Below are 72,089 nucleotides of genomic sequence, written 5' to 3' on the forward strand. Positions count from 1 at the left end.
TGAGAAACGTGCCCCTTTCAGAGATTAAAGGTCTACAACCCGGAAACATAAACCAATATTGCGCCTTAGCGATAAGCAACGTGAAATAGAATATGTGAAGCTGCATACCGGAAACCTTACAGCCCGAATAGAATCAGTAAAACACATGCGGTTTCGGCTTCATAGCTCTATGTTCAATGACGCCTTTTGCAGTGACAGAATATCCGGGGATACCAACCTCGGATTTCATTTCCATGCGGTGCATGCAATGATACGTAACTGCTGGTTTCTGTTTGTTGAAGATTTGCGGGGTCGCAGCGGAGCACCAGAGCAAGATGACCAGCGTGGCAGGCTTCTAGTTCCGAACAGCCCGTGCCGGGCGTGCGCTCCGAGCACGCGCTGTCCATCTTCATTTTCCTCTATCGCGGGAACGCAATCTCAGCGCCTGCGCTTTATAGTGTCGCCGGGCGCTATATGTTCATAATAAAGCGCGGAAAAATTCTGGCTGCCCAACTTCACCAACACGTTTTAAGGCGAAAGCCTTTAATGGCTCATACTGTCGTCCGTCCGTTAACAAAGCGTGTCATACAAAAAAAGTTAGAAGAAAACCATTGTTTGCTTCGTATAGAGGAAAAAATGAACCTAGAAGCCAGGTTTGATGACTGTGGAGTAATTAGTTAAGTAATTATCGAAACAGATGTCAAAATTGCGTCGAAATAGCGCGGATGTCGATATAGCCACGGAAACGGTGTGACGTCATATCCACCGAAAGTCGTCACTGCATAGTGAAAATTGTCACAAAATGGTCGGAAAAACATCGGATTTGTGTCAAATTAGATGAAAAAGGGTGTACTTAAGCGTAATTAACACCTAAGATTCCCGAGAGGTATAATTTGGGTATCAAGATAGCCCTGGGAACGGTGTGACGTCACATCTACCGCAAGTCGTCAACGCATAGTGCCCTCGGCTTGCGCCTCCCAACTTTAGTTGCCAAAGTGTCCTCGCAATTTTTTTGGTTCAGGAACTAGAGCTCTTTTGAGCGTCGTTTTACTAGCAGCGCCCAAAGAGAACACCTTAAAGTTTGCCAAGTTCATCATTGCACAGGCAATCGTTTTGTGGGATGCAAAGTGAAAGAACGGTTATAACTCTGCCAAAAGGTATGATTCGTATCGCCACCGCCTCTACATCACTAACCAGTGGACGATATTGGGAGCGAATTAAATTCCGGGCCACAATAGCAATGCAGCCTAATGAGTGGGCACTGTCTTGCCTGCGGTTCCGGTAACTGCATACTTTTTAGAAACTTTGTATGTGTTGGCTTAACCCTTTAAGAGACAAAAGGTGCCTGCGGATATTACATGCAATTTGATCGCAATTTCGAAATCTGCGGCTCTTTTTACACTGGAAACAAAAAGAATTGTTTTCCACCATATTGTTTCCATAATAAAAGTGGGACATACGTGCCTCACTGCCCCTATGAGTCACTTTTGAAAGTGGGACACTATTGTCCCACTGATGTATTCGAGTATATATTTTTTATTTTCAGCAAATTATACTCAGTTAACAAGCCACATGCATAACTGCTCAATTTATTTTATCTCAAGTGCATTTAGGCTGATAATTGTTCGTGCACTTAAATACCTTGACTGAAAAGTAGCACGACCCCGCCGCACTAGCCGCAAGCAAGAACATTACATAAACTGCTGTGTGCTCTAATAACACATTTTATTTCGACATGAAAGAAGAATTCAAGCCAAACTAGCGAAAACATTATGGAATGGCAGAAAACGAGCTGCACAAAGAGGCACCTCGCACTTTCGGCATACAGATGCCGTTCTCATTTCTTTTTCTTTAGTAGAACGCCACCGGCACCTCCTTCTGCCAAGAACCTTTATGGGATGATGTTCGTTCCCTTCAAAACGGACTTGATGTGGCACACCCATCATTTTTTGTCCACTCTTGCGACCGCTCTTTTTGCATTTGAAGGCCGGCGTTCCTCTCCTGGTCTTGAGTGTCTGGCCCCCTACTAGTTCTCGCCCAAGGATCAAACGGAACCACAAGTACACCACAGGGTTGTGGTGGCAATATTGAATAAAAGAATTCACAACAGCTGCATCCAATATGTAATAAAACAGCCTGTGCCAACCCTTTTTCGACCTTCTGTCAGCGATGTAAGCGTTGTGTTTCTGATCAAAGCGGTCAACACCTCCCATGTACAGAGGCGTCCACTTCCAACCTGAACACCGCTCCGTGCGGCCAGCGCGGCCGGCGCTCCGCGGTGCGCCTCTCGCGGGCGCCTGGGGAAGCATTGCGCGAAAGCGCAGTGACAGCCAACGTTTTTAGATCCCTTTCAGTTTGCAAGCTCCCCCGGGCCGAGCCCGAGAAAGCGGCCCCCGTCCGCTTCCACTCACCACGCGGCGCTGCTGTCGCTGTCGGCCCGGAGCCGCCGGAGCGCTCGCGCTTGGCAGTTACTGTGACAGCCTGTTCTCATCCGCGATAACATTGGGAGCGAACACGTCGAACTCAAATTTGCTGCACTTTTGGAGCTGTCACGTTGAAACTTCAGTCTCATGGTTAAATAAATGTTTCGCCTGGCTAGTAAGGGTGAGATAAAGCGCAGGGTGATGCCAGTTCGCAAAATACCAATCGTTTGCATTGCGCTTTATCGCATCGCGTTCGCGACTTTTAGCGCTATGCGTATGTTGGAGTAAAGCTATCAATATTTTTTCGGTAGAATGCACGAAACATCAATGAAAGGTTAAAACTAGCGATGTTCCACTTCTAGATCAGTCACGAAATTCCGCGCTATATTATCAACGAAGCACCGCACATACCAGCAGCATTTTGCACGTTCTTTAGAATGCCAATTTCAGTGAACACAACTATAAATGCAGACACACTTAGCTGGATGCAGGGAGGGAATAACTATAGAAGAGCTTTTTATTTGCAATGATCGCACAGACGGGAGCAGCGTCCTGCACTTTCATTTTTAGAATGTTAATTTCATTGAACACAGACAAGCATTCAATGCAGACACACTAAATCGGAAGCACGGAGGGAATGGCTACAGAAGGCGAGCTTTTTTATTTGCAATAACCTTTTCTCTGTTCTCCAGCCGACGGTTGTCTCTCGCATAGAAGTGCATGCGTTTCACTATGACAAAATGCAGCAGTTGGCATGTAAAAGTGGCCATATACTCTGCACATCCAAGCCGAGCAAGGTTTTGCAATTGCAGCTCGTCTAGCACCTCGCAAGAAATGTCCCCAAAAACGGGACCTTCTTTCAAAGAATTCGAGATTGCTTAGTTTACAGTGTTGGTAAACTCTAGCATCTTTTTGGTGGGATGCTTTAAGCACCCTTGCTTGAAGCTTTTGTATACTGTAAGATAAGCGTCACTACCAACAACTGGCACAGGAGAGCTGATATCTTCCATGCTGATATCTGCTGGCTGCTCCAAATCAGGCGGCGGCGACGATGGCGTAGGCGCGAAGGGCCACGCTGGTCGGGCAAACAGCTTGGCGAGCGCCACCGCGCGGCAGGAAACGGGAAGGCGACAACCCGCGCACCGCAGCTTTCGAACTGAAAGGGATCTAAAAACGTTGGTGACAGCTGCAGGCGGGGCCTTCACCGCGTCGTCTGCTTCAGCGCTTCGGCTCCGCCAAGCCAAGCTCGCTATGCGGTGAAGCGAACTTTGGTCTTGCTATGCGCAATAAAACGGCAGGCCGGCACGGTTGTGGAGAAGCGCAGCAACCGCTCTTGGTTCTGTGAAGTGCGTGATATATCGGGGGCGTTTGCCGCTATTCGTGTTTTCTTTCTTTCTTTCTTTCTTTCTTTCTTTCTTTCTTTCTTTCTTTCCTTCTTTCTTTCTTTCTTTCTTTCTTTCTTTCTTTCTTTCTTTCTTTCCTTCTTTATTTATTTCCTTCTTTCTTTCTTTTTTCTTTCTCTCTTTTCTCCTTTCTTTCTTCCTTTCGCCCAACTTTGACGTAATGAAAACAATCATGTGAGTCCGGGGAATAGCCTGCATGATCGCCAACAACGAGCTGAGCAGCTGAGTTGTCGAAGTGTCCGCACAGCTTGGGCATCTCATTCACACATGGGCCAAGTTTTACACGACAGCCTTAACCGCATGAAAGAAAGAAAGAACGAAAGAAAGAAGTGAGGAAAGAAAGAAAGAATGAAAGAAAGAAAGGAAGAAAGGAAGAAAGAAAGAAAGAAAGAAAAAAGAAAGAAAGAAGGAAAAAAAAGAAAGAAAGAAAGGAAGGAAGAAAGAAAGAAAGAAAGAAAGAAAGAAAGAAAGAAAGAAAGAAAGAAAGAAAGAAAGAAAGAAAGAAAACACGAATAGCGGCAAACGCCCCCGATATATCACGCGCTACACAGAACCAAGCGCGGTTGCTGCGCTTCTCCACAACCGTGCCGGACTGTCGTTTTATTGCGCATAGCAAGAACAAAGTTCGCTTCACCGCATAGCGAGCGTGGCTTGGCTGAGCCGCCGCGCTGAAGCAGAGGACGCGGCGAAGGCCCCGCCTGCAGCTGTCACTGCACTTGCGCGCAGTACTTCCCCAGGCGCCCGCGAGAGGCGCACCGCGGAGCGCCGGCCTGAAGCCCCTACGCCGGCCGCGCTGGCCGCACGGAGCGGTGTTCAGGCACGGCCGGTCTCGACGCACGCTCTCTCGCTAGCGAGAGAGCGCGCACGTCGAGACCGGCCGTGGTTCAGGTTGGAAGTGGACGCCTCTGTACTTATTATAGTCCGCAACAACTCTAGGGCAAGAGACGCCTATCTTGCAGCCATTCGAAAGTGTGCGCTTCACTTCCACCACTTCTGATGGGTCATGAAAGTTTGAGAGCATTGTTACATTCCGGTTGTCGCGCCACTGATAAGCAGAAAATTGCTCCTTCGCTCGCCAAACATATTCTCCCCTCTTCAGTTGCCGGGAATTCATGACTTCTTTCGGAAGATCTTTCCGGTTGGAACGAACTGTGCCTGCGGCATCGATGTTTCTCTCGGACAACTTCTCCATGAGCCTTGTGCACGCAAAAAAGTTGTCGAAGAAAAGCTCAGTTTCAGCATCGACGTTCTTTGAAAGGGACACAACAACATGCTCGCCTAATGTAAGGCCAGGTTCGCGTTCTGTGGACTGTCCCTCATATATTTGAAATTCACAAAGGTATTCAGTAGCAGAATCAGCACGGCACCATACTTTGTACCCTCTTTTGATGGGCTTCATCAGCGCATACTGCTTTAGTGCAGAACGGCCATTGATTCAGACCATGCTTTCGTTAATTGCTTGGTGATTGGATGGCTTGTACTCGTACAGAAAGCGCCTGTTCATCGCATCGACTAGTGGCCGTACTTTGGCTAAACGATCGAGCCCTTCTTCATTCCTGCGCTTTATTTTCTCATCAGGGAGATGCAGGCAAATTGTAATAGCTTCAAATCGCTTGAAGCTCATGACACTTGAAACCTCTGCGACATTGGATAATGGGTCTCTGCTCCAGTAGAGGTACAAATGGTGTGATGGGTTGATGCTCATGAGGATAAGGAGCCCTAAATAAGCTTTCAGCTCATCTTTTGTAATTGTACGCCAGCCTTTCCTGACGCGCTGGCTTGCGTGACGGTTTGTCTCTACCACTATCATGTCCAGAACTTCATAATCAAAGTACAGCAGGAATGCGTCCGATGGCCTGGATGTGGTAGTGAGCTTATCAGAATATTGCGGCGCACACACACGGTGAGGTCGACAAATTGTTGGCGGGATCGTAGACCAATGAGAGTTGCTTCCGTGCCATCATCTATCACTTGCGCCACTTCTTCTTCTGGCTGTGTAGAAGTTATGCGCCTTTTTCGCTTTTTAGGCTTTTTCTTCACATACGATTTCTTCCTTTGCTTTCCTGTGCTTGCTGAAGGTACCTCAATATCATCACAAGATCCATCGCTATCCACAGGGGCAAGCACGGGGACGTACTCTTCATCACTACTTATTTCTACATCACTCTGGATAGGCTCGTCTGGAAGGCTGAAAATGAGGTCCACCGCCTCCTCGACTGAAAGTGACCTCCCTGTGAAAAAAAAAATAGTCTATGTCAAAGTACTGCCTCCTAGCTACCTATGCAAAGCAAAATGAGCGAGGGAACGTAGAGCTAATTGCAGGCTTAGCGATATAGTCTTCGAAAACGCGCTGAACAACACATTGCTCAAATTTTCAATGAAACTTGGAGAATATGGTGCACAAAATACAGGTACATTTGGTCTGGAATGTGTTACCAACAAAAAATAAACTTTTGACCCTTACCCTTCATTCAGAACTTGTGCAGTAAAACGACGAAAATCACATACAGAAGAACGCTGTGGTCAGTTTTGGAGCGCTGGGAAAAAAAATAACACACAAGTGTGCTGCCATCTTTTGAGAGCGCGTCAAAACACATAATTAAAGCTTTTTAATGTGCCGCAGAGATGGCGCAAAGTGCCTGAAAGTGTGAAATTACCGCGCTATTTAAAATACACACGTTTTTTAAAGCTGCGGAAAAGTGAGACGCCATTATTCCGCTGTCTCACAAAGGGTTAAGTGGGTTTATTCCAAGCCAAGTATGTTTGGTTGATATTGCGCGAGTATTTCGTAATATCAACCAGGTTCTTAAGTAGCCCTCGGCGGTTCCAGTGGATAAGGCTGTCGACAGCCACAGTTGTCAGTAAGTTAAGACTAGTGGGAGTTATCCAGATGTTGCCGTGTATATCAGGCGGCTTCACTGGCAGTTGTCTTTTCTGTATAACGCAGTCTAGGAAACTCCGCCTCTTTTTCGGGGACTCCCTCAGCGTCGGAGACGCTGATAATTCCTTTGTCACCTGCACTGCTCCAGGTGTAGGGAAGGTAACAGTTGTAGATTTGTCAACAGGGCGAGTCTCCCTCTCATTTGTTCCTGTTTTCCGAGAGGTATCCAAAAGGTTGACGTCTGGGACACGGAATGTTGGTGCAGCTGATGGCTGCTTAGTGAGCGGCTGAGATGGGTGCGCATCAGCGATGCTGTACTGCGTGCCCGCCTTGACGAGAGGCCTCCCGGCCATACGGCGCGCTGCGTCAGCGTAGGATTTTCCGGAGAAAATCGAGAGCTTCCTCCGGGATTCCGAGAATGTGATGTTTCCTGTAGCTTTCATTTGAATTATTTTCTTTGAATTCTGTAATGTCTGACACGTTCTCCGGAACGCAGCGCGTGGCCCGTGGCGCAGTTGGGACATTCTGTTTCGGTGTCACTGTAGTTTTCAGTTGGGCGCTCATGGACACCGCACTACGCATAGGTGGGGATTCCGCGGCATGTTTTGAATCTATGTCCGTACTTTTGACAGTTGACACATCTCGGGTTTGAGACATAGGGACGGACTTTACAGACGTGGCCTTTCAAATGTTGACACCTCTCGGGTTCGGGACATAATGTCGGATTTTACAGTGGATGAGCTCTGCTTTCACAGCATATAGAAGACAGGACCTTTCAAATGTTGGGACGGTAGGGGGTGTCATCACCTTCACCATTCCGCCTTACGGCGATGGGGTGAAGAACAAGGCCACTTTGACTCGGAAGCTTTCCGGGAAGACAGTCTCTGTTTGCTGGATCAGATCTCGCTCTGAAATGAAACCTTGCACTGTGTTGAGATTGCGGTGGGGGGTGACGGTCACATGGAGGTGATAAAACTGTTTTTGTTTTAGAAGCGTGTCAGAGTAATTTTCCTGCGAAACTTCAATAGGAAGGCCATCGGTTAAAAGTTTTGTCTCTTCCTACTCTTTTCCAATCATTTCTCAAGTGTGCTTGCGATAACTAAACAGACACAGCAGCAGCTGGGTCGTTATCTACCACAGAGTGAATTTCAAGGAAATGAGGTAAGTGGTCACAGCCATGTCGGGTATTGGTGGAGGTTTCATCGGTGCGGCTCCTTTTCAGGGCCGATCAGATCTTTTGGAAGAAGAATAGTTATGGATATGGGTGTGCTGACCGTTCCTAATTTTTCAGGTTGGTGCTTGTTCGTATGCTTTATTGTAAACGGCATCGTCAACTTGCCCTCGCTGCTGCTGCCAGGTGTGTTGTGGTGTAATTTTTGTCGCCTCTAGGACTAACCTTGTCGGGTGCTTTCGCCGAGCTCCTCAGCGCGAAAATGGACAGTGCAAAGGATGCCCTACAAGATTTCAGGGCTCTCGGGGATAAGCCTCCAGGGAGCATTAAGGAAGTAGCGAAAATCTTTACCGAACTTCTAATTAAACTTGATGTATTTGCATCCGACATGAAAAGCAACGTCAAAAAAATGGGCGGCTCAAGCACGGAAATTCGCGCTGAGCTCTCTGGCATTAAAGAGTCAATTGAAATCATGAATGAGGGGTTTGAAAACTTCATAGCAGATGTGGAAGGTTTTCGTCGGGAGCTTGGGGAAGTCAAAAAACAAAATGAACATTATCAGAAAACAAATGAGCTTCTGAGAAATGAACTGCAAGAGACAATAAAAAACAGATGTTAGAGCTAAAGCAGTTCACCGCGAACATAAATCTTGAAATCAATTGACTTCCACTTGCGCCGAATGAGGACCTTGTCAACTCTGTTCAGAAGGTGGCTTCTTGCATGGGTGTCGAGCTTGCCGAGTCTGACATTGATGTAGTGCATCGAGTGCGCTCTAAAGATAAGGATAAGCCAAAAGTGGTGGTCAAGTTTGTCACAAGGTCTGTGCGAGATAAAGTGTTCAATGCTGCTAAAAAGACCAAACTGAACACGAGACTGCTTTGTTTTGATGAACAAGAACCCTTGTTTGTTAATGAGCACCTGTGCGTTGAAAACAAAGTACTACTATCCAAAGCAAAGAAAGCAGCTAAGAACCACAACAGGAAGTTTATTTGGTTGTCACAAGAAAAAATTTTGATGCGTAGGGCAGACAGCTCCACTGTTCTGCACATCACAAGTGAAGGTGACTTGGCCAACGTTGTGTGACTTTTCTTTTTTTCTGTCGTTTAGATCTTAGCATGACATTTTTTCTGTTTCTTTTGACATGGCTTTTACGTTTCAACAAGTTGACGATTTGATGCGTGATAGAAGCTTTTCAATTTTGCATTGTAACGTGCGCAGCATACGAAGTAACCTAAATAACTTGATTGTACATATAGCAAGGTATGAATCTTGTTTTGATGTAATAGCCGTGAGTGAAACGTGGCTCAAGCGTGATGAAGTAGTCTCTTTCCAGGGTTATAAATTTTTATCCCAGGTAGGGATGTTTGTCAGAGATAGAGTCTCCTACCAGCTAATGGGAGTGGCGTCTGTTAGTTTTGACTGCATTGAAACCCTGTTCATAAAACTTCAGGATGGTGTGATGGTTGGTGTGGTTTATCGGCCACCAAACACATCGATAACGCAGTTCCTTGAGAAGTTTGAAATGATTCTAACAGAATGTTTTCATGGGCGTCGCTCTAATATTGTCATAATGGGCGATTTCAATTTAGATCTAACACAAGGAGTACAGAACAGCTACACTTTCCTTCTCGAATCATTTGCCTTACGTAACCTTATTACGGAACCTACCCACGTAACAAGTACTTCAAGTACTGTAATAGATTACGCCCTCTGTGATATTGTCTCAGGTGTGCTGGCCGGTACCTGCGCTGAGGTGGTAGCCGACCATTAACCTATTTTTCTTCTAATAGAAAAAGACCTGCCTCCACAAGCGCAGTTGAAGCAGTGTAAAATTCGTAGTAAGATAAACTATGTAGCACTACGTGAAACATTAGAACAAGCCGACTTCACTACAGCATATGATGAAAACGAAAATACTGAGTGTAAGAACTTTTTAGATATCCTTAAAAATGCCATTGAACAGAGCTCTCTTCCGAACACTAATAAATACAGCCAGCCAACGTGTCCTTGGATGAATGCTGAAATGTTAGCCATGTTAAAAGATAAGGACAAATGGTATCACAAATGGAAGCAGTTGAGATCAAACGAATACTACCTAACCCAGTATAAGCGTTGCAGGAACTTGTCTGTATCTCTTATGAGAAAACGAAAAAAGGAATATTATTCATCGCTGGTGAAACAGGCGCATGGAAATACAAAAAAAAAAGTGGGATATAGTAAACGACGCAATCGGCCTGCGATCCAGTACAGCAACACTCCCTGAGACAGTTGACGAAGACAGAGTAGAATCATTTATTACCTATTTTACCTCCATTGGGCCTACGGTTGCCGCGCAGGTTCATGCTGACGCACCTACGGCGAAGATGCCGGAACGTGTTAACAACAGTTTTGCTTTGCCTGACATAGACATAGAAGAAATAATCACTGCAGTCGACAGCCTTTCAGCCGGCAAGGCGGCAGGACCTGGTGCAATATCCGTTAGACTGATACAAAACAACATTGATATACTAGCGATCCATCTATTACACATCTTTAACCATTCATTGGCAAATGGAATATATCCTGACGAGCTGAAGGTTGCACGGGTTGTACCTATTTATAAAGGCGGCGAGCGATCTGATCCGCGAAACTACAGACCAATATCGGTATTAAATGCAATTAATACAGTTTTTGAAAAGGTTCTTTGTAAACGTATACAAAATTTTTGGAATAAATATAACATTATATGCCATAATCAGCATGGCTTCAGGCCCCAAAGGTAAACGTCAACCGCAGTTCTTGTTCTTTCACAACTTATAAATTCTGCACTGCATAATAACAAGCTGGCCATAGTAGTATATTTAGACATATCAAAAGCTTTCGATACGGTTGATCACACAATACTGCAACAGAAATTGGAAGCTTACGGTTTAAGAGGGGAAATTTGTGATCTAATTAAAAGCTATTTTACAGGACGGGAACAATATGTTGTCGTTAACAATTTGGCCTCACTACCGCAAAGCATTAATCTAGGTGTGCCTCAGGGCTACGTGCTTGGGCCGCTATTCTTTTCTCTGTATATTAATGACTTTCCAACAACGCCGAAATATTCGAAAGCTGTAATATATGCCGATGACACTGAATTACTTTTTACAGGGGAAAACTTAGAGGCACTAAAAATGTATACTTAATGAAGAGCTTAGTGAAGTTTCGCAGTGGTTTAAAAGTAATCGGCTAACCCTTAATACTGAGAAAATAAAGTACACCGTGTTTCACTCGGGCAGGAAGAACATGAACTACGAACATATATCTATAACTATCCACAACACGACTCTGCTGAGTGTGCCTCAATACAAGTATCTTGGTGTCCTGTTCGCGGCTGATATGCACTGGAAAGAACAAATTAATAATATTTGCTCCAAATTAGCCTATGGTTGTCATGTTTTACTAAAGGCCAGGGACTGCTTTAATCTTCCAATTGCCGCCGCGGTGGCTCAGTGGCTATGGTGCTCGGCTGCTGTCCCGAAAGGCGCGGGTTCGATCCCGGCCGCGGCGGTTGAATTTCTTTGGAGGAGAAATTCGAGGCCCGTGTACTGTGCGATGTCAGTGCACGTTAAAGAACCCCAGGTGGTCGAAATTTCCGGAGCCCTCCACTACGGCGTCTCTCATAGCCTTAGTCGCTTTGGGACGTTAAACCCCATTAAACCAAAACCAAACCTAATCTTCCAATTCTACGCATTCTGTATTTCGCCTTTGTGCACAGTCAATTATCTTATTGCCTGGAAGCTTGGGGTGGTACATATAAAACATACCTAGATCCTGTTTCTCGCCTTCAAAAACGAGCTATTCGTATGATAACTTATTCAAATAATACATACCCCAGCAGGCCACTCTTTCAGCAGCTTCGTATCATACCCCTATCAATGGCATATAAACTGAAGATAGCTGAAATAGTAAACAATATAGTAATATCTAACAACCCCCTGCCCCTTAGTTTATTTAGATTACCAATGAAACAAACAAGAGCTGCAACTAACAATCTATTTAATTTACCACCTTGTTACAATATGTACGGCCGGAGACTCCTAGAATACAGCGGAGCCCATGTGTGGAATGAAATCCCAAATGAAGTTAAAGAAAAAAATAACTTTTCGGCATCTTTAAAACACTATTTATTTTCCATGGAAATGTAGGAATGAATTCAATTGTGTGTGTTAATATTGAAGTTTTTTTATTTTATACGGTCTGCAGTAATATTGTGCTTATTTTGTATTTGGACCCCTCACTAGCCGTAAAGGCTATGGGTCCAACCAACAGTTTGTGTACAGTTTCTGAGAATAAATAAAGAAAAAAAAATGTCGTCTGTGTTGCACCGTCTAAGCTGGAATGTCACGGAGCCTCCCGAATGGTAGAAAGACCACGTCGCCCGGACCTTGACCATGGCCCCGACCCCCACCGTTCAAGGTTTCTACTCTTCACCCTAAAACCTTCCCTCCCTGTGTGAATGATAGCTTCGGTATGGGAGATGAGCGTCCGTGGTGGCGGCAAGCATAGTCGCCTCGACACTAAAGGTGACCTTGCGGGTTATGTAAACTTATGAAGCAGCGCTTATCCTGTTTTCGCTGAGTCAAATGCTGTTGACTCAGCGCATTTGAAACCATTTGACAGTGCCGATATGTCATCAGTCATGCCGGTGCTGCAAAATCAGAGTGTACAAAAGCATTGTGTAAAAATGCTGGAAGATATATATATATATATATATAATGGCTGCACAGCCACCATAGACCGCCATAAAGTCAGCAAAAATACTCCCATCATGAGAAGCGTCCGGCAAGAAGACGCGATCTCGCCAATGTTATTCACCAACCAGTTTAGCTGAGGTATTCAGTGGCCTGGATTGGGATCATTTGGGGATGAGATTTAATGGAGAATGACTTACTACTTCCAATTCAGTGATCACATTGCCTTAGTAATTCACTCAGGAGATGAGTTAGCACGGAAAGATATTTGGGGTATATATATGAGGGGTATATAGAAGCTAGCCTGAAAATAAGTGAATGCACGCACAGCGAACACCGAGACGAGGAGAGGGACAGAATCCTGCGAACGGAAGTTGTCCCCTGCCTACAAAAAGTGTCGCATAACGTGAACAAAGTTGCGAATAGGTGTCGCTCGCTTTTTGGACCCCGGTGAAACTTTCAAAGCTGTGCACCCGTATTTCAGGAAGTGAGACAAGAAGAAGCGGTTGTTGTAAAAAGCACACCACGGCCTATGTGCAGTGTGCTTCGCGGATGGTATACGAGCAGCAGCTTTCATGTGGGAAAGTGTACACCGACCAAAAGGCGCGATATAACAACGACCGGCTAGGGGAGCACTATAGGAATTGAATGAAGAAAGAAAACGTGCACTTGGTTAAGCACTGATAGTTATGCACGACATGATCGCCACAATTCGACATTGTTAGAATTGTAGACAGCAGCAAGTGTCAAACTGTATGTGAAGTCCTGGAGGCCTTTCATATAAAGAAAAGAAAAAGAGATGGCTGCATTAATGATGCTTTGGCTTTGATGTACACTGCGGAGTTCAACCTTTTCGCGGCAATATAATAAAATGTTTTTGTTGCAATACCTTGGCACGTGGTTGTTGTGGTTGTTGTCCTCTCTGTAGTGCGCAGACACGCGAGCCTTTTTATGCCCGAAAATTTTCCCAATAAACCAGTTGGGAGTGCAACGTTCGCCCGTGTTTGTGCGTGTTCCTTCTCTTTGTGTTTCCTCGCTGCCGGTATGAATCAAGCAGAAATGTCTGATTTGATTTCTATCCTTTCCAACCTCGATTGTGCAAATGCTGGGCTGGTAGATAGGAGTAAAAAAAGGAAGGAAGGACATGGTGCCAAGAATGGACGTGGACATGGGCACACACACGCACGCACACGCACACGCACACGCGCACGCGCACGCACACACACACACACACACACACACACACACACACACACACACACACACACACACACACACACACACACACACACACACACACACACACACACACACACACACACAATTGTATTCTTTCGTGGGTTTCATTGACTGTTAGCTCTGTTTATAAGTGTACGGTTAAGAGCCCTTGAATCACTATCTACTGATTAGCTTAACGAGGGCCTCATTTCTCGCAGTCTCGTTGCATTGGGAAGCTTATGGTTCTCCTCCAGCTCCCTCCTTCAGCGTACGTTCGCGTTCTATGTGGCACATGCGCTATAAGAGACTTTACATTATCCGCCGCTACGGTTAAGGGTGGTGCGGTGAATACTCCCATGTCTCCCAGATTAGCACTAAATGCCCACAGAAAAACCACGAACCATTCCGTACAGGGGGATATGTGGTGGGCTTTTTCGGAAGCACGGAAGCTGAGTGCAAAAATTATTACATGAAGAACGCCACAGGAAACTGGACAATAACATGTGGGCAGCTAACATATTTCAATACTTATTCATAAAAAGCGGTGATTCTAATGGCGGAAAAGGTCTCGGAAAGTAACCAGTAAGTATTCTTGGCGAGAGGACGGAGAAACAAAGACCATTAAACAATGGGTAAAAAACGGGGGATGTAAAAGCTGCATCAATTTAACGCAAAGGAATGATAGTGCCGAACCATATCCGAAAAACTATATCTGCCAAAGTAGGCATATATGGAAGAAATCGTGCTATGATAACTCAAGAGGCAGTGCCCTACTCTTCGAAGCCAGATCATGGTGTCTTAGGACGCTCTGCTTCAAAAGTAAATTTAACGAAGCACGGGACACTTGGGTTGCCTGTGGCAATTGCGTAGAAACAATTCAGCGGCTGATCAATGTGATGGTATCCATCTGGATGTCGGTGCACGCAGAGTCACTCTTCCTGAGGCCGTCGGGTATAGAGATACGCGTACCAATGGTCATTTAAATATATCTCCGTGGAAGTTAGGAAAAAGCGATTGGACGATTGGTGGCTCAAAAGCAGAGAGTTGATATAAGGTTTAAATATCGGACTACAAACGTATTCAAGGAAAATTGCGAATTTTAAGATCAGGTTATAACAGAGGTAAACAAAAATAAAAAAGAAAAGCAGAGCCTTTCGCAAGCAACCTACACCTCATTTCAAAAGGGGCGCTCTTATCTTCCAACCATTTAACTACCCATGGTTAGGTTACATTGAACACAAATTCAATAGAAAGTGGTGCATAGCTCCCGTTCTAGCTTACTTGGCAGAGCCCTGCACGCGACATGCGGAGATACTGGCTTCGGATCCGATCGGCGGCAGTTCATTGTTTTTCTTCTTTTATAAATTGTTTCTGAGCTATAAATGTTTAGAGAGCAGTTTTCCCATTGATCAAGATCACAATCTCGTTTGCTTTCGTGAATTTGAGTGAACTGGCCTCGTGGGCTTAATATTTTTCCGTTATTAACTGTGCTAAAAATGGGATTAGGTTTGCTTGTCTCTTGACCTCACAAGAAAACCATAGGTATGAGCCCCTTCGCTCTGTTTCATATAAAAAAAACTATACACAAAATGTGTAATCTACTTTAAACTAAAATAAACGTAGGGCACTGCTTACTGCAGTGCCATTTTTGAATACACTGCTGACGTTCAATCAATCATCTGGATAACAATATTCGTTTAAAAAACGCCTCACTCTACACTTGCTACAAACGTTCATTCAAAACGTAACTTTTCTTTGGGCGTATGATTTGCTTGTTAAAATTGTATATTATTATGCTATTGCTCTGCTTTTGTATTCATGAACCTTGATAACATTACATTATTTCTTATGTGTTCACTGAAATTGTCCGTTCCTCTAAAGGCTCAACGCACTTTTTAATGGGAAGCCCACGGGTCTGTTCTACTTCGGGGCCTCCTTCTTTAAAACCACTTGCATACAATAAAAAAATATATTCAACAATCATATAAAATTCAATGCCGGTAGGATTGCCGAAGAGTATTAATTTTCGCATACCTGCTTGGCAGACACGAACTCCACATTGTTGACCGGAAATCCTGGCAGCCTTCGGACTATTCAAATAGCCCTGTGAAAACACAGCCGATAGTTTCTCCGTATCCAGATCTCCTTGTCAATGCGGCAAGCTTGTTACTTTAAAGACTGCCGCGGATTGCTTGTGGGCTTACCTACAACAGTAAATAATTCCGCTTGTCTTGCGCATATTTTCTTTTCATGAGTAATGTTTTGCCTTTTTGTAGCGACTGCTACTCTACGCCATCGCGCTTCGCGAGGTCAGCGTGGCTGCGCGCTAAGCCGTGGCACCACCACTCCTCCAGCTGTGCGCATGCGCGGAGTGGCGTCATAGCCCCCAGCTGGAGAGCGCGCCTCGCCAATGCGCTAACGGCGGAGCAGACGCCGCCCGCCTTGTCAGTTGTGGGCATGGACGGAGTGACGTCAGAGTACTCAGCTGCTGTGGGCGCATCGGGCCTTTATTATGATAGCATTTCGAGCCTTCAGCGTGGCGCTGCGGAGGCTTGTCACGTGGTTGCTCGCGTGGTGCGGAGCAGCTGCCGGCGGCACAGCTTACCGGCGAAACCTAGTGAGGAAGGAGCGGAGAACGGGAGTGAGGGAAAGGGGGAATCCACGTCCAGGGACGAAGACGAAGAAGGAACGCCCAGCGAAACGGAGCGGCGAAAGACCGACTTTGCAGTTTGACTGAGCGAGTTCCAGTCGGCCAGCTTCAGCTATCGCGTCACTCCAGGTTTAACCAGAGCTAAACTACAACCATTTTTTTATGCGAAGCATACTACTTTAGCTACCACTTCAGCCCTTCACCGTGGTTATGCGCCTCCAAATCACGTGATACATGACGTCACACCACGTGACACGATGACGTCACGACAGTAGAGAAACGGGGGCTCACCTCACGCCGTCGCTGTGGTTGTGCGCCTCCAAATCACGTGATACATGACGTCACACCACGTGACACTATGACGTCACGACAGTGGAGAAACGGGGGCCCACCTCGCGTCGTCGCTGTGGTTGTGCGCCTCCAAATCACGTGATACATGACGTCACACCACGTGACTTGATGACGTCACGACAGTGGAGAAACGGGGGCCCACCTCGCGCCGTCGCTGTGGTTGTGCGCCTCCAAATTACGCGACACGATGATGCTTCGCATTCTCCAGGCTTAACCAAGTTAAGTCTCGGCGACGATTCACACAGCAAAAAATGGCTAACTCGTCTAACTCAATGCTATGATGGAACGATGCAGGCTTAGGTGATTCGGCGAGCTTAGTACTGGACTCTGCATCATTGCGGACGGCTATTTAAACTAACGGGGAACAACAATGAACAGCGTAGTAGTAAATTAGTAAAAGAGGTACCATAAAGATCAGATGCGAATTATACGCCAAAAACGGGTAATACGCCCTCTCAAAGCGAAAGCTCCTTTCTTGATGAGCGAATATTAGAAGGGATATAGCCAGTGCCAAAATGGCACTATTTTGCATAGCTACCTATCAGACCATGTTTTTTTTTATTTTCGAAGGGTTCTTATCTTCCCCTGCGTATATTAATTTTATTTGTTTCGTCATTCAGCAGCTTTGGTTAGTTGTTACCTTAAGAAGCCACTGGCTATGGTACATCTATACATGTCGCGCTTGAAAATATACGCTCTGGTATATTGATATTTTCACCTTTTTTGCCAAATTCATTCAGTTAGGTTTCTATACGTGTATAATTTTGTTGCCGTACACTCTTCTACATTTGAGAAAATTTACCACGGAGCGGCCCGAAAGACGCGGGTTCGATCCCGGCCGCGGCGGTTGAATTTCTTTAGAGGAGAAATTCGAGGCCCGTGTACTGTGCGATGTGAGTGCACGTTAAAGAACCCCAGCTGGTCAAAATTTCCGGAGCCCTCCACTACGGCGTCTCTCATAGCCTTAGTCGCTTTGGGACGTTAAACCCCATAAACCAAACCAAACCTAAAATACAACCTCTTTTCATTTGACACGCGGCGTGCCGTATCCAGGTGGTTGCTTGCGCGGAGCGAAGCGTGTGCAAGAATTACGACTGAAAACAGAAGCATGAAGAGGATGAAGAAGAAGAAGGCACGAAGCGCGCGTATGTGCCATCGCTGACTTGCGCTGGGATTGCTGGGGCCGCATGCTTTACCGGTGGATCTGTGTTCCGGCAACGGGAAGAGCGTCCACTAAGGCCCTCGTTCTCGGATTGGTGATGGCTGCTGCTGCCGTCGCCAACCTCGGCCTTCTTAGCCACTCTCGCTTCTACCCACAGGTGAGCGAATGTGTGAGCCACAGCCAGAGTGGACAGTACTTCATTTGAGTGCATTTATGGTGTATTTGCCGCTACGCACATACCTGTGTGCTTTACGATCGTAGGTAATTTGAAACAGCAAGGTTGCGTAATGAATGAGCTCTCAAAATAGATTAGCAGTATTGCCAGCTGGTATGACTGTTGAGTGAATTCACGCACCGTAGCCCTTCTCGATCAATATAAGTAAGGCGCAATGTTCCGCAGTCTTTTCATGGTCTTCTTTTATTCGATAGGAGCTTTCGATTGTTTTCGCAAAACGCTCTACTTGTCCCTGAATTATAATTACCGTGGGCTTGATAAAACCACAAGGGCTCCCGGTTGTTATGGTGTGTTGCTGATTTTCTCGGAACCTAACTTTCAGGATGGCCACGAAACAAAGTCGCCATGCTGGGATCAATGGGAAGGCAGTTTGCACGTTCCTATGGTGGCAAATCACGATTCGTCAGAAGTGCTCAGAGAGACATTTGATTTGGGCCTTGCGAGTTGCCCTTGCAGCTCTATGAGGCGGGTTGCATAGTTACCGCTGTGATTTATTGTAAAGGCCGATGCGGGAGAGTTATTGAGTCAAAAACGCCCAGGGCTGTTGGAAACTAGAGAATCTCTAATAATTTTCAAACAAAACACTAAATATCTGAGATTTCTCAAAGCTGGTGATTGCGCAATAAGGCAAGCGGAGTTTCTCTTTTGGTCGCCTATTCCCACCGGCAAGGAATATTCTTATTCCGGGAAAATGTTTTCAAAACAGGATCTGTACAAAGCACTAGAACGCACTAATACCGGCTACTTCTGTTTCTCCTCTGCTGAGAATTCACAAGGGCCGTTGGCTCTAAGAACGAGTAAACCTATATAATTAGAAAAACGGGATAAAGCTGTCCTCTAGCAAACTCTCTTTTATTAAAGAGAGTGTGCTAGCGGAGAGCTTTATTCCTTTTCAACACCTTTCCCTTTACTATGTTGTTCCGGGCCCTCTTCGCAGGGCCTCCTTGGCAGTCCTGCGGCAGGGCTGACCAGGGGTACATTTTCCAACTCATGCCATTTTAGGTAGTCAGAATACTACTAAACTTCGAGAGAGGACTTTTGGCGACAAGCTGCCGAACACAGATTATTTAAGCTGCTGCATCGCTCGCTGCAAACAGCGATTACACAGAACCTACGGCTATAGCCCAGGGGCAAGCATAGCCTAGAAGGTAGACTGCTTAGGCTAGCTTGAACCGAATTTCATGAGAAGCATACAATATGTTGCCCATAGAGCTTCAATAAAAACTAATAAAAATAATGAGTTTTTATAAATGTACGAATGAAAAGTAATATTATCGCCTCAAGATTGAAAACCCAACAGAGTTGTATGGAGGAAAGGGCGAAGTTGAGTTCGGGCTTTGTTATATTCCTGGTGCCACTTAAAAGTGCTTTTGGAGGATGCTTGTGATTTGGATATTAGATATTGGATGGTGGAAAAGGGAACAAAAACTCCGCTGGATATGGCGAAGTCTGGTAGTGAAATACGACTGAGGAAATTTTCTGTCCTGATTTGTGCGGAAGGTGGCGACCGGCTAATTTTTGGCCAATGAAAAAGGCATTTGTGATAAAGCTTGCTAATTGGCAGGGGCGAGGGTAGAGCGGAGACATAGCTATGGGCAGAATGGGTCCGAAAAAGTTTTGTACGACGGTGGTGGTGCCTGTTTACTAATGCGTCAGTACTGTATGGCTAGGTTTGCGATTTCGGGTCATCACGAGCTTGTACGCATCATTACATCCTAGCGAATTGGTTTATGTGAAAAAAAATGATACCATTGGACAGAGCATCATAAAACCTCCTACGGGAAATCGCTGGACTTTAGTTGGGTTAATTACTCAACTGGAGCCAACAATGTCCACAAAGTGGGCGGGGCCAGAGCAAACGTAGCACCAAATTGAATGCGCCGGAAGTGTGCCACCACTTGACCGAAAGTGCAGTCTGAGCCAACCCGTGGCGCCAAGTTTGAAGACGAAGCGTGGCGCGGAGTTTGAAAGCTGAGATGGGCAGTTGATTGAACTTGATTAAATAAGACAATAAATCCTGGTATCGATAACACCCCGATAATGTATCGCCAATGCTTACGTATTTCTCTAATGCGGGTGCGGCAGGGATCCCTAACGTTTTTTTTTTCTTTTTTCCTAACAAAACATTCTTATCGCTAAAACATTTACCATGCCTACGCTTAAGCAGTAGTAGACTACTTGTACTTCTATTCAACACATGTGGAAATTTACAATGGTGAAGATGTTATAAGCAGGGCGCATGACCTTTAAGAACTCCATAGTATTACTAAAGCGCACTGATTTCAGCCTCAAAGCTTGCTTTCCACTCGCCCCGTACGCCAGCGCGCGAGCGCTTGTGTGCTGGTGCTGTAGCTGCACCTATTGTCGCCTAATATCTTCACGTAGGACACCGGGAAAGTTTTTTCAGTAGCCACATTGTGTGCGTATTCCTTCATCTCTTCGAGAGGCTCCGCCATGCGTCGGTGTCAGAATAAAATTTTGGACTTCTCGCAACCCGACAGTGCACGCCACATTCCCGTCTCCCGCACCAGTCATCGCATTGACACTGGATATGCACACCCTCTTCGCCAGAAACCGTACCGAGAGGCCCCATCCGAGCCATCATCATCATCAGCCTGACTATGTCCACTGCAGGGCAAAGGCCCCTCTCATGTCCTTCCAATTATCCCTGTCATTTGCCAGTTGCTGCCACTGTATCGAAGCAAACTGTTTAACCTTATCCACCCACCTAACTTTCTGCCGCACTCTGCTACGTTTGCCTTAGCTTCGAATCAACTCCGTTACCGTTAAGGACCAGCGGTTATCTTGTCCTCGCATTACATGCCCTGTCCAAGCCCTTTAGTTCCTATTGATTTCGACTACAATGTCATTAACCCGCGTTTGTTCCTTCACCCACTTAGTCCGCTTCCAATCTGCTAACGTTACACCTATCATTTTCCTTTACATAGCTCGCTGCTTTGTCATTAACTTAAGCTGAACACTCTTTGTTAGCCTCCACGTTTCTGCCCCATAACTGAGTACCGGTAAGATACAGCTGTTGTATACTTTCCTCCCTAGGGATATTGGTAAGCTACCACTTATGATCTGAGAGAACCTGCCATATGCGCTCCACCCCATTGTTATTCTTCTATTTATTACCTTCTCATGATCGTGATCAGCGGTCACTACCTGCCCCAAAAAGACATATTCTCTTACTGCTTCCAGCACCTCGCCACCAATTGCTTTTATCTTGCTAGACTGTTGAAAATTACTTTGGTTTCGTGCATGTTAATTTTTAGCTCCACCGTTCTGCTCTGTCTGTCTAACTCATTCATCATGCTGTGCAGTTCATGTCCTCAGTGACTTGGCAAGGCAATGTCATCAGCGAATCGCAGATTACTCAGGTATTCTCCATTCACTCTTATCCCCAACTGTTCCCATTTGAGGCCCCGGAATACCTCCTGTAAACAGGCGGAGATTAGCATAGGCGAGACCGTATCTCCCTACCTGACACCTTTCCTTATTGGAATTTTATTGCTGATTTTACGGAGAACAATGGTAGCTGTGCAATGGTTATAAATATCTTCCAATATTTTCTCATAACACAATTCTACACCCTGATTCCGCAATGCCTGCATAACAGCTGAGGTTTGTACTCAGTAAAATGCTTTCTCTTAATCAATGAACGCTATATATAGAGGCTTGTTATATTCTGCGTACGTATTTCTCTCACCTGATTGATAGCGTGAATATGGTCTTTTGTCGAGTATCCTTTGCAAAAGCCTGCCTGATCATTTGGTTGATTGAAGTCTAAGGTTGTCCTGACCGTACTAGCGATTACCTTCGTAAATAATTTGTAGGTAACAGACAATAAGCTGATTGGTCTGTAATTCTCCAAGTCCTTGACATCTTCTTTCTAATGAATTAGGATATTGTTAGCGACTTTCCAAGCTCTAGGTACGCTCGAGGTCACAAGGCATTGCGTATACAGGGTGGCTAGTTTTTCGAGCCCAATGTCTCCTCCATCCGGCAACAAATCTGCTGCTATCTGATGCTCACCGGCTGATTTCTCCCTTTGCATTGCTCCTAAGGCTTTCTTTACTTCGTCCTTCGTTACTGGCGGGATGATGGCGCTTTGCTGTATGGGCTTCAAATCACAATATCATTTGACTCATGATCGCCAACCCTTTCAATCGGTGTCCCTAACAATATTCGCAAAATGAGATACACACGCGTGGATAGTCAGGGACAGCTAAACAACACTTGTATTCCTTTGTAGTAGGAGTTGCGGCACGACGTCGCAGCCAGTACACTTTCGACATGGCGCTCATCTTCACAAGTCCCTTTATAAAAAGTTTGATAGCGGTTCAGGCTCAGCGGCAAAATTAGTGCATCTCATCTTACCTGGTCGCTACTCTCGTAGCTCTTTTGTGGCTATTCAAGAGGGCGGGAGTAGCTGCATGTCACGTGCACAAGGCACTTGTTTGCACTTTTTCCTTCCAGCCACTTGTGACTCCTTTCAAACTAACTCGCGTGCAAATATTTATTATGCACCGCGATTCAGTATCCATGAAATAACTGAATTCTACTAAGCCAAGCTTGAGCTGTGTTTTATTACTGCCGGGGTTACGCTTCCATTGTGAAGAGTGCGGCGCCAAAATTAGCTAGGACGTGCCACTTGCGTCCTCCTATAGCCCTGCCGGGAGAGAGCATCGACGAAAGCGCACATAATCAAGCATTGAGTGCTACTAAAGCGCTTACTGGGACACCTGAAATGCACAAGGAGAAGAACGAGCAATAGAGAAATACGGAGAAAAAAATATCAGATAAATGAGAATTGACACGGCTATACTATTAATACTGTGAGACGGGAGACAGAGCGCAGGATGGAGCGAGCTTTAATGGCACCCGCAAATATGGCGACCAACCCTTCGAAGAAGATGAGCGATGATGATGGATATGTACAGATGAAGACGAGGTCGCAGGTTGCGCTTACACTTTCTCCCCTCGCGTACGAATGCGACCGGCCCGGGCGCAGGTTATAGCACAGTAGGGCGACGGGCGAAGGGTTTGAGGCGGGAAACATGAACAATCTTGGCACCTCTGCAACGACGATCATTAACAGGATGAACAGGGGCAACGCGATAGTTCACCGGGGACGTTTGTTCGAGTACAGTATACGGACCAATATAACGGCTGAAGAATTTTTCACAGAATCCCGGGGTACGCACTGGAGTCCACAGCAGTACCTCATCACCAGGGTGAAAAAATATGGAACGGTGGGAGAGATCATAGATGCTTTTCCGGGAGGCTTGGGAGGCGTCGGTATTCAGGCGGGCAATGGTACGGCAGTAGGTAAGACGAGAAGTAAACTGTTCGTGAGAGAGTCTGGAAGAGGTTGAGGGGGCGGAGAAGAAAGACGCTTCGAGGGTGAAGGTAGGTTGACGTCCATACACAAGGAAGAATGGGGAGAAGCTGGTGGTTCTCTGCACGGCAGTATTGTATGCAAAGGTAACGAAGGGAAGCATGGTGTCCCAGTTGGTGTGGTCGGGCTGGATGTACGTGGTTAGCATATCGGACAGCGTGCGATGAAAGCGCTCTGTGAGCCCATTGGTCTGAGGGTGAGAAGCTGAAGAGGTTTTGTGCATTGTTCTGGAGGCGTGAAGAACTTCGGCAAGGATGCTGCAGAGGAAGGACTTGCCGCGGTCACTAATAAGGACACGAGGAGCTCCATGGCGCAGAAGGATGGCGTTCAGGAAGAAGTGGGCGATCTCTGAAGCAGAGCCGGAAGGAACAGGGGCCGTTTCAGCGTATCTAGTTAAGTGGTCGATGGCAATGACGATCCAACGGTTGCCCGTTGGTGTTAATGGTAAGGAACCGTAGAGGTCAATCCCAACGACTTCAAAACGGGAGAAAGGACAGGGGAGAGGCTGTAGAAGGCCCGCAGGGGCAGACGTGCTCCGTTTACGACGTTGGCAAGAGATGCAAGACGCAGTATATTTTCCAACAGCGGTTGAGAGGCCAGGCCAAAAGAAACGGCGCTTGATGCGATCATAAGTTTTCTGAAAGCCTAAGTGGCCAGCCGTGGGGTCATCATGAAAGGCCTGCAAAACTTCTCGGCGAAGAGAACGGGGTACGGCAGGCACCCATGAGTCACCGAAGGGGCTGTAATTGTGCCAAAGAAGGATGTTGTCGACTAGCTTGAAAGAGTTAAGTTGGCGACGTAGGCGGGCATTCGGTGGCCGCGTAGCACCGCTCAGACGGTCGATAAGAGTCCGGCAGTAAGGGTCGGCCCGCTGCGCTGAGGCGAGATCGCCAAGACTGGGAGCTGGCATCAAGTCAATGGGTGCGGCGGTCAAGGTTGAGATAGCCGTCGAAGGGGTAGTTTGGCAGTTTGAGGATGCGGAGGAGACGCGCGGAGGTTGAGTTTGGGCGAGGGGACAACGAGATAGCGCATCGGCGTCCTGGTGTTTCTTGCCCGATTTATAGGTGACGGTAAAGTCATATTCCTGGAGGCGGAGAATCCAGCGGCCGAGGCGCCCGGACAAGTTTTTCTGCGAGGACAACCAGCACAGGGCATGATGGTCAGTGACAACTCTGAACTGGCGGCCGTACATATAAGGGCGAAATTTCTGAATGGCCCAGACAACAGCGAGGCACTCTTGCTCAGTTATCGTGTAGTTCTGCTCCGCTGCAGTTAGTGTACGACTGGCGTAGGCGATGACTTGCTCGCACGAGGAGTGCTACCGCTGCAGAAGAACTGCACCAATGCCGTGTCCACTGGCGTCCGTGTGTAAAATCGTTGGAGCTTTGTCGTCGAAATGTGCCAGTATCGGATAAGATGTGAGAGCCTTCTTTAAGGTAGTAAAAGCGACCTCACAGGTCTCAGACCAAACAAACGGCTGACCAGCGCAGAGGAGCTTATGCAAAGGGGCCGCAATAGAGACAAAGTTGCGTATGAAGCGCCGGAAGTATGACGCTAGCCCCAGAACACTGCGCAGGTCCTTGACGCGCGATGGGCAGGGAAAATGCAAAACTGCAGCCACTTTGTCGGGATCAGGCTTTACACCCTTCTGACTAACGACGTGACCGAGGACCTTGATAGAAGTGGAAGCAAAGCAACATTTCTTGGTGTTTAACTGAAGGCCGGCCTCAGAAAGTGCGCTTAATACTTCATCGAGACGAACAAGGTGTTCAGAAAAAGCCGAAGAAAAAATGACTATGTCGTCGAGGTAGCATAGGCACGTTTTCCACTTCAGGCCTCGGAGAACGGTGTCGACCATGCGCTCGAACGTGGCCGGAGCATTGCATAGGCCGAACGGCATAACGTTGAATTCGTATAATCCATCGGGAGTGGCGCAAGCAGTTTTTTCCTTGTGGGCCTCATGCATCGGTATTTGCCAGTATCCGGATCTTAGGTCGATACTAGAGAAAAAATGTGCACCTTGGAGTCAGTCGAGGGCGTCATCAATCCGAGGCAGCGGATAAACATCTTTTCTAGTGATCTTGTTAAGGGCGCGGTAGTCAACACAAAAGCGTACTGAGCCATCCTTCTTTTGAACCAGCACAACAGGCGAAGACCAAGGACTCGAAGAAGGGCGTATGATGTGGCGCTTGAGCATGTCGGCTACGTTATCTTGAATAACCTTGCGCTCACTAGAAGACACACGATACGGGCGACGGCGAATGATGCCCGAACCATCTGTGTAGATGCGATGCTTAGCTGCGGTGGTTTGGCTCAAGGTTGTTGTCTGGGTATTGAAGGAAGCTGCATGCTTGGTCAAGACGGCAAGCAATTCATCTTTTTGAGTCAGGGTGAGACCGGGGCTGATAGCAGCTGAAATAGATGCAGAGGCAGAAGCAGGGGTCGAAAGAGCGAAGCTTGATGGGGCAGAGGAAAGAACGGCTACAGGTTGAGTGGTATCCACAGAAGCGATGGCTGTGCCTTGACGCAGAAGAATGGGTTCCGGTGTAGTGTTGAAGGCAGCCAGTGGTGAAGACCCATTGGTGAAGCGGAGCAGGGACGCGACGAGAAAGATGCCCCTTGAGAAAAGACGGGGGCTTGGTGTGACGAAAACGTCCCCAGCGTTGACGTGGGCAGAAGCAACAGAGAGGACATCTTCACAGCCGGGGTAAAGTACATGATCAGCGGTGGTAACCAGATGATGAGAAGGCAGGACAGAAACTGCAGAAAGGTCGGATTCAGAAGCTTGTAGAGTAGGGGAACAGCAGGTAATTACAGCTTGCGCAGAGTGGAGGAAGTCCCAGCCGAGGATGAGGGGATAAGCACAGGAGGGAAGCACAGCAAATACTATGTAGTGCAGGATGCCGTCGATAGTGACTCGTGCCGTACACAATCCGGAAGGACGCATTGATTCATCATTGGCAGCACGGAAAGGAGGACCACTGTAAGGGGTGCGCACCTTGCGAAGACGAGAACATAAAGCAGAACTAATTACAGAAATGGCGGCGCCCATATCGATCAATGCTTCTACTACAGTGCCTTCAATATCAACGGTTAACATGTTCGATGGCTGTGCAGGAGGAATTGAGAGGGCGGCGTGCGGTGCAGTTTTACCTCCGGAAACTGCACAATTTAGTTTTCCGTGTGGCCAGTTGTCTGGGAGAATGGTGGACGTAGAGGCGACGACGAGCGGCGGAAAGGCGATGGGGAGCGGCGGCGCCACGACCTGTCGTTCGAGGAGCGGTCCGGAGAGGTAGAGGGATAGGAGGGACGATAATTAGTATGGTCAGCAAACGGTGGGCGGTAACCGTACGACGAGTGCGGAGCGTCTTGGGAGAAGTCCCCGTACGATGGGCGACGAGGAGGACTGGAGGCAAACGTCGGACGGTAAGCAGGTGACGAGTACTTAGCTCCGTTGCGAAAGTCCGGGTACCACTCGCTCTCGTCGTGCTGACGCCGACGGCACACACGGGCAACATGCCCGCGAATTCCGCAGTAGTGACACACCGGCCGACGTGCAGGCGGACTCCAAACAGGACACATAGCGGGGTCGGGGACACAGAGACCGGAGTTTGCTGGACGGGCTGTGGATGCGACGGGTAAACAGCAGCAGGAGGCGTCGCAGTAACCTGGGCATAGGTAGGCACAAAACGCGGTACAGGTGGTGGTTCCGCAGCCAAGGGACGAGTGACCGAAGCGAGCTCGTCTTTGATGAGATCACTCAAAGGCGAGGACGATGGGGCTGGAGGCGGGTGGGAATCGACTGGTGGTAAGGTGGAGCCGTGCAGTTCCTCCCGGATAATGGAGCGAATGAGGGAGCGTAAGTCCACGTCGGGTGAAAGTGGGGTGTCCCAGGTGTCTTTTAATCGAAGTGATTGAAGGTCGTCACGATGATGGCAAGTTGTTCGGATGTCTTGGACTGACGTTTGGTTCTGAGCAGCAAGCGTATTGAAGGCAAATGACCCAAGCCCTTTCAGAAGATGACGTACCCGATCGTTCTCTCACATAGCGCTGTTGACACGTCGACACAGGCCAAGCACGTCTTCATTGTAGGATGTGTAGGACTCACCGGGTAGCTGAACGCGCGTATCTAGCTTTTTTTTGTAGACAGCGGGGCTTGCACCAGATGTGCCAAAGATTTGTCGTATCTGTGCCGAGAAGTGAGCCCAGTCCGGGATGGCATCTTTGTGGTTGACGAACCAAGTCTTGGCCACAGCAGTGAGGTAGAACGACACGTTTACAAGTTTCATCGCTGAGTCCTAACGATTATAGGCACTGACCTGGTTATATTGGTCGAGCCAGTCCTCGACATCGTCCCCACGAAGACCAGCAAAAATGGGAGGCTCGCGCTGGAGTGTGGTGATGGTCCAAGTGGGGTGTCCAGAAGATTGGGAAGGACCGGGTTGGCTCATCATTGCTGGCTCCAGACGGTTCGAATCGAGAGGAAGAAGAACGGGGGGCCCATCGGGAGTACGAGTGGTGTTGTCGCTGACGGTATCCATCGGTGCGGATGGTACGAGCAGGTGGCGACCGGAAAGTGGCTGCAGTCTGTCGGCGGAGAGGACGCAGGGATCGAGAGCACACTCCTCCACTTGTGAGACGGGAGACAGAGCGCAGGATGGAGCGAGCTTTAATGGCACCCGCAAATATGGCGACCAACCCTTCGAAGAAGATGAGCGATGATGATGGATATGTACAGATAAAGACGAAGGTCGCATGTTGTGCTTACAATACTATTAATAATAATAATACTATTAAACGCGAAGAAAACCGTGATAAAAAGAATCAAAATCTGTACCTTTTCCTTCCATACTATTATAGCAGCCGTATTGAGAGTCATGACAAGTTTCTTTCGAATGCAGAACGCTTCAAAATTAGGCTGCATCAAACATTAAACAGCGATGTTTCTGATGCCATAGGGGGAGGGCGTTCGCAAGCCACATGATAAAGGGAGTATGCGTGTTTCTGAGCGAGCAACCATACATACTCAGCGCATAATTAGACGACATAGTCCTTTGGTGCCTTCAGCCTATCGTTTATGCATAAGGAGCCGCAGGTCTCCGTTGGCTGTTGTGCGTGTCCCTTATGCTCGCTGATTATCTCTGAGGCAAGAAATATGTTTGGGAGCTTCGGCAACATTCGCACGCTTTTGAAACGCGGCTGTGATTGGTTGAGAATGTCATTGACAGACCCTGCGGGTGACTCAGATACACAGCTGGCTGCCCCTTCACTTTCAGTGGCGGCCGACCCTGAAATAATATTCGTTTACAGTGGCAATCTCTGCTCGCGCTATGCTATGATACAGAATAACTCAATTACCGTTGACAGAATTTGTTCGGTGGGAATAACAAGGAAGTTATTCGCACAGTGAAGGTGCTACTTCCAGTAAAGGCTGCTGAGCCATGAGTGGAAGGGTTGGATGGCACATAGAAAATTAGGAAATTGCATTTATGAAATTCTTTCGATGCAAAATTTCTATGAACTGCCCCAACAAAGAAGCGACATGCGCGTGAACAAGAGCGCGTTAGCGGACTACGCAATAGAAACCTTTAATGAAACGTTTAGCACAAACGTGAGAACTGTAAGCGGGACTGGTAAATGCGAATCGCAAGATTCTCGTTTGAAAAGCTACGCGTTTACTTTCACACTTATTACTTATTGCTTTTCCTTTCTTGAAGTGGGTATTGTGACCCGCGTCAAACCATCGTGGCTGCCTGCTTAAGAGAGAGATTCAGGGAACTGCGGTTCGTGAACTGCTCTCGATTCCTTTGTAGCTAGAGAGTGGAATCAAGCACACAGTACATTTCAAAAAGGAAATTTACGGTCGCCCTTCAGTTCAGCGTTTTCCGTTCTTGGTAAAGCGTCTCGATTTCAGTCGGGGCCCTGCTGTGTCTGGTTACACTTCCATAGTTTGCTGACAGGAAGGGTAACAAATCTTCGTCACTGGAGTTCGACGATTTTGAACAAAGGATGTCATCTAATTTATCTCATTCTGGGAAGTGCTGTGTCAGTCTGCTAAACGTTACTGAATAATGCTGACCGTTATTGAGATCGTCACGGTTAGTGTTACGTCGTATATCGAAGGAGTAGTCCTGTATTCTCTTGTGCATGAGCTGAAGGCTCAACCGCCATGTGTACGCACTTAAAAATGTGGCCAAAAAGGAGTGGGGTGACAAGAGTCGCTGGGACAGGCGCAGGACAGGTGATCTTTACGCGTTGGTCATTTTCGCCCGTGGCGGTGTTTCACAAGGAGCGTACGGGAAAAAATAAAACGTCAAAATAAGTAACGAATGTTACCGAAAACCGCTGTTATTTGCTAGTGTTTATCGTGGCCGCCTGCTACTGCTAAAGTGGAACTCGCAGTAAAGTTTTCTCGCATGTGCAACGTTAACGTCTCAGCTCTTCCGACGCGATAAACGCTAATAGCATTTCACTTAACATTGAGTCCATGCACAGTGCTTTGCCAAAGGGTTCGATTTCGCGTAAGGTGTCGCGGCAATGCATTTCTTCATAAGGATACTTCAAGAATTCGAAATATTTCTCGAATTGATTCGTTCGTATGTAAAACTCTCTTCATGTCATGAACAGAGAATGGTTCGAATGTCATATGCAGGTGTGCCTGCAAATAACAAGGCTGCGGTAATTGAAGGATTCAAGACATTTTCGTTCACGCGCAAAAATATTTTCGTTTTCATGCTGCAGCATTCAGCGTGCAAATGCAGCGCTTCGAGTGACCGCTCCATCCTCAGTCTGGAGGCGCTCTCGGAAAAGACTGTGGACGATCTGGCGTCAAGGCTCGCCAGAATGGACTCAGCCTGCAAAAAATACGGCGAATCGCTCCGTTTACGTCATACTGAAGGTCGCCAAGGGTTATCAAAGGAACCGAATTGCACGTGCAGAACGTGTTCTCTCTATGTGGTGAAGTCACATCACTTTTCGTTTTGTTCGGTGCCGAAAGCAGCCACATCCAGTCTCAAGGCACTCGTCTTGAAAGTCGAAAAGGCCTTGGGTTCGAATCACACCGCGGACAGCATTTTTATGAAATTCTGGAGAAAGTATCGCGCCCTCCTTCCCGGGGCCTACTGGAGAGACATGCTTGGGTCCAACTACACCAAGGTGATCATAGTACGGCATCCATTCGAAAGACTGGTCTCGGCATATTTGAATAAAGTCAGGACTACCAATCCTACCGTGTGGGGAGCCAAGGAGATGTACAAAGGAGGATTCGTAGGCAGCGGACCAAACGGAACATTCACGTTCGCAGAGTTTGTAGAGAAGATATTGAACGAGCCCGTGACGTCCTGGGACCCTCACTGGACGCCCTACACGCATCGTTGCCAGCCCTGTACCATGAGGTAACTCGTTCCTTGCCTGCGTAGGAAAAATATGCTAGCCTATATATGGTAATTAGCACTCTTAACAACCAGCGTCTCATGAAAAGGTATTCCTGTTTACCTTCAGTTTTGAAGTAAAATTGTGGAGCGGGTTTTAAAACTAAGGTTATTTGAGCGCAATATATTAAGTCAGATTAAATTAGGGAGATTGGTTCCCAGGATGACAGAGTAATTTAAAGGCCTTCATGCTTAAACAACCTGTGCCGTATTCGGCTTTCAAATTTCACACTCCGTACAGCCCCAGTGATTAGCGCGTTCGGCTACTAAGCCGCAGTTTCCTGTTGCTATCCGACCGCGGCGGCCGCGTTTCGATGGAGGTGATACGCAAAAGGCGCCCGTGTGCTGTGCGATGTCAGAGCAGTTAAAGATCGCCAGGTGGTCAAAATTATTCCCAAGCCCTCCATTACGGTACATCTTTCTTCCCTTGTTCTTTCACTCCATTTTTATCCGTTCCTTTACGGCGCGGTTCAGATGTCCGCAGAGATGTGAGACATAATTCGCCATTTCTTTTCCTCAAAAACCAGTTATTATTGACATTAATAATGCTATATTTAGTTACCACGACTGTTTAGTGTCTCCAGTGTTTATTTCCTTTCACTGGAATGGTCACAGATGTATACAAGGGGGGGGTACTGCGCACAAAAAGACAAGGACAAGAAGATAACACAACAAGCGCAGTTGCGCTTGTTGTGTTATCTTCTTGTCCTTGTCTTTTTGTGCGCAGTACCCCCCCTTGTATTCACCATGATTGACCGACTAGCCCAACAACGTACGCTCTTAAACTATGTCACAGATGTATGGGTAAAGAAACAGAATAGGCACAGTTTGTTTCATACATGCATTTCTTTCCATCATTTGCCTTCTTTTATTTTCAGTTCTTAAGATATCTTTTATTATTCGCCTGTTTTCACTTTCACAAACTGCCTAAACCTTCGTGATGATCGTGTTGATTTTAACAAATATACTGTACATATCATGGGTGACTTTAATATCCCAGTGTTGACCTGGTTGACTAAGGTCTGCATTCCAATAAGATGTGAGGTTCGGGAAAAAGCTAACGACTTGTTCAAATTGTGAAGCTCTGCGTAGCTCCAGCTAAACAAATTGCCTTTCCCACTCAAAGAGAAGCCTGCTAGACCTGTTTCTGACAAAATCCATCAATTCCACTATCTCGGAACCTCTGTCAGTGCTTGCGCCGATTTTTGTTGGCACCGTCCATGTGAGGATGTTGTTGAATCTTCAACTGTACTTAACCTGGCTACGTCAATGAGGGATTACGGCGCACTACTTCAATGGGGACTGCTTAGGACGGTATAGATACTTGGAGAATTCTGATTGGGAAAACTCAGTTTTTTAAGAAACGTGCGCCCCTAGAGTTGCACAAAAGATCAACCATATAATTGCAACTACAATGCGCTCATACATCCCTAAAAATGTGTTAAAAGGCTCAAGGTATGCGTAATGGTTCTATGCCTTTTTGAGGGAAGAAATGCGCATAGAAAAACTGTGTCGTTGTCGATTGCATTGTCTGACATATCTTTATGAGTGGTATTCAAGATACAGTGCTCATCGATCGGAGGAAAAACATCTTTACCTCAATGTGGAACAGGGTAAAAAGGCCTTAAACAAGAAATAGTCATGTGTTTCCGAAAATGTTTGCAACGGTGAGGCCGTCTGTAATAAATTTGCCGATTATTTAGCTAACGTTTGTGCCGAAGCTACAGTCGCCCCAAAAGTTATTCCTTCCTAAACAAAACAATTCCTTCCTTCGTATAAAAGCGTTTATTGTTTAAACAAAAAATCGATGTGCTGATGGAATCGCGATGTTTGTTATAGTATTCTGCGTCGGATCTCTTACTCCTGTTTTAGCCCACGTTTTTAACTTATCCTTCAGCCGTCGAGAATTTCCATTCTGCTAGACATTCTGCTAGAAGCTATCACTAGTTGTGGCAATGCATAAAAAAGGAAGCTTGGCCGACGGGTGTTAAACTATAGCCCAATTTCTCTGCTGTTATCTCTGTCGAACGTGTATCTCCTACCTGTTTACGCTTCTTTTTCAAGAATAAGCTGAACAATGAGCAACACGGCGTTTTACCTGGCCACCCTGTAGATACTAATCTGGTTTCGTTTCTAAATTACGTTGCCGAAGTAGTTTCAATGAAAAAACAGGTCTACGCTATATAGTTTCATTTATTCACAAATGAAAATTGGGTCACTGACCAAGTCGAAAGATGAAAAATGACGTTTCGGGTCCCATACGGGCCCTTGTTCACAATACGACTGTCACAGAAGAAGGGATGGTTATATTCTGAGGTATGTTGATGACTGCGTTTGCATTTTAAACAAGCAGCATATTCACAGCTTCCTTGAGCACCTGAATGCCATAGAGCCATCCATAAATTTCACTTTGGAAGAGGAAGCGAACGGCATGATCCCGTTCTTAGATGTGCTCGTCAAACGTGATGCGCATCGCTTAGCCTTCAGCGTCTTCCGAAAAGAAACGCACACGGGGAGATACCTGGATTTTGATTCCGCTCATCCTACGGCTCACAAGCGTTCAGTGGTTGCGTCACTTGTCAACCGTGCTAAAAACATCTGTTCAGACCCGGTCAGCCTTGGCAACGAGATGAAGCTTATACAGCACGATCTTGAGCGAAACGGCTACCCTAGAAATTTTACCAGCAAAGTCACCAAGAAAGCCACCTACACACGTGGAGCACAACAGCTGACAAAAAAAGATAAAACGTGCTACGATTCCCTACGTGCGTCAGATCAGCGAGGCCCTTTCTAGGATTTTCCGTAAACACGGAGTGCACATTGCACACGTGCCAACCAGCAAGCTGCGAGCCGATATGGTCAACGTGAAGGACCCGATACCACGTGCCAAGTTCCCTGGCGTTGTTTATCGGATACCTTGCAGCGACTGCCCCTCCGTCTACATTGGGGAAACCGGGAACTTCCAGCGGCGCATGAAGGAGCACCAGGGCGACGTCAGAAACAAGCGTGCAGCAAAAAATGCAGTTGCAGAGCACGTGCTGTCCACTGGCAACGAGATAGGCTGGGATGAGGTGGAAATCTTGGCGACAGAAAGAAACCTATCTGCAAGACTGCATCTAGAATCCCTAATCATCCAGACAACGGCCAACACGCTAAACAAGAATAAGGGCACGCTACATCATATTTACGTGAAAAGATTGCAGAAAATTCTGAAGCGTATATAAATATCCCTTCTTCTGTGACAGCCTTATTTTGAACAAGGGCCCCGTATGGGACCCGAAACGTCATTTTTCATCTTTCGACTTGGTCAGTGACAAAATTTTCATTTGTGATTAAGTCATGCTTCGCCCTGACCAGACGGTGTTCCGTCGAACCTTGGACTAAGCTATATAGTTTGATTTCAGGAAAGCAATTGACTTAGTTATCCATTTGTTGCACTACAAAAACAGCGATTCTACAAACTATCGCATATATCATCATGTTATCGTTTCAGCTTTTTTGTACTGCAGGGGTCAAACTTGTCCCCGTTAGTATTCGATGTGTCTTTGAACGATGTTAAACATTGTATCAAGCATTCTAAGATACTATAGTTCTCTGATGATTTAAAGCTCTTGGGACTGTCGATTCAATGTCTGACTGCGAAGGTCTGCACAAAAAATATCACCTGCGTAAAAGAGTGATGCACTGATTTCTAACAGAATATGTCAATCTCTTTAACAGGTCAAAAGAACCAATTCTCTTCGATTACACTGTTAATACTGACACAATACAGCGTGGCAATATTGTTCGCGACCTAGGAGTATATATTGAGAGTGAAGTCAACGTTGAGGCCCCCGTTAATTGAGGGGACCGTAGCACCCTTAACTGAGCAATTTAAATCCGAAGACTGTTTTCTCATTCCCTACGAGTCACTCATTCTGCCAAAATTGCAATTCTCAAGCGCTCTATGGAGCTCTGACATCTGTACAGTGCACAATGACCGACCGCGTCAAAAGGAGGTCGGTTCGTATCCTAGATCACCGATAAATGGGGAGACCATACTACTTCTATTATGGTCGATTACTGTCAGAGCTGATTCTTCCACTGCATGTCAAGAAGGCATGAACTCCATGATTGTTCATTCGTACAGAAGTACTTGCAAGGATAAATAATTTTCCGTGAACTAACATCAGCACTTAAACCCATAGCGCCCAGGCAAAATGCAAGAACCCATAGTGTATTTTATGCTGAAAACCGCAGATGTCGCTCTCCATCACTGTGCATTCAGTCCATGTTTACTACATATAGATTGTCGAAAGATACAACCGTGTACATTTTTACCTTTAACAGTTAAATATGTGTGATATAGCGTCCTCGTGCTCATAGGACTTCTTATTTCGCCTACACATCGTTCATGATTGAGTGCAGAGTGATGCACCGCACACCACATAGGAATGCTATTCGTGGCACATAAAGTACGCAAATAAATAAACAGAGTGTGGGATAGTGGGGGGGGGGGGGGGGCGCTTAGCGCCTGTGTGAGTACTTCGTGTGCGCGAAGGAAGGAAACTAAACATTTCAGGGTGCTAATTGTGAAACCAATCACGAAGCAGCATACACGTAGCAGTAGCTGTAATATTGACCATTCAGAATCTGCGCGATGGTCACAACATTAAGTACAGCTACATAGACAGGGATCACTACGTTGTGAACATTACTACGTTGTGACCACGCGCACATACCAAGTGCCTCTCAACTTAGGCAAACTTCGCCGTGTTGTTTGATCGCTAGGTTAGCGAAATATGAAGATTTTACTGCGTAGCGCGGCAGCATCTTTCGGACCAGCGCAATTGCAGCCGCAGCAGTTATAAAAAGTCGCCAGCGGTGACGCTGTGCATCATTCGCTTTGTGCAAGGTACGCGCCTGGCGCCGAGGCGGAGCGTCCGTTCAGAGCAGTTGTGGTGACCAAGCGCTGAGTATCTTCATGACTAGCGGGTAACTACCCAATAGCTTTTTCAGTGCTCATACAGGTTTAAAAACTGGTATGCTCAACGAGACAGATGTTACCGGCCTGAAACATTAACTGCTATTCATAGCTTTGAAAAAGGCTGCATATGACAAATGACACTCTGTTTTGTGGTGCTTGAATAATTTTGAGTGCTGACTAAAAGTGCACAGTTTTGGAGTCAGTAGGAAAGAGAACTGAAGAAGTAGGTTTTTTAAAGATTTTTATTGCAAAAGACTTTAGAGGCGGACGATATTGATGGTCTAGCACTGCGTTTGTGATTCACTAATCTATATGAAAGAGAGCCCAGAGGTTCCTCAATAAACCGACGCATTTCACGGTAGGAGTCTCAACTACCTGATTTGTGGAATGCTTGCAAATCTGTTACCTGCACTGAACAAGGCATTCGTTGTGAGGAACGTGGTTCGCTAGTTTCTGAAGCCTTTCATCGCTGAGGAAGTTAAACGCCTGATTGAGAGATGCAGGAGCTCTGTCGGGACACTGACGTTACTGTGGATCGAACATAGTGCCGTACCCAGAAATTCTTGACCAGAGCATTTTTGAGCGGGAAACACTTTATGAACGCAGTTCTTTCATGTAATCTAATATTTGGCTGTAACGATCAATATTGCTGCAGATTTTATTTACACAGGGTATTTTAAATAGGTAGGTCGACCCGAGCTTGATGCGCCAGCGGGAAGATACCAAAACGTATTTTCCGGCGTGCGCACTTCATTGTTCTTTGAGTGTCCACAGGTAGCGCGTGACAGTATAATTGCAGATGACCCGACGCAATCTTGTAAATTTTTTTTCATTCACATTTTTGCCATCCTGAAAAGCCTTCCTCATCGATTTTCTTTTATAGCCTTAACTGTTTGATGCGATCGGTGGAAACACTTCAAAAGAAAGATGTCGCTACACGAAAAACAACGGATCACTACCTTCAATACTGCCATAATAGTGTCCGAGAATTTAAGTTTCCAAACTTTTTCAGTGAGAAAGCTGGACATGCGTAACCTGGAAGGTTCCCATGCGCTAACCATGAGACATTGCTCTTGTCACTATTACAGTTGTAACCTGTACACGCTGTATGGATGGAGATTCGTGATGTTCAATGGCACCTGGATATGCGAGCTTCTGACCGGAGGTTGGCATATATATATTCTTTCGGTGCGTGTATACTGCAGGAAACATAGACCACGCGAATCAAAATAGGGACCCTTGGAAACCAAGATAACGAGCTGAATGCTATAAATTAGTCAGAAAGTTAATACACTTTACTCAGAGAACTTGCTTTGAATATGGAGTCGTCTATTTTATTTGCATTTCACAGGGTTTAATGCCACATTCAGGCGAAATTTCGGAAAAGAAAAGTAATATGGCAACTGTGGGGAATTTATGCTGCCAACCATTTGTTACTCTACTTCGCGCACTTTTAGCGTGAGTTCCCAGACACCCTTAGAGCGTGTGGGGGTAACAGTCTCAGATTCAAGGAGGTGCCCCCGACTCAGCGTGGCAACCTCAGTGGAGACCAGCTACAAAGTGACAAGAGCTTTTTGAACGTCTAGTGTGCCGATTTCATCGGTCGCAGTCCAAAGAACGGGTCGGAGCTAAAGGTTTACAAACAAAACAATGTTATACAGCAAAGAGTCGGTACAGAGGATTTCACAATCACTAGCACAAGCACAAACAAAGTGGTTAACAAAACAATGCAATTCGTATAAAGTTAAACTCGAGAGAGACTACAATAGAAAAGGAATATTGCAAAAAAAAAGAACAATTTGTTCACCGGGCACTGCGGCGCTCCGACGACCAGAGGTTTACGACGATGCCGTCCCGCAGGCTTGTGCGCGCTGCCTCGTCGAACCGCGGCTGGCCGACTGGTGTTGTCCCAGGATTCGAGCGGGCGCGCTTCACTGCAGCTTAAACGGCGGCTCGGGCTAAACTGACAGCGGTCACCGAATTCTTATATAGGCTTGGTCCGCGTCTGCTTCAGTTCAGCTCAACATTATTTCCTTTTAACAAGAAAATGAGAGGCCAGGACTAAAAGCTGTGGAAACAGCTTGACGGGGTCCTGGCCCAATTAGAGTGTTTGCACAGCAGCATATAGGAGCTAAAATCGATTTGCATGTTCGTAGACTAAATCCGTATATAAATGGCTAAAACATAAAAACAAATAGTACCCAAAGAAGGAGTAAGGAGTCGAAATACAAAACAAAAGAGTTTGAAGTTCAACACAACTTTTTTGTACAGAAATTGTTCAGATAGTTCGTGCAGAAATAGTACAGAAATAGCTATTTCGTACCGAAATACTGTACAACAGAAATGATGCACGCGCCAAAGTAGGCGCGCACATACACACAGTATTGGCCGCGCAGTCTTCTTTTCCTTCTGGCCCCGGCCGCGCGTCCTCATTGGCCAAAAGCCGGGAGTCGCTTCGAGGAGCGTCTTGAAATTTCTGTCCTGGCGCCGCAGCCGACGCGCGAGTGAGGAGGAGGAGGAGGGCATGTCTTAGCACACGCATGGTTACACCCTCTCCGCTGCGCTGGTTTCGAGTAGAAGCATCTCCGACGTTCTCTAACAGTCGACGGCAAGGCTGACGGAATTTCCCACGCGCCTTATCGGCGAGCGGTGGTGGAGGGGGCAGCCACACAGACAAGGCTAGCTCTCCGTCGTTGCCTTCTCCCTCGTTTTACGACCCGCGCTGGCGAGATGCGTCCGCACGGCCCTGTTTTTGTTTGTTTCTTTCAAAAACGCGCCGAATTTTGTGGCACCATTCAGTTGTAAATGTTTAAAACACCTTAACTTATAGCACATGCAGAGTCAGAGCCTCACAAAAGTTTACTGTAAACAGTGATCCGAACCAGTTTTAAATTACAATGGTTCTCATTTCTTAATTGGTTAAAAAATTCGAAGTTTTCTTTATTGTTTTAATTATTACGCACAGTCAACGGGCCGCCCAAAAGGCTGTTTCCGAAAGAAAAATTATTGTCGTTCTAATGACACTCACGCAAACATTTCTACTTCTGTTAAAGTTTTAGGCAATGCGTTCACAATTTACGATTTTTAGAAATTGATGTTCAGCATTAGTAAAATTTGAGCACATCTGAGCAACAGAGTAGATATAATTTTGAGTACACAAGTTTTCTGCACAGACCTTTGAGCGATCGGGATGGAGCAGAGCTTGGTGCTGGCATCAACGCGCGGCTAGAGCTAGGCACTGCTGCACCACGTCCTCGCAAGTGGCCTGAGGCGAATGCTTTTATTACACATAGCACGAAAACTGCAAGATGATAGCGTAGCAAATTATGCGCTATAAAATTATTCGGATGTCCTGGATAGGAAGCCAGACGCTTAATCATCGCCACCTCATCTTCGAGAATTTAAGCAACCGATCGGGACCATCGCTCGGAGGACCCGGGTCGTGTTACGAAGAAGAAGAGGGCAGTGGCGCGGGACGGAGCGCTCGCGCTAGGCAGGCAGCCATTAAACCATCTCATAGCCATCGTTCACCACGTCTCATTCTTCGGCTGGCCGGCACGTAACAATACCATCAACATATGTAACGCCTTCCCTGGCGGAAAGTGTTTTAGAGCGCAGCTCTTTGGCGTCCGTTCCTGGGTTTCGCGTCGTCGTCGGCGTCGGCCTCGTAACCAGCTCCGCCCCCAATGTCACGCTTTTCAATTCGTCGGAATGATCGTGACGTCACAGTGCGCGAATTTCAAATGGGGCCAATTGTACTTTGGCTAGTAACCATGCAACCAATCAAAGGGATCGTATAGTGATGCTGCAACTAAGTTGGACTGAGTTTAGTTAATTGCTTAATTAATCAATTAGCCTAATTAATATAGAGGAGAATGAAGAGGTCAGAAGAAAAGAAAAGAAAAGAAAGACGCGCGCCGCAGCGACAACAGCGTCCGCGGAAGGAGACGCTGCTGAAAAAAGCAGATAAGTACGAAGCCGCGTTCCCTCCACCACCACGCACTTCCCCACTCAGTAAGACGTTGCTCGTTTCATATACGTTGTGTCGAACATCCTAGACAGTTCCAACAATTGACAGGTTAATGACAGAACACGATGGATAGAAATACAAGAATATAAATATGAAATAGCCTAATTAAGGTAGACCGCATAAATCAATAAAACCGAGAACGAAATTGGTCGAGTTGGGGAATCGAACCAGGGTCTCCGGAGTGCGATACGAGCACGCTAGCCACTCCGTAATGCCAGCTGAATGGTTTGGAATGAACAAAGGCGCGTCTAGCTAATACGGCGTCTTCGTTCACTCCCATCTTCCCCCTTTCCCTTACGGCGAGGTGCAGGTGTCCACCCAGATATGCGAGAGAGATACATTTCCTTTCCTCAAAAAATAAATTTACCGTCCAGCAAGGCGTACAGCCGAATTTTCGATGGCGTTCTGTGGACTCCCTGGCAGCGTTGCAAGACGCTGTCGCGTTCCACTCTTACAGGCGAAGCTTAACATGTTAACCACACATCAGTAACACACGCAGACAGCCAATGGACGCGTCATTCGCTGGCAGCACTTGATTCATCATTCACAACCACATTCTTAACGTACGCTCCCTTGCCGCACATGCCAAGGACGTACACCACGATCACATTCTGCGCCATTCCTCTGTACTTTGCTTTGCTGAAACCTGGATGGATCCCGAAGAGCCTCTCTAAATCATAGATTTCCTATACTGCTGTGGTGCTCGCAGAGACCACAACAGAGCGGCGGGAGTCGCTATCTACTTGCGCACAGGTCTCTCTGCAATACCAGTCGAAATGTTTGGCACGTCACATGAAGTTGGCGAACTGTGCGCTGCAAAGTTGCCCAACGGCTTGCTGGTAGTAGCTGCCTACTTCGCCCCTACCGCACTCACGAAAGACGTCGTGCACTTCCTGCAACTCGCATTAACCGTCCATCGATCCACACTGATGTTAGTAGTGGGGGACTTTAATGTTGACATAAAGACAAACAGCAATTTCCTAACACTTATGCGGGAGAACATCCCGTTCCTCTCGCTCGTAACGCGTACCACGGCTGTGACAACCTCGCGAGGCACTTGTATAGATCTCGTCTTTGAGAATCAAGCATTGATGTACCAAGTCGAACATATATCAGTCTATTTCTCCGACCACAAAGCTTCCTTCATGACTGTCAAGAACTGTTAGTGGAGTCTTTGTTAAAGGAATACGTGTGAAAAATAAAAAAAAATTCTGTGATAGCGCATACATGTGTTGCTCGATTTCTTTGCCTCAATCTATCGAAAAGGTGAAACAGCTTATTTGCTGCGCTCAAATTTCGCATTAGGAAGTAACGTAATCGTCGGTAATTTTTTTCAAATAGCTGCCCTCGGTGGCAATACTTCTTTTTTTAATTCTTGGAACAAATTGGGCAGGGTAACCATTTCCCGAAAGTTCCCGCCGCACCACTTCAAGCTCGGATTCTAGGCACTCTTTCTCAGTGCAGATCCGCGTGGCACGTGCCAATAGAGACGAAGCAACCAACTTCTTCTGAGCCACAGGATGATTTGATTTAAAATCAAGGTAGCTGCCTGTTTGTATAGGCTTGCGGTACACGGTGATGTACAGGTCGCTCCCTTTCCGGTGCACGAGGACGTCAAGGAATGACAGGCAGTCGTATTTTTCAACAGCCACAGTGAATTGCGAACTGGGGATTACCGCATTTAGTTCTTGTAGAAGCCTGGATGTGTTTTCTCTTGGTAAAATACAAAAACAGTCATCAACGCACCGGTAGAATTTCTTGGGTCTTGGTGTGAAACCCGCGAGGACTTTCGCTTCCAGAGCCTCCATTACCAGGTTGGCAGTTGTGACCGATATGGACCCACCCATAGCGGTGCCGTGTGTCTCCTTATAAATCTTGGATCGGTAGAAAAAATAAGTGCTGCTGAGGCAAAATTGCAGCGACGTGCAGATGTCACCAACGGCAAACGGCGTTAGTCCATCCAGAGCAGGGTCCCTTTAAGACGTCTTCACACGTGCTAACGGCAAGGTCGATTGCAACACTGGTGAACAGCAACACGACGTCCAACAACACCATCACGTCTCCTGAATCCAATTTCAGGTTGCGGAGCTTATCAACAAAGTCCGAGAAATTTGCCACATGCGTATCCTATTTGCCGGATAAGTGGCTCAGTACTCCTTGCAGATATCCTGATAGTTTGTGAAGCGGAGACGTGTGAAGTCCACTATGGGTCGCAAGGGGACGCCGGTCTTATGGGTCTTGGGTAAACCCTAAATTGCGGGGGCTGAGCCGTTGGTGCAGAGAAGTTGGTATTACAACCTCTTTTTTGGGGGGCTCTTTTTTTTGGGGGAAAGAACCTGAACAGGTCGGCCAGGAGTTCTTGGAGCTTTTTTGTAGCCTGCTTGCCGGATCGTAAGACAAAGGAACGTAGGACTTCTTGTTCTCCAGCAAGTCAAACATTTTCCGATCACAGTCGCCTCTGTCAAGTAGCAAGGTTGCGTTCCCTTTGTCGGCAGGCAGAACCACAACGTCTTCGTCACAGCGCAGCCTCCTTATGGCTCGCCTTTCTAATGCAGGCAGCCTAGCTTCATTTCGCCATCCTGACAGCACTCCGATGGCCCTGGTACGTGCTTCTTCCCGCAGAGGCTGTGGCAGCTGATGGATGCCTTTTCTACGGCGCAAATAGCCTTCCTCTTGTCCGGTGCACGATCAACGTTGAAATTCAACCCGTGGGAAAGGACCGTGACCTCAGTGGGTGTGGGCCGGTAGGAAGACAAGTTTACCAGATTCATTCTGACATTTGTCGTTCCGTTCGGGCGTAAAGCTTGAAGCTTCCTTTCTTGGGACGCTTTGCACTGTCACTCCCTTACGCTTGCAGTGGAGTTAGCGTGTAGATGTACGTCCACGAAATAGTTTTGGACGACATAGTCTAGCTGGCGACAGGCCAAAAATGCGTCCGTCTCGAAACTCTTCATCTTGTGGCGGCACTCCTGTACACGACCTTGTGCTAGCTTCTTCTCGGCTTGTCGCACGACCTGATGGCCCCACGAAATCCGCATGGGTCTCTTGAGATGAAGAGACCTTGAAACCAAGTTTTCCTTCTCGCAAGTCTGGTTGAAGGTGAGATGGGTGTGTCCATATCGGTCACAACTGCCAACCTGGTAATAGAGGCTCTGGAAGCGAAAGTCCTCGCGGGTTTCACACCAAGACCCTTGAAATTCTGCCGGTATGTGGATGTATGTTTTCGTACTTTACAAACAGAAGCCACCTCTAAGCTTCTACAAGAACTGAATGCGGTAAACCCCAGTTTTAAATTCACTGTGTAGGTTGAAAAAAACGACTGCCGTTCCTTGACGTCCTCGTGCACCAGGAGGGTAGTAATTCACCGTGTACCGCAACCCTACACACACTGGACGTTACCTTGATTTTAATTCAAAACATCCTCTCGCTCACAAGAACTCGGTTGCTTCGTCTCTGTTGACACGTGCCACGCGGATCTGCATTGAGAAATAGCGCCTAGAATCGCAACTTAAAGTGGTGCGGCGGGAACTTCTGGGAAATGGTTGCCCTGCCCATTTTTTTGCAAGAATAGAAAAGAAAGTACTGCAAATGAAGGCACCTATTCCAAAAAAATTTTCCGGCAGCGAAGGCATTGCTTATGTTCGCGGGGTAAGCGAGGCTGTGTCCCGCATTTCGCGCATTTCGCACGTGCCAACCGGCAAGCTACGGAACATGCTCGTCAACGCTGAGGACCGGCTACCGGATATCAACTTCCCTGGTGTTGCTTACCGTATTCCTTGTGGCGGCTGCAGCCAGGTTTACGTCGGCGAGACGAGCAAGTTCACGCGGCGACTTAAGGAGCACCAGCGCAACGTCAGAAACAAAGATATCGCTTCCAGTGCTCTTCCTGAGCACGCACGTGAGTCAGGACATCAGACTGACGGGGAGAATGCGGCAATCTCACCCAAAAAACGAAAATTGACAATGCGGCTTCCCCTTGAATCATCATTCTTCCATTTGACAACTGGGACCATGAGCCATACTGCAGGAATCTTGCCACTAATCTATTACCAAGCATTACGTCACAAATTTCCCGCTTAAATTACGCGTACTTGCTTTGTCCGCCTCATTGTCAACAAGGAACCCGTAGCGGTTCCGAAACGTCATTCTTCATGGCTTGACTTATTCAGTGCTTGCAATCCATTTTTTCACTAATATATTGATTTAGAGAGGCATTAAGCATTAATTGCTATACTTCAGGCTAACGGTGCCACATTACGGGACAAACTTCGGCCGCGTTTCGTCGCTGAGGATATGACCCGGTAGTTAGCCGAGTTCGATCGGGTCTGTGAGAGAAAGCGCGTCGAGCAGGTTTGTTAGGCACATACGTTGCTAACCCCTCCTTCTAGGGAAGCGTTTTATGTGATAAAGAACATGTTAGACGATGGCGTGGGGCGCTAGGATGAGATCAAAGGTATTGTTTTTAGCATCCATCGCCTATCACGTATGGAGATAAAAAAAAAACATAGCCAGTGCGAAAAGAAGAGTCAACATGCGCACTTAGCTATGTCCTATTAGCTGAAAGCCCATATTTTAGAATGGCTTGACAGTGAGGAAGCCGCAGACGTTCTAGACACGGTGGTAGAATGCGTAGCTGCGAAGCAGCTCTGTCTTTGAGCCACGGAGGAAGATAGCTCGTCCTTTGCATATCCAAAGCCTTTTCTGACAGCGGAAGATGCCCCTCCTCCACCAAATAAGGAAATTGTGTCTGTACCTTCGGATGCGGTGGCTACTGCATCGCAAGATGTAATTACCGCGGTCTCGGCCATTATAATCCGAGTGGAGTTATCGGAAAGTGAATCTTCCAGCGTTCCAAAACCGGGAGGCGTTGCAGAGCATGGCGGAGAGTAAATCCGGCTGGACACTGACGAAAAGCCAGCGCCGACGTAAGCGAATTCAAAGAGGATGACACACACTATCGTCTCCGACAGAAATAGAAAAAAACTTCGAGATTTTTTGTTCACGGAAGCGGGTACATATTGATGATGCGGAGGCTGAGAAGATTTGCGCTAGTGCTTACGGCAAGCAGTGCAAAAATTCAGGGGGGAACTTTGTTGACCTAAAGTGCTGTGATGCGAAAGCCTTAAGCGCGGTGTTGCTGCTTGTGTAACTGATATGTGGTTAAGGTGTTAAGCTTCGCCTCTAAGAGGTGAACGCTACAGCGTCTTGCAACGTTGCCAGGGAGTCCACAGAACGCCATCGCCCGTTCGGCTCTACGCCTTGCTTGTCGGTAAATTGGTTTTTGAGGAAAGAAAATTATCTGTCTCGCATATCTCGGGGGATACCTGAACCTCGCCGTAACGGGAAGGGGGAAGATAAAAGGGGAAGATAGGGGTGAACAAAGACACCGTATTCACTAGACGCGCCTTTTTCATTCCAAACCATCGAGCTGGCAAGGCTGAGTGGTGAGCATGCTCGTCACGCACTCCGGAGGCCGGAGTTCGATTCCCGAACTCGACCAATTTCCTTACTCGGTTTTATTTATTTATCTGGCCTGACTAAGAAGGTTAATTAGACTAATTGGGTAATTAAGCAATTAACTAAACTCATTCCCGCTTGGAGCATCACTATACGATCACTTTAATTGGTTGCATGCCTACTAGCCAAAGTACAATTGGCCCTGTTTGAAATTCGCTCACTGTGACGTCAGGACCGTTTTGACCAATTGAAAAGTGAGACATTTCTGTCCACAACTCCTGCTTACAACGATGAGGCGTTTAAGGCTTCCGCCTTAAAAGTCTGGTGCTTACGCACCGCTGCGAACATTGTCACAGTCTGGAGAGTAGCAGCAGCAGCACTAGCGATGATACCGCACGTGAGAGGAAGGACGACCTTCGCTCACAGCCGAGTGAAACACGTCAATAGCAGGAGAACAAACTGAACAACCTGGAAGCGTTCATATGGATTCAACGACGCTTGAAGAAGCTAAGGTGCGGGACGACAGTGAAGTGCAGAGCCTATCAGACACCGCGGGGCTGCAACGTCATTTCATACCACAAAATGACAAAAGGGCGCTAAGAAAGCCCTGTGAAACGTTAACGCAAAAGTATAACATTAAATGAAATCCCTGCTGCCAGCTTGGATAATATTGATGATATTGCCAACTTTGCAGCGTAGACCAAAATCTAGCACTAATAACTGCAAACAAACAGCCATGATTTCTGTAATACCTGCCAACATTAAGTAGTGCCATGTGTTATCATTTAGCCGTGTACTAAATACAATGCATGAATAAATTAGTTATCCTTATTTCATGTCGTCTTTTTTCTTGGTTGGTATGTGTGATGCTGAACACATGGATGTCGAGCAATATGCAAAATTATTAAGAGATTTTTTCGTATACTACTCTTTTCATTTTTGTGTTCCGACTGTGCGTGTCTTTTCTGACACTATAATATTACATCGTATTTAGATACCTTGATGTTCAAGACAAGGTTGAACTGTGATTACTTCTGCTGCACTGTTAGCATTCATTTGATACCGAATACTCGTCTTTGTTTTTAAGGCGAAAGCCTTAGATACAATTCCTCATCGTTGTCGACAGAAGGTTTTCAGTAGGTTATCAGCAAAGGTGTCACGCTTTTTGTAGTTAGATCAGAAAACAAATATATGTGCACGATGGGATTCGAACCACCAACCTTCCATTCCGCAGCCGAGCATGATAATGGCTGCCAACTTCCTGCCAACGAATAAGTGGTTCTCCTTGTCTAGGACGCTGGAGAGTGTTTGAAGAAAGGCTTCGAATCAGACGGATGCCTCCCAAACGCCCTCCAATGTCTGCAGCGTTTAAGATTCAGAAACAATTGTGTACTTAATTAACATCATAACCACACATCAGTGACAGAAGCAGGGGCCCCGCGCTATAGGCTTTCGCCTCACCTCACTTCCTTAACCTTTTTGCTATTTTTCAATAACTCTTGTGACAAAAAATAAGCGATTCTTAATGCACTTATTAACAGGAAATTGCCTTGTCAGCTAAAGCTTCTACCACCTTCCCCACAGAATCTTCTCCATCTCCTCGGATGACACAGAACTAGGCTATGTACTGCCATTGGCAAGCAACCATGCCTGCCCAGCACGGATAAGAACGTGTACGCTAGCCTGGATGTGGAACAGACAATGACCCTTTGGGTGTTACACGGCATATCCACTCACTCCAGGATCTTCGTCCGCAGGACAAGCCCTATGGAACGTCTCTGTAGCCACAAAGCCATCACTCGTAATCCCAATGAGTTTTTGGCAAAGTGCGCGCGACAGGGACTTCCTTTAGAAAGGTATCAGCTGTAGGCTCGATGTCAGCACGCAGCTGCTCTCTCCGACTGGTGCGAAGCGGTAAAGAAAGACACCAGGAAAACAACTAAGACGCTAGAAGGAGAAAAAGCTCCGGAAATAGTGGATGCTGTTGTGCCGGGGCCCACATTTCGCTGGCTGGCCCCTCTGAAAACCAGCGCCACGCGCTCGCCGTCGCGCAAAGCAGGCCCAGACTCTTTCGGACACGTTGCGGCTTGCAGCGTGAATCATCCCGCCTAGCCGGCGCCGGGCGCGGACCATTCCTCCTCCCCCCTCCTCTCTGTCGGCTCGAACACCTGCGGCGCTTCGCCGGCCGCCCGTTCCTGTCTGCAAACCTTCAACAGCCGGGCGCCTCTCGAGCATTCGTCTAATTTGAACGGTGGCCAGTGCCTTGACCTGACTGGAGGATTTGAACAGTTGGCTGCCTCAACGGACACCGGCGGCTGTAAAAACGGAGCCGCGCTGAACCCGAGCAGCTGACGGGCAGCAGAAGAGCCATCACGCCGGAGCTACGCTCGCCGCCGGGGCCGCCCTACTTCTTTGTGGTAGCCCGTGGTTCTCTTGGCCCTTGTATCATGTAAAAGCCCTTGTACATACTGTACATAAAAGTCCTTTGACTCACCGTCGCCTCGACCGTTTCTTGGCGAGGAGGCCCAGTGCCAACAGTGGTGGCAGCGGTGGGATGCCCCAAAATCCCAACAGTGGTGGCAGCGGTGGGGTGCCCCAAAGTCCCAACAGTGGATGGCAGCTTCGGGATCGACCGGCGTCACCTACCTCGGCGCGGTGAGTGCCTGATGTTTTCCCCTCAATTCGCCACGCTGCTCTAGCTCACGTGATTGTAATCTAGAGTAGGGCTGTGTGTGTTGCACTGGAGAGAGCTTTGCTGTTTCGAGCCAAGTCGGAGCGCTTTGAAACGAAAGCTGGTGCAGAGGGTGTAAATGAGGCGTTTTTGGAAAGAATTACTTGCGCGTGTCGTAGTAGCGCTATAGTAGTGAACGGCAAGGGAATTCTAAGAAAAGGGCAAACTACAAGAGGCTATTGTGCGCGATGGAGAACTTCAAAGTGAAGGAACTCATCGAAATTTGTGAAGAGTTGGGCATTGATTTGGGCGCCGCAAAACGAAAGCATGCGATTCTTGAGATCATGCGGGCAGAGGAAGTAACGGCTGAGGAAGCCAATGAGGCCTGGGAAGAGATCACAGAACGCCGTGAGCGCGAAGAGGCAGAAAAACAGAAGCAGCTTGAGCGCGAAGAGGCAGAACGTCAGCGAGAAGAGGCACAAAAAAGGAGACAGCTTGAGATAAAACGGCGTGCTCGCGCAAGGAAACTGATGGACCTGAAGCTTGAAGCGCATGAGATCGGATTCGAGAGATACAGAACATTGTCCGCTCTGCATGAGACCAACGGTCACCAGCTGAGAGACAGGCCGCAGCTCTTCGTGATCGCCGAAGCTATGGCGAAATATTTGGCGGAGTTCGAGCGCGTCTGCGAGAGAAAGCGCGTTGAGCGGAATGGTTGGGCACAGAAGTTGGTAGCCCTTCTTTCTAGCGAAGCGTATGACGTTGTAAAACGCCTGTTGGACGACGGCTTGGCGGACCACGATGAGCTGGCAAGCTTCTTACTGACGAGATATAATGTGTCACCGCGGGACCTTCGCCAAAGGTACCTGCGAGAGAATAGCACCCCATCGTTTTACGATTTTCCCTACCAGTTTTAAGCCGACATTTTGGAGTGGCTCGAAAATGCTGAAGGGTCGGAAGATCGTGACACAGAGGTAGAGTGCGTCGCTGTAGAGCAGCCCTGCCAGTGCGGCACAGAGGAAGGTAGTCCGTACGTGGCAGATGTAACTGCTGCTGTAAAAGTGGGAATTGCCCCGCATTCGCCAACCGAGGAAACCTCACTACCTTCGGATAAAGTAGCCACAGCATTGGACGATGCACTTACAGAGGTCTCGCCCATTGAAATTGTGGCGGAGTTACCGGAAAGCGGATCTCCTAGCGTGTCGAAAGCAGGGGAAGTTGCCGAACAGGGCAGAGAAGACGTCTGTCTGGACATTAATGAAAACGCCTTGCCGGCACACAGAGAGGACGGCACACCGTGTTGTGCAGCGCGTTCGGCAGAAATGCAGAAACCCGACACTTACGATCAACGGAAGCGGGTGCATGTAGAGTGTGCGGACGCTGAGTTGTGCGTTGGTGTCTCTGGCGAGCGATGCGAAACGAGTCCCGTGCTTTCGCACTGCTCTGAGCTTTACGACATTCGAGAAAGCAGCTGCAGTAGCGGGAACATCGCGACTGAGTGCAGAGCCAACCCTCATCCGAAATTGGCTGAAACGGGTCAGGAGCATGACGATAGCTGCGTGTCAGCAGTAATGTCAGTAGAAAACACTGGTTCGTCTGCGCCTGAAGAAATTAAGGTGCTGGACGACAGTGGAGAACAGAACGTTCCAGACAACATAGGGGCGGTTGACGTCAGCCCGTCCGAGAAAGATGAGGACGAATGCGCACTCAGAGACGCTGAGCAGGAAGAGCTAGCTTTGAGAAAGTTAGTAAAGGCGCCAAAGACAGGCCTGATCTAAGTAGCAGATGTGAATCGGCTGACAATAAGAGCGGTATTGTCAGACAGCAGGAACCTAGGCTAAGGAAGGAGCATGTGCTTTCGAAGAAGCAGCTAGCGAAACAGTATTGCCATCGAAAAATGAAAGGCAAGCGTAAGAAAGAAAGCTGCAACCGGAAGGAAAGTAACAGCCAGTTCCGAAAAGAGAGCTATGACCACAAGGTGATAGACAAGCAGTGCTGCCACCGAAAGGACAGTAAAGGCAAGCTCAAGAGAGAGAGAGCTGTGACCGAAAAGACATCGAAAGGCAGGCAAAAGAAAGAGTGGTGCCGCCGAGAGATGAAAGGCAGGCATAAGAAAGACGGACACTGCCGAAAAGAGAGAAAGGGCAAACGCGCGAAAACGGGTTGCCACCATCGGAAGCGCCAGCGTCGCCGGCAAAATGGCTTTAGTAAAGTGAGCACTTCGACAGCCCTGAAACTAGCGTCAGAATCAGAGCTAAAAAAATGTTCCAGGCATCACTATCGCGCAAAAGCGAAGCGCATAAATGGGTCTAGGCACATAGATCTTGGCAGTAATATAAACTCCAAAAAGAAATCGTTTAAGCATTCGCGTGGGATAGAGTTTCAAGAGAGGAAACCGATATTGAAGAGAGCGCTTCGCGGCAGGCGAAAAATTAAGGAAGCGGGACAAGCCTGAATCTTGCCGCCAGTATACAGAGAGTATGACGCGCAAAGGCACGCTCTCTCATGCGGGCTCTCTCTTTCGGCTGCAGGCACGGGAGGCACCGCGGTCCCATAGTAAGCGGCACACGCGCGCAGATAAAACGCGTGTGCGGCTCAAAAAGCGAAATATTGTAGGTAGCCGTAGTGACACAGGCAAGAAGAAACTATCTAAGCGCTCGGCCAAGCATAGGTACCGCTATGAAAAGCCGCGATTCGAGATGACGCCACTTAGTAGGCGTAAAATCAAAAGGCCGCGTAGATGCGAACCTGGCATCGAGCGTAGATGCGAACCTGCCATTGAGCGGCGAGGCAAAAGGGTGCGCGAGAAAGTCAAGACTCGTGGAAGGTTTGACTTGCCACCACGAACAAAGAGAAAGAAACAACGGTCCAGCCCGAAGCGTTGCGCACTCGCAATTGAACGCCGCGACTGGCGTGCGAAGCGCAAAGAAAGAGATAAGTCAGTAAGAGAAAGCGAATCGCTCTCCTGCTGCACCTCTCGTAGAAACTGGAAGGAGTACAGAGTGAGAGAGAAAAAAAAATTACCGACGATTACGCTACTTCCTAATGCGAAATTTGAGCTCAGCAAATAAGCTGTTTCACCTTTTCGATAGATTGAGGCAAAGAAATCGAACAACACATGTATGCGCTATCACAGAATTTTTTTTTATTTTTCACACGTATTCCTTTAACAAAGACTCCACTAACAGTTCTTGACAGTCATGAAGGAAGCTTTGTGGTCGGAGAAATAGACTGATATATGTTCGACTTGGTACACCAATGCTTGATTCTCAAAGACGAGATCTATACAAGTGCCTCGCGAGGTTGTCACAGCCGTGGGACGCGTTACGAGCGAGAGGAACGGGATGTTCTCCCGCATAAGTGTTAGGAAATTGCTGTTTGTCTTTATGTCAACATTAAAGTCCCCCACTACTAACATCGGTGTGGATCGATGGACGGTTAATGCGAGTTGCAGGAAGTGCACGACGTCTTTCGTGAGTGCGGTAGGGGCGAAGTAGGCAGCTACTACCAGCAAGCCGTTGGGCAACTTTGCAGCGCACAGTTCGCCAACTTCATGTGACGTGCCAAACATTTCGACTGGTATTGCAGAGAGACCTGTGCGCAAGTAGATAGCGACTCCCGCCGCTCTGTTGTGGTCTCTGCGAGCACCACAGCAGTATAGGAAATCTATGATTTAGAGAGGCTCTTCGGGATCCATCCAGGTTTCAGCAAAGCAAAGTACAGAGGAATGGCGCAGAATGTGATCGTGCTGTACGTCCTTGGCATGTGCGGCAAGGGAGCGTACGTTAAGAATGTGGTTGTGAATGATGAATCAAGTGCTGCCAGCGAATGACGCGTCCATTGGCTGTCTGCGTGTGTTACTGATGTGTGGTTAACATGTTAAGCTTCGCCTGTAAGAGTGGAACGCGACAGCGTCTTGCAACGCTGCCAGGGAGTCCACAGAACGCCATCGCCAATTCGGCTGTACGCCTTGCTGGACGGTAAATTTATTTTTTGAGGAAAGGAAATGTATCTCTCTCGCATATCTGGGTGGACACCTGCACCTCGCCGTAAGGGAAAGGGGGAAGATGGGAGTGAACGAAGACGCCGTATTAGCTAGACGCGCCTTTGTTCATTCCAAACCATTCAGCTGGCATTACGGAGTGGCTAGCGTGCTCGTATCGCACTCCGGAGACCCTGGTTCGATTCCCCAACTCGACCAATTTCGTTCTCGGTTTTATTGATTTATGCGGTCTAACTAGAAAGGTTAATTAGGCTATTTCATATTTATATTCTTGTATTTCTATCCATCGTGTTCTGTCATTAACCTGTCAATTGTTGGAACTGTCTAGGATGTTCGACACAACGTCTATGAAACGAGCAACGTCTTACTGAGTGGGGAAGTGCGTGGTGGTGGAGGGAACGCGGCTTCGTAATTATCTGTTTTTTTTCAGCAGCGTCTCCTTCCGCGGACGCTGTTGTCGCTGCGGCGCGCGTCTTTTCTTTTCTTTTCTTCTGACCTCTTCATTCTCCTCGATATTAATTAGGCTAATTGATTAATTAAGCAATTAACTAAACTCAGTCCAACTTAGTTGCAGCATCACTATACGATCCCTTTGATTGGTTGCATGGTTACTAGCCAAAGTACAATTGGCCCCATTTGAAATTCGCGCACTGTGACGTCACGAGCATTTCGACCAATTGAAAAGCGTGACATTGGGGGCGGAGCTGGTTACGAGGCCGACGCCGACGACGACGCGAAACCCAGGAACGAACGCCAAAGAGCTGCGCTCTAAAAAGGCGCAGCCACAGTGAAAGAGGCAGAGTCATTAGCGTCCGCTGTAGCGGGTGTCGTTTAAAGTTCGTTAGAAGTGATTTAAACGCGAACGCAGACGCACTAAGCTGTGCTTTCTAAGCAAGGCTGCCTTCGCCTCCTCGTGACATATTTTGTCACTTCGCGTGCGGTTATCAAGTTCGCTCGTAAATTAGGGCAAAATTGATGCCCTCATTTGTGGCCTCAGCTGAGTGTTTTCCTGGCCCAGTGATCTCAAGAGAGCAAATTTATTTTGCATTCATTTCATTCCGTGTATTTGCTGTGTTTGACACTTGGTTTGAGTTAATTACTTTAGAGTTCTAGTATCCCACATATGTCTCTTGTTGAAAAGGGAGCGAAAAGGGGACAGAACTATTGCTAGCGGAGGTTTTATGACCTTTAGGTCTGGTGTTTTGACGGGTGACGGAGGGCACTTGCTCGTGTTAGGTGTTGCCTGTTGTCGGTCGGTTTTTTGGCAAGATGCAAAACGATTAACGACCGATGCTGAAACGCAAGCTCTTCGGAAGGAGCGAGCGAGGCTGGTCCAGGCACCTGGGCGACAAGGCGGCGGAGCAGTGATCCTGTCCTGACTAGCGGGACCCGTTCTTGGAAAGGAGCCTGGAGCTACCTGCGGCTGAACACCGGACGAGAACTTGGAGGAGCCTGGCGTACGAGCGCGCACCGCATCTGAGCCACGCGGAAGTAGCTCGTCTTCGTGGCGCATTGTCTGGCGGCGTTGGTGCTGTTGTGCCGGCGCCCACATTTCACTGCCTGTCCTCTCTGAAAACCAGCGCCGCGCGCTCGCCGTCGCGCAAAGGAGGCCCAGACTCTCTCGGAAATGTCGCTGCTTGCAGCGTGAATCATCCCGCCTCGCCGGCGCCGGGCGCGGACCCTTCCTCCTCCCCCCCCTCCTCTCCATCGGCTGGAACACCTGCGGCGCTTCGCCGGCCGCCCGTTCCTGTCTGCAAGCCTTCAACGGCCAGCCGCCTCTCGAGCAATCGTCTAATTTGAACGGTGGCGAGTGCCGTGACATGATTGGAGGATTTGAACGGCTGGCTGCCTCAACGAACCCCGGCGGCTTTAAAAACGGAGCCACGCTGTACCCGAGCAGCAGGCGGGCAGCAGAAGAGCCATCACGCCGAAGCTACGCTCGCCGCCAGGGCCGCCCTTGTTCTTTGTGCTAGCCCGTGGTGCTCTTGGCCCTTGTATCATGTAAAAGCCATTGTACACACTGTACATAAAAGTCATTTGACTCACCGTCGCCTCGACAGTTTCTTGGCTCGGAGCCCCAGTCCCAACAGTGGTGGCAGCGGTGGGATGCCCCAAAGTCCCAACAATGCCCGACTCTTACACATGTGGGAGGCCAAACAGGGCATTGAACGTCGACTTAAAAGGCAAGGTAGAAACAACAAAAATCTCAGAATAAGGCTAGCGCGTCATAACAAAGAAATAGAAGATTACGCCTTTAAACTATGTGAACAAAATTGGACGAACAAATGTAGCGACATGGAAAGGAATATGAATCTCCCCAAGACGTGGAATATCCTAAGACATTTAATAGACCCTGAAACGTCCAAAACACAAGCACGAGTCAAAATGGCTAAGGTTAGACACGCATAAGAGGAGCAGGACAACGACATATTCATGAAAAACTCGTCGAGACATACATAGGCGACACGGAAATTAGACAGCTACCCGACAACCAGGGAATTCCAAATGAGAAGCTAGAAGCGCCCATCACGAGAGCTGAAGTAAGGGCGGAGATAGTGAAACTCAAAACCAAGTCTGCTCCAGGGCCAGATGGAGTCACGAATAAGATGCTGAGGAACTCAGATGAGAACTCGATAGAAGCCCTTACCAGCTACATGCAGGACTGCTGGGAAAAAGGAGAGATCCCAGCGCTGTGGAAATTGGAATACGCCTCACCTCACTTTAAGTCAGCAAAGTGCGCCCCTTAACCTTTTTTGCTATTTTTCAATAACTCTTGTGCGAAAGTATAAGCGATATTACGAATAAATAAATAATAATAAATAAGCGATAATACGAAGACTGGGCCTCCACTTGCAAACACATAGGAGAAACACGATCAGAATTCACAAGTTAGAAAACCACGCGACCCAGACATTAAACCTCATCAAGAGGGTCTCACGTAAGGGAGGCGGCCTCAAGGAAAAAAACATCCTGAGATTGGTACAGGCCTTCATCATTAGTAGAGTGAGCTACGCCACGCCATTTTTGAACCTAAAGGCAGATGAGAGGAACAAGATAGACGCGCTCCTCGGGAAATGCGTAAAAAAGGCTCTAGGGCTCGCAAAATATACATTGACGGAAAAGCTACTGGCCCTAGGACTGCAGAATACGATTGCAGAAATCACGGAAGCGGTTAAAACCTCGCAACTTGAAAGACTTAGCACGACGCGAGTGGGAAGAGCTACGCTCAGTAATATTGGAATGGCCACAGACAGGGGGCAAAAGGATAGGGTCGACATTGAGAGGGAAATCAGGGCGCACCTACGAATCTCTCCGCTACCCAAAAACATGCACCCTGAGATTAATAAGGAAAGGCGATAGAAAAGGGCGGAAGCGATAGAAACAATATATCCGGGCAAACCCCGAAATGAAGTCGCCTACGTGGATGCGGCAGGGGACAGACACAGTCGATATATGACCTTAGCGGTGGTAGATGGGGGGGGGGGGGGGCACCCTCATCACGGCTGCCACCATACTAGGGAAAGAAACCGAGATAGCGGAGGAAGCCGCGATAGCGATCGCTTGCGCTGGCACCAAAGCTAGATACATTATTAGTGAATATAAAACTGCAATCCAAAATTTTAGTAGAGGGAGGGTAAACCCCCTCACCATCAAAATTTTAACACAAGGAGCGATTGATAGGACGATCAACATCATCTGGACCCCGGCGCACGAATCTGTCAGCGGTAACGAGGCGGCCCACAGTGCAGCTCGAGATCTCTACCTCCGAGCTGTGCAGGGAGGGTCGGCTCAGGCCGAACATGATAGAGAAGGGCGATTAATCTCGTATCAAGAGATTACAGAACACTACAAGCAATGCCGGAGGTGTTTTCCCCCACCAAACACGGCGTTAAATAGGAGTCAGGCTACGGCGTGGAGACGCCTGCAGACTGGAGTATACCCAAACCCAGTACTAAATAAACATATCCGGTCGGACTGCGAGCACGATAAATGCAAAAAGTGTGGGGCGAGAGGAACCCTCGACCATATAATTTGAGAGTGCACTTACTCCCCAGGCAGGGCGCAAAACATTAACAGTAGGGAAGCCTGGGAAACATTGTTGCGGAGCTCAGACCCTGAGCTCCAACTCACCGCCGTCCAACTGGCAGAAGAGGCCGCCGGCGAAACCAACCCGGCCAGCATCGACTGCGACCATCCCGTGCGGCTGGGCCGTTCCTAAGTCCCCTCCCCCGTAAAGGGGGGTGAGACAGAGCGGACCAGGTGGTGTGGTCCTTATCTGTTGGACAATAAATGTTTTCAACAACAACAATAACTCTCCGAGCACACTGAGGCATAGCAAGCGCAAGTGCAGCAGGCTGAGGATCAGAAAGCCTGCTATCTTCATACGACAAATGTCATTTCGTGTTTCGATGGGTGCAGGGGCAGAAGCCGGTCAGACGCATCGAGAACTTGGTTACATTCACGCAATGTTCCTACATGGTGTTATCCGCAGAATGGGGACCATCCTGCACTTTGTCAAAATAGGACGCTGTGCAGTTTATTTATTTATTAATTTATTATTCCTCAAAGGTCCAGAAGGACATTACATGAGGGCTGGGCTGACAAAATTCTATTATTTTGGACACAGATGACCGAAGTCGTGGCCTAGTGGTTTGAGCGTTCGTCTGGGCTGCGGGAGGTGGGTGGTTCGAAACCCACCGCCGGGCACCCACCGGTACAAAAGGGTACAAGCGTCCCCCGGCCTGGCGCTTGGCTTCCTTTAGGGGTGTACGCTTGGGTGAAGTCATTAAAAAAAAAAGGGCCACAAGTTGGGCTTCTACCGCACGAGGCGGATTTAGGGTTGCTTGACGGGGGAACTTATCTCTCATCCGTCAAGGCAACTGTTTGGTCTACGACCCTTTTCCCAAGCATCTCACCCTAGAAGAGCCGAGCACCAGGCCAGGGGAAATCTTGTACCCATTAAAGAAACCGGTGGGTACCTGGCGGCACTGGGGATCGAACCCAGCACCTCCCGAATGCGAGGCGGATGCTCTACCACAAGGCCACCGCTTCTTTTTTTTTGCAACATGGTATTTATTACAGTGATGTAATGTTCTATGTACATGAACTATATACAAGCCATTATGAAAAAAGTGGTAAGCAATACATATTGAAAAGACCATGCACTAGAAAAGGGGCAATGCAGAGCACATCACTAATAGTGAGTGCCACTCCGGTTCGTACTCAGTCTGGGCATACACGTCTCTTAGATGAACAACCATTCGACTGAAATCATCCTTTGTACACACAAAAGGTTCACAGTGTCTGTCCATCATGCGGGTTTTCCAGAGGCTGTGCAGTCCAATCAGAAAGAACATGTCCAGGGGTTCATCAACAAATGGCAGCGCAGTGAGATAGCGAACAGAATGTGGAGTCAGATGAATTCTTTTTTTAAATGTGCGTTGCAGGATATCCCGGAAGAGTACTGCATCTTTGCAACTGATGAAACAATGCTCAATTGTTTCTGGTTCATTACAAAGGCGGCAATTAACGGTAGACACAAAAATGCCCTTTTTCTCTAACCATGTTCTAACGGGCAACGTACCGGTGTGCAACTTATAGAAAAAGGTCTTTGTACGCGGCGAGAGTGGCATCTTACGTACTCTTTTGAGTACGTCAAGCCCCGGTAAACCAAAATACAGAGAGCGGTACATGGGCGGAGGGAAGAGCATACTAATCAAATCCTTATACAACTTTTCCCTCGATTCTAAAAAAAAGAACTCAGGAGAAAAACGAACAAGTAGGAAACGGACAGCCAAATACACCTCTTGCATTATGCCCCACAAACACGGACGACCACAAACATTGTAAGACACAATGAGGTTGGGTAAAACATGAACTAAATTTGTTTGCAGGAATGAACGTACTATTGGGTGTGTAGCGTCACGGAAAAACATGAAACGTGACACTATCTGTCGGACATACAGGTGAACTAGACCAAGGCCGCCAGCGCTTACAGGCCGAAAAAGGTTATCACGCCTCATGGATTCAAAAGACGAATCCCACGCAAAAGTAGCGAAAACCCTGTGAAAACGCTGGATAGGAAGTCTTGCGCAATGAATAATTTGCAGTACATAATATATTTTAGTGGCGAGAAAGAAATTACAGGCGGTCGCCCTGCCAAAAATTGAGAGGCCATGGCGGAAAAACGTTTGAGCATAGCGCTGAAGAGTTGACACGCGGTCTTTCCAATAATGTGCGATATGCTTCCAGGCACTCAAAGGGACGCCAAGGTACATTGGTGGCCTGCATGTCCATGTTATACCAGCATATTAAGCAGGTTTCGAACCCCAGCTACCAAACCAAAGACCGCAACTCTTAGAGCGATTAATCCGACCTCCTGTCACCGAACCAAAGTCCTCCGTTAAGCGAATAACCTCATCGATGCTTGGCTTATCAGTACAAAAAAAACGCAAGGTCACCTGCATAAGCCAATACCTTCAGTTCGTGGCCCATTATTCGGAAACCAATGACAGCTCTACTGTTTATAACACTTATGCAAAGTGGCTCCAAGTATAATGCGAACAGGAGCGGAGACAGTGGGCACCCTTGTTTCACCGAAGACTGAATTTGGACTGGTTGCGAGAGAGAGCCATTAACAATCAGGATTTATAACAAAGGCGTATGCCAGTAGAAAGTATTTAACCGAGATTGACGTGATTTAAAAGTGCAAAAAAAACTATGGCTGAGGCTTAGCTAAGGTTAAGCCTAGTCAGATGCGAAGCATATTGGTGGCTAGGCTTGGTAATAAATGGCTTTCCTTGGTTGCATACTTGGTCATTTTAATACAACCACTAGAAGCCTTCGTCGTGGGGGAAGACAACGGCATGGCTAAAGCGGAACGCCGACTAACCCCGAGACGCGCGTTGGGTGAGCGTCTGCCTGCCCCCAGTGGAGCGAGCGTTTCACCTACACCGAGTGTGAACGCGCGTTCGAAATGCGCGGGAATGCCGCTCGAGGACATTCCGGCGTCTGTGCGATGGCATCGTCACGACGACGTCACGGTGTCACGTGGCGTGACGGCTAGAGGTCCCACGGCGACGGCGCGAGGTGGAGGCCGCCTCTCTCATCCGATGTCACGTGGTGTAGCGTCACGGTGTCACGTGGTGTGACGTCACGGTGCCACGTGGTGTGACGTCACGGTGTCGCGTGGTGTGACGTCTCGGGGTCCCACGCCGACGGCGTGAGTGGTAGCTCTAGCAATATGCTTCGCATGGAAAGGAATGGCACACTCGAACAAATGCCTTTGGCAGGTCAATTTGCAGCTTTGCTCGCGAGCGTCACTGCAATACTGCAACACCGTACGCGCTTCATGTAGGTTAGATTGTATTGATCGTCCCCGAAAGCCACATGTTTGATGAGGCCCAATCAAAGTGGACATTGCAAGCTGCAGCCGATTTGACAGTACTTTAGCAAAAATCTTATAATCTACATTAGAAAGCGTGATTGGTCTGTAGCCATCTACAAATCGAAGTTTTTCCTTATCATCGGGTTGTGGTATAAAGACAATATGACTTTTCGTAAACGACTGAGGCAGAAATTCAACATCAATACTTGTCTCAAAAATTTGGAGCAGGACAGGGGCTAGAACGGATTTAAATGCCTTGTAAAATTCTCCGGAGAGGCCATCAGGCCCCGGAGTTTTCGAAAGCGGCAATTGATCAATTGCATTCTGCAATTCACCCAAGCTTAAAGAGCCACTTATTGCCTTGCACTCATCCTCATTGAGTGGGTTAATCATGGACACCAATCGCGCTATATGATCATCATCAGCAGTGCTAGACGTGGCAGCAAACAGAGAGCTATAGTGGTTTTCAAACTCGGTAACTATGACATCTGTACTTGTGACCAGGGCACCACCACAGTACAGCTCAGAAATTCGCTTGGCAGCCACGCGACGACGCTCATCTAGCAAGGCCTGTCTAGTAGGCTCCTCAGAGTGGAGAGCACGGTTGCTGCGGGATCGTACACGGGCCCCACGATAGCGTTCTGCATCAAACTTCTGAAGGTTGCACTTAACAGCACCAATTTTCTCTGTGTACAAGCCAGGAGCCTCACATTCAAGCGCATGCAGATTATAAAGACTCTGAAGTAACCGTTTCTCCTCACCATGCTTAAGATAAGACTTCACGGAGGCGATCTCAATAGCTACGCTACGAACTTCTAGCTTAAACATTTCCCAAGCTGCAAATAATGGGACATCCATGACCAAGCAAGATTCCAAAGCTGTCATCACTCGCTGCTGAAAATGCTCATCATTTAGAAGCTCGGAATTAAGCTTCCACAGTTCCCACTGCGGCTGAAATTTGGGACGCGCGCATTCCCCAATCCGCGCAATGATCATAGCATGATCTGAGAAAGAAACAGGCTTGACATCACATGAAATGTGCCGTTTAAGGAGATCTACGGAAACGTAAATGCGATCAAGGCGTGACTGTGAGGCTCCTCTGATGTATGTGAAGGCGGATGGCAATCCGGCATCAATTAAACCTGCGTTTTCGGTAATAGACAATAATATACCAGAGCTCTTATCGGCGTTTTGGTTAGGACCTGTGCGATGGCGTGGGTCGCACACACAGTTGAAGTCACCCATGAAAACAACATAACGATCACATCCTAGGAGAGATGCAATGGCATGAAAAAAACTGCTCGTTGCACCGGATTATTTGAAGCATACACATTGATAACCCTCCACGACTCGCCATGCAGTCGAAAGTCACAACATATCAGACGCCCTTCTAGGTCAAACTGGTACTTAAAGTCAGAAATAGGTAGACTCTTCTTTAAGAAAAGAAAGCAACCTGCCGAAAGACCCACTGAGTGCGACACACAGACGCTGTAATCTGTTAGGAAAGGTCGCAGGGCAATCTCTGTATCCACCTCACTTTCTATCTTAGCTTCTTGAATAGCGACAGTGTCTAGCCGATTGCCCCAAAGCAATCGGCGTAACTGTACCTGTTTCTGCCTTGAACGGAGTCCACATATGTTGAGTGTTGCGACAGTCAACTGCTGGTTAGACGCCATGGTGGCTAACTTGAGCTTCAATCAGGCATCCACGGTGTGTGGGGGCATCACTCCGGAAGGTGAGACCTCCCTAGTGTTGACGCCATTTCTCCTTGATCTGGAGCGCCGAGGAGGTTTCTTATTCTTTGACTTTCGACGGCGGGACTTGTGCTTGGCGGTGACACTGTCCTCCTCAGAGGAGACAGAACTCGGAGACACACCGCGCTTCGAGGCCACAATTAAAATTTGCTCATCGGCATCACAGTTGCCATCGGGGAGTGAAGTGCCAGGTTGGCACTCTGTTACCTGTGTGGCACATCCGGCAGGAGCCTCAGAAGATGTAGCAGTGCAGGCACTCGGCGCCGGAGCCACACCGTCGTCCTCCATGTCTTCCTCTGGCACACGCACAGCACAGGCACGTGCGCCAAGAGTGGCATCACTGACACTACATATAGCTGGAGCCTGCTCCTCTAGGCATCGACGCTCATCATCTGCAGACAGCTGCTCCATCTGTGAAGGCTGGGTAGGCTCATGCTGCACAGAAGGAACGGCGCCAGACAGCGGGTCAGTAGTCGCTGAGTCAATGGGCGCAACGGCTGGCGTGCCACCAGCAGCATCCAAAACTTCTGTTGCGTCCATCAAGTGCTCCTGCAATGCGTCGTCCATAGCACGGGTGCCACCGCGTAGCTTATCAGCATACGACACTACGCACTCCTCTGTAGTATGGCCGAAACGCCGACAATCATCACACCGAGGAGTGCGGCAATGACGGCGTATATGGCCAACCTTGTGGCAACGGAGACACAGTGGTGGCCTTCCTGGCACTAAAACCACACATTGTACACCGCAAATTGTCAAAATGTGAGGCACGTCGTTGACAGTGACGCCATCAGCAAGAGTCAAGGCAACGTCTAGATTCATGGTGCGCATGCCCTCCATTTCTGGAACCCTCCAGTGCTCCACTGTGATGAACGTAATCGTTCCGCAAGCGCGAAGGGCGTCCCGAATGTAAAAATCTTCAAGACGTTCAGGGAGCCAAAGTATCTTGAGCTTTACTGTCTTCGGTTCCGGGTCAATCACTAGACAACGGCGGTTTTTCACTTATAACTCCTGAGTGCTCACGAGCTTAGATTTCGCTAACGCTGTCTTGCATGTTATCATCCATACGTGATACATCTGAAACTGTCCGATAGAGCTGATGTCACAGAGGTCAATGACACCCCGTAAGGCATCTCTGAAGTCCTGGGCACGACAGGGACGGCCAGCAAGGTCAGCATGCAGAAATACAGAGTTAAAAACCAGCTTACCAGCAGGCAGATGTGGAAGAAGAGTACGGTAAGTATTACTGGCAGCAGAAGCCGCAACAGTCCCTCGGCCTAGGGCCGATTTATCCATTTCTGTGAAGAGCATCAAAAACGCGACCGTTCGGAACGCCGTCTTCGTCTTTCTCCCGCTTCGGTCGAAGAAGTTTTCGGCCTGCCAAAACAGCCTTCCCCGGCCATACACAGACTAGGCCAGGGCCAGGCCACCGATGCTCTATCGAAGCGTGGCCTTGTGGTAGAGCATCCGCCTCGCATTCGGGAGGTGCTGGGTTCGATCCCCAGTGCCGCCGGGTACCCACCGGTTTCTTTAATGGGTACAAGATTTCCCCTGGCCTGGTGCTCGGCACTTCTAGGGTGAGATGCCTGGGAAAAGGGTCTTAGACCAAACAGTTGCCTTGACGGATGAGTGATAAGTTCCCCTGTCAAGCAACCTTAAATCCGCCTCGTGCGGTAGATGCCCAATTTGTGGCCATTAAGCCTGAGGACATCATCATCATCATTGTTCGAAACAGGGTACGTCCGCGAAGGGCATAGCAGGGTCTACGGAGCATCTCCCAGGACTGCACCCTCTGAACAAACCGGTCTCCAGGTCGGGGGGAGCCTGTACCCATATACGGTGGGTTTCGAACCTGCCACCTCCCGCAGCCGAGGCGGGCAACCAAACCACTAGGCCACGGCTGCGGTTCTCCACAGAGTGCCCAAGACATGAGCAATAACTGCAGTGGAGTAGGGCAGCGTCAAGGAACATGGCCCTCTTTGTGGCCTCGCAGAAACAATGATGGCCTTCCAGTAATCTCAATGGAGAACGAAATCACACACGCACAAACAGATCGCGAACATCGCTGACAGTGACACCATAGCCAGTGTCTACCGATACCCCGATTCAAGGTCCGCGATTCCTCCATTTTCGTCACCCACAAGTTTCCAGCTGCGGCTGATTCCACTCTGTCCGGGATATCGTAGGGCGTTCCGAATTAATGTCTACATCCTCCAAATGGTCAGAGCAGTTTCATCTTGTCTACCTTTGGCTCTGGGTAAATTACGATGCAAGGATGGTTTTTCACTGCACTTCTGCCGCATTAACAAGTTTTGTCTTTCCAAGCAATGACTTCCAATCAACCAGGCGACATATGAAACTGCCAGATGCAAATAATTCCACTCTAATCGATTACCGAACTTAAAAAGCACAGACAATTTTCTGCACGGTGGGGACCCCCAAGGAGGTCTGGGCGTCCCCATCGCAGTACACCAGCAATACCTCGCGCTGCGGTGGTTGAGCTTGATGCAAGAAAACCAAAATAACTGTTCTGAACGCCATCTTAGTCTTCCTTCATAGTCTTCTTTCAGTACATCTTTATTCTTTCATCTGCCCTGTTGTCAGAAGTATTGCCGCAATTTCGCGCACCTGTAGAGAAAAGAAAGGACGATCGCGCGCCGAAAAATATCTGGTGTTATGACTACCTGCTTTTTAAGTAGGGCGAAAAATCCGCAATATTTCTGGCGCAGAACAACAGCATGGTACTCCAAGGAGTGCGCTTTGTTTCGAAGAAGACGAAGCCGCCATACGCCGTTTCAACCACGTCCTTCTTATCCGACGACGCAGTCCTTGCCATCGGGCGCAGCGAGCCTACATTTCTTCCACGTGAAGCCTTCGACGAGGGAATGGGCAACATCCACCGCAAGACTGGCGAGTTGCCAGACGAGCTCACAGGCTTGACGGAACACGAGGTGCAGCTCGTCCAGCAGACGTGGCGCAAATTCACCAGAGAGAACCCCGAGTACGGCGTACTCCTTTTCGTCTCCCTGTTCATCAGGCACCCCGAGTACATTCAACTGTTCAACCCCTTTCGCGGTAGGCCCGTCGGAGCGCTCAAGGAAGACCCAACGTTCAGGGCGCACGGGTGTGCCATCGGATACCACATCACCTCCATGGTAGAGAGCTTGCGCGACCCGGACACCTTCGAGATACTGGTGCGGCGCAACGCCACCGAGCACATGCGCCGCAAGGGGGTCAAGCCGCTCCACTTTGATGTGATGGGCGAGGTTGTTGTGGATACGATGCAGGCCAGAGATGAACGGCACATGACGCCAGCTGCCGTCGAGGCCTGGCGGAAGTTCTTCGCAGTGAGTAATCCATTTGGCTCCGCTTAGCTTCCAGCCTGCACTGCTCCTTCAGCTGAACGATACCGACATTTTTTGACGCGAATGCGCTATGGCAGAGGTATATAGTGAAAAGAACAACAGACTAGAACTCGTATAATTTATTCAAGGATCATGTAGGCTGCACTATATGGCTTGCCTGTCGCTGCAGCTATAAACATTGACCAGTGCTGACGGGCAAGTAAAGTCTGAAAGAAGCAGTATCATCCAGAAATCGGATTGTAGGAGAAATGTCAACTGCACTCGCACTAGAAGGAATTTTGTTACTCAGAGTAACTTGTAACAAATCGTTCCTAACCGTACAGAATACGCACAGCAAAGCTCTACCTAAGACCTCCGATTTGTGGAACCAGTATACTCAGAAATAACGACACTTGGCTGCATTGTGAAAAAGCTATTAAGTTCCCTCGGCCATTTCTGCGCGTCACAGATTTCAAAAAGTTAACAAGGAAGGCCTAGAAGCCATTTTGCGATTCCATGAATTCATTCACGAATGTTTTTCGGTATGCTTCCGCGAGAAAGGGTTGAACAATACCGAGTGGCTCAACAGCCTTGTAAAGATATGTGGACTTTTAATTATATGAATCAATTTTCGATGACGAAGAAAGAAATTAGCAGCCGGTTTAGCACGGTGGCCCAGCATCGTGCAGTATCACTGCTTACGGTTGGCAATTAGGGTTCTTAAGTGCTAAAAGTTATAACCTTAGCCGTGTACCTTAAAGACGTTTTTCCGGAATGGATTTACAGTAAAGACCTTCCCCTTGAAGCTCTCTAAGATGCTTCGACCAAAAGCCTGTCCCACAAATGCGCCTGCCCTGAAGGCAAATATTTACCTTCAAGGTCTTCACCGAGATGGTTTGCTGGAAGGTGTCCAGACCTGGCAGTTTGCCCACAATCCGGCTCCTATGCCCGAAATCGCGGCTAGCAGAGCTGCCACACTAAAACGTTTACTCTTTTTACCATTTCCATGATAGAGCTCACCCCCCCCCCCCCCTCCCGCCCCTCAGCCGACCAAAGCTGTACATCGTATAATTCTACACAGCTCGCGCAACGTAAATAAGAGGTGTTTACGACCTTGGCCTAGAGGCGCATTTGGATAATATGTTCATTTCCATGCCTGCTGTGTCGTGAGTGTTGGCTTTCATCGAACTAAGGCGTCTGTGTCCATTACAGTGCAAGATTGTATAAAACGTTCACTTCACCGTGATGAAAACCTCATTGAGGCATCGACTGCACGCCTACCAGCAACTGTTTTTAGTGAAGCCACTACCCACCGTCGTGCCTTGAGCGGATGGGCAAACCGTTGCGATCCCTGAACGCACCGTATCCTCTCATTTGTTACGTCGATGGACGTTGGCTTTTGTGCCGATTGCACATATAATGCTTTCGCAATAGAAAGGAAAACAATTGCGCTGGAAACAAATATGGTCGAGCCGGTACTAGAACGCTGCCCTTGGCTCGCAAGCCGAGCGCGCTAACACTCCGCCACCGACGAACTTTCATTCAGTGCATTAGCTTAGGGGTTCACTGCAGCCAGCTGATATCGTACATCAACGATATCAGATTACACTCTTAAGGCTACTTAAGTCTCTTTCAAGTAACAGCGCAAGAACAAAGACGGGACGCATAGAACTAGAACACACAACGGGCGCTCATTGTGTGTTCTAGTTCTATGTGTCCCGACTTTGTTTTTTGCGCTGTTACTTGACGATGAATAACCAAAAAGCTCAAGCTGCTGCTTTGCTTGTCTCCTGATGATTTTTTTTACTGTTTACTGCACTAGTTCACCGAATTCACTTATTGAGTAGCACCCCAGAGTGAATTTCATCCGCTAATGGGCCTGCTGAATTTTATGCTTGTTAAGCTTACCTCGTCTGTCTGGAAGCAATCGTGTATCATCTTTGTGATAGCTTTGTTTCGTCTGTGGACAAAATGACCTGTTTTCTTTGTAACAACCCTTGCTCGTTTTAGTTACGTTTCTATGTATGCTTGAGGCCCGTGTGCTGTGCGATGTCAGTGCACGTTAAAGAATCCGAGGTGGTCGATAATCCCGGAGGTTTTCACTACGACGTCCGAAGGCCTGAGTCACTTAGGGACGTTAAAACCCATAAACTAAATTGAACTAAACATTTCTTTTTGTTCATACTATCCTGCTTCTGAGTGTATGTTTTGTTTTCGGGAGTATTGCGATAGCATTACATGTCCCGTTAGCACAAAAGCCGGCGTCTGCCGCCCTGCGTTGCACGGAATGCCGCGCGGTCTTCCGAACAAAACTAGGACGATGCCCAACGGCGGTGTGCGATGTCACTAGACATGTAAGCGAGCATGCAAATCATGAACGATGAAGCGCAACCTGTTGTTACCTATGATATTCATAACTCGTAGTTATTCATCACTCAGTCATTGTGAAGCGTACCACTACTCAGCACTTTACAAGACCTTCTTTGAAAGGCTATGCGCTATATAGACGTTCACAGGAAAAAAAAAGTAGAGGTGAGCGGACAGAAACGCGCTTCTGTCTTGTCGTCTGTACTTTTTCCTCTGAACGTCTACTTAGCGCGCAGCCTTTCGAAAAAGCTGGCTTACTAAATAGCACGTCAAAAGTTTTACTTGCGCACATGTCGTCGGCTACGGACTCTTTGCTATGTCTTCAGCCTATGCGATTCGTTTCTGTCGTATATACTTTCGTCCTGCGAACGTCTGTTTAGCGCACAGCCTTTGAAAATAGATCATGAACCAATTAGCCCATCAGACTGTCTTACGTCAGCGCTTTACAAGTAACGTAATTTAAGGTGTATCCATACAGTTTGTACAATGCATGTGTAGTCATGACGCAGTCAGTTATTCATCAAGGTTAATAATCATTCCGCAACACAGCACGAGACAGCGCGTTCATTTTGCCACGTAGCATTACTCAGACCTTGCAGGTAGCGCAGTCATAGAATGACGCATGACTCAACAGCATTACTCAGCACTCTGGAAGTGGAACAATGTACGGTGTATAGAGTTGTAGAAACAATATGCCTTGTCCTGCTTCGTAGTCATAGTCACGTCTAATAATCATTCTGAAATGTACTTTGCAAGTAAGGTCAAGTAGGGGTACAGAGTTTCTTTAGAACTTTAGAAGCATAATGCATGGTGATGCCTCATAGTCATGGCTCATACTCATCGTTATGACTCATAGTCATTGTTACACTTAGCATGACTCAGTATTTTAATGCTTTCGCATTTTGAAACGTAAGCTGTCTTAAGGGCCTCCGCCGAATTTTTTTTTTCTACTCAAGGATGCTTTTTCTTTGCACGCGTTTTACCTGCCTCCACGTGGTCGTGACGTGCCCAGTTTCCGGCGGTTGCCTGTATTTATTCCTTCGGATTTTTTATCAAACCCTCACTTGCGATTTACCGCTTGTGGTGCCTGCTTTCTCGTGTGTGCTTCGTCTAGTCTTCTATGTTTACGCCGTGGTAGGGTTATACTGCTATGAATTTTTTATTTCCACCTCTTTCGCGTGACTTGTATCTGATGAACGCACAGTATCCCTAGTTTTTTATATCATTTTGTGCCCGCCGCTTACTCTCCGTTTATTTCCTTTTTCACCAGCACCGCCTTTAAGGTGGTAGTTAGCATTTGCCTGCAGTTTATTACTTTTTTACTTTGTTGCCTGTGGAGCGTTTTGATCATGAATCATGTCGTCTAATTTTTCTGAATTTTTTTTTCATTTTCCACAACAGCCGTAGATGATACCTTAGCTTAGGGATGAAAGCAATGATAAAATGCCAATTATGTCGGGAAAAAACGTGCGGTTCTAGAAGTGGGAGTTCCAAGAATTCTTTCCAGTTACCACTATTTACTTTGGGGGAATAAGGGATGTAAACTGCGCTGAAGGTTTCTCCTTCATCAGTCACCAATTCGCATTGAGTTGTGGTGCACCAGTAGCGCCGATCATACTCTCTAGGCCTGTATAATCATAAAATGAGTTAAACTAGACAAGCTCACAGTAGACTTGCTGGCTTAACTACAACAGAGTTCGGCTATTCAAATCTTGGTCAGAGCTGCGAAGGGCCCTGCTTGCGCTTCATTTCTGTGCAAGCGGCACTCAACAAATCTCTTGGACGGCGTTGAGCGCTAGAGTTTTCGCTTTAGGCATGTTTTGATACCACTTTCCCTACCTTCATTGTTTCTCTAAAGCTGCTGCCGTCGTTTATTGGTGCAGCCCTGAACGGAATTAGGCGCGGTGCACATCTATATCGTTTGTCGAAAGTATTGAGCGCAATTGGTTTTATTCTTGGCCTTACAATGTGGGTTTGTAAGCATAGCTAGCGTTAAAAAATCTGTTGAACGTGGTAGGAACTGACGTCGCGGGTAAAAATCTTGCTACTTGTAAGGATGCTACAAGAGCCCCACAGCACTGCTTTGAAGAAAACACTTTGGGACTGTTTGCTTTAGACAAAGCCTGTTTGTAGACACCTGCTGCAGTGGTTAAGGTGCTATGACGCTCGGTTGTTGCGCCCTGAGTACTTGGTTTAAATCTAGGCTGTGGGGGCCACACATTGATAAAGGCGAAACGCAAAAAGGTCCCGTGTGCTAGCGAAGTGAGCGCGTGGTCAATACCTCTCTGCGTTTGGATCAATCGGTACCGTTTTCCTACGTCGCCCATGTGCGGCTTAACAACCGTTAAGCCAGAATACCATATCATTTTACACCGGCTGACGCTGCCTCTTCCATGCTGACCTTCGTGCAGTGCATGGTGGCCATAGTCCAGGACGTGTACGACAAAGCGGCCGCGGAACGCGCCGAGAGGGCCTCGACTGCTTCTGCGGCATCAGACTATTACACCCGCGCCTCATCCTTCAAGAGCGAGACGATGCAGGCGTCGACGCCCTTGGTTACCGCCGCGGTCAGCACCGGGGGCGGCAGTGATCGCTCAAAGGCACCGGCTGACGAAGCGGCGGCTCCAAAGAGGCCGCCGCGCATCATCCGCAAGCAAACCGCCGGCCTCGCCGAGGCCAGGCCGGCAAGCGGCGGGCAGAAAGCGAACGCCGACGCTGCGTCGCGACAGGACAGGAGCGCAGCCAATAAGAAGAGCGCCAAAGAGAACGCGGGAAAGAGCAGAAAAGAAGGGCCCCGCAAACAAAAGCCCTGAAAAGAGAGCACGGGGCCCCACGAATGACATGGGCTTCAATCTCGTCAAAGTGACACTCGTAGACACTTAGCGAAAATCTTTGTGATTACCTGATTTTGTTACGCTGACTTTATTGGATAGACGCATGCATTCTTATTTTAGGCCTTGGCGTAATATGTTTGCCCATGCCATAACGTAGGTTTTCTGTGAACAGTTTCGCCTTGAATTCGAGCTGATCTAGATTTTTTTCACCGACGGACTTTTTCGTGAAAGCAAGCGTGCATCGTTTGTTCAAGATAAATCATACATGCCCTTAGCAAAAACTAATACGTTTGGAATATACGGTGGACTATTTAAATTGTATTTTGAACATATTTTATATTCGTGAATGCACTAAAAATATGTAGGAAATACGTTCCTGAAATTTCATGCTTGGTATTTGAAATATATTTTTAAAATGTGCCAAAAATACCTGACTTAAAGCATACTTCGAGCACTTTTCAAATACGTGAAGAAATATGTATGCAGTTTTAGCATCTTGTCAGTGTATTAAAAGTGTATTTTCGGAAATATGAAATCAATTCATCCAAAGTATACTTCCATTCTAAAAACAGGCAGTCCTTGTAAACGTATATGTATGCAGTTTTAGCATCTTGTCAATGTATTAAACGTGTACTTTCGTAAATATGAAATTAATTCATCCGAAGTATACTTCAATTCTAACAAACGGGCAGTTTTTTTTTAACGTATTTGCACCACACTTCTAGCTTCCGTTGAACAGTCGAGTGCTCGAAATCGCGTTTCGGGAAATGGCATTTGCGTGTTGTCAATGTATTTGAAGTGTACTTCCGTAAATACGCAATTAATTCGTCCAAAGAATACTGAAACTCTAGCAAATTGGCAGTCCGCATTGGCACGTTTGCAGCGCACTACAAGCTGTCGTAGAACAATATAATGCTCAAAATCGAGTTTCGGGAAATCGCAATTTGGTGTTGGCCATGTATTTCAAGTGTACTTTCGTAAATACGCAATTAATCCATCTGAAGTATACTTAAATTCTAACAAATGTGTAGCCCGCGTAAACATATCTGCATTACACTTCAAGCTACCGTGGAACTATCTAGGGCTCGAAATGACACTTCAGCGAAGAGTGAAAACTTTCCCTTGTCATCCTTTCGTTTATGGTAACCTTTAGCAAGAGGGTGATCACCACTTATTATGCCTCTGCTACATGGGCGCTTCGAATGCCTTCCAACCGAATGTCATGTAACGCTGCTACACGTGTTCTGTCTAAGGGAGTGCTTGAAGATAATATTACGCCAATGAATATTAACCGCGTCAGCATGAAATTTCCCCAGGAGTGCGCCGATGAGGACGACTGCACTCATACTGTTGTTTACATCGCTGCGTACGAACAGCTAGTGCTCTTTTCATAACATAAAACGCAATCTGCGTTTTAGTTCTATTAACCAATCTGGTTTCTATTTTACTGGTTGTACTCGTGCTTGTTCACGCAGTGCAACAATATGTGGGACGCGATGATGCGATCGCACGCCTGAGAAACACTTGGCAGCCGGGTTGTTGGCATCGCGCAGGATCGGCGCTTCTCGCTTCTTGTCCCGGATTTCTCCGACATGCCCAGTACTTTATTTTAAACTACTTTATCCAGAAGTATGTTTGGCTACTGTTCGCTTTAGCTGAAACGGCCTAACTTGTTATCCACAAGCTATAGCCACGGCGACGACTGCTGCTGGCCGTAAAGCACGGCTCGGCAGTCTGGGTCACACCGACGTTTCCGTTCATCGTACGCGTGCCCTGCGATGTAAGCAATAGTTGATTTCAGGTCACTGTTGCCAAAACTACACCCGCTGACCATTTGCATTCGCTAAAGCTAGTGATTCGCTCTTCACAACCGCCGCAATCACTGATCCAACCCACCGGATTCGCTGGGCCTAGTCGTCGCGGAAGGGAAGAGAGCCTTCGTCGACTGAAATGGATTTGGCAAGCGTTTATCGCTGGTGAATGTTCAGGTGTGCACAAGTGAAATATAGCCGTTCGTTTCGCTCATTTAGAAGCGCGAGCATATTCACACCACCGCCTCATCATCACCGTGCTCTCGCTCAGCCGCCGACAAGGCTGACCGTCCGCCGACCGGATCCGTCGGTGTCGTTGGCCTGAAAAACATGTCCTTCTACAATCATATTATAGTAAACTAGATATTTCACTGTAATCACATGCTGTTGTTGAGCGTGATATATACTGCCGTTGTCGGACTAGTGTGACCGCCGCCGTC

At 47.6% G+C, this 72,089-nt stretch overlaps 2 protein-coding genes across 2 annotated transcripts; both read left to right on the plus strand.

The window, feature by feature from the left end:
* Nucleotides 1–8,577: 8,577 nt before the first annotated feature.
* On the plus strand, nt 8,578–30,993 carry LOC149326856 (carbohydrate sulfotransferase 9-like). Its single transcript, XM_089564706.1, has 3 exons — nt 8,578–8,675; nt 17,918–18,113; nt 30,337–30,993. The coding sequence occupies exons 1-3, from the start codon at nt 8,578–8,580 to the stop codon at nt 30,991–30,993; spliced, it is 951 nt and encodes a 316-aa protein (XP_089420832.1).
* A 33,182-nt stretch (nt 30,994–64,175) lies between these two features.
* On the plus strand, nt 64,176–69,817 carry LOC149326857 (cytoglobin-1-like). The gene is made up of 2 exons (XM_089564059.1): nt 64,176–64,640; nt 69,416–69,817. The coding sequence occupies exons 1-2, from the start codon at nt 64,179–64,181 to the stop codon at nt 69,815–69,817; spliced, it is 864 nt and encodes a 287-aa protein (XP_089420185.1). The 5' UTR covers nt 64,176–64,178.
* Nucleotides 69,818–72,089: the final 2,272 nt, after the last annotated feature.

This window comes from Amblyomma mixtum, chromosome 10 (genome assembly GCF_055824585.1).
Source record: "Amblyomma mixtum isolate Tamu chromosome 10, ASM5582458v1, whole genome shotgun sequence".
Taxonomy (NCBI): Eukaryota; Metazoa; Arthropoda; class Arachnida; order Ixodida; family Ixodidae; genus Amblyomma; species Amblyomma mixtum.

What these genes read in the sequence shown, in the direction of transcription:
- LOC149326856 (XM_089564706.1), top strand. Translation starts at nt 8,578, where the DNA reads ATGGGTGTCGAGCTTGCCGAGTCTGACATTGATGTAGTGCATCGAGTG. An exon ending in GTGGTCAAGTTTGTCACAAG is followed by an intron (nt 8,676 to 17,917) that starts GTCTGTGCGAGA and finishes AAGAGGATGAAG; the next exon opens with AAGAAGAAGGCACGAAGCGC. An exon ending in ACTCTCGCTTCTACCCACAG is followed by an intron (nt 18,114 to 30,336) that starts GTGAGCGAATGT and finishes TTCATGCTGCAG; the next exon opens with CATTCAGCGTGCAAATGCAG.
- LOC149326857 (XM_089564059.1), top strand. Translation starts at nt 64,179, where the DNA reads ATGGGCAACATCCACCGCAAGACTGGCGAGTTGCCAGACGAGCTCACA. An exon ending in CCTGGCGGAAGTTCTTCGCA is followed by an intron (nt 64,641 to 69,415) that starts GTGAGTAATCCA and finishes ACCTTCGTGCAG; the next exon opens with TGCATGGTGGCCATAGTCCA.